At 39.5% G+C, this 60,544-nt stretch overlaps 4 protein-coding genes across 4 annotated transcripts; 3 read left to right on the forward strand and 1 right to left on the reverse strand.

Annotated features, from left to right (window-relative positions):
- Positions 1-6,665: 6,665 nt before the first annotated feature.
- LOC150025902 (putative E3 ubiquitin-protein ligase LIN-1) lies at positions 6,666-25,118 on the forward strand. The gene is made up of 16 exons (XM_090305236.1): positions 6,666-7,042; positions 7,679-8,619; positions 8,807-8,867; positions 8,972-9,346; positions 9,436-9,521; positions 9,605-10,873; positions 11,132-11,276; positions 11,361-11,618; positions 11,703-12,012; positions 12,098-12,222; positions 12,312-12,431; positions 12,527-12,652; positions 13,082-23,862; positions 24,222-24,392; positions 24,609-24,643; positions 24,740-25,118. Exons 2-13 carry the CDS (start codon positions 7,679-7,681, stop codon positions 13,211-13,213), a joined length of 3,948 nt encoding a protein of 1,315 aa, XP_090161362.1. The 5' UTR covers positions 6,666-7,042; the 3' UTR covers positions 13,214-23,862; positions 24,222-24,392; positions 24,609-24,643; positions 24,740-25,118.
- Positions 25,119-42,838: 17,720 nt separating this feature from the next.
- Positions 42,839-43,918, reverse strand: LOC150025903 (uncharacterized). The gene has a single exon (XM_090304811.1). It carries the CDS (start codon positions 43,916-43,918, stop codon positions 42,839-42,841), a length of 1,080 nt encoding a protein of 359 aa, XP_090160937.1.
- A 3,337-nt stretch (positions 43,919-47,255) lies between these two features.
- Positions 47,256-48,245, forward strand: LOC150025904 (protein FAR-RED IMPAIRED RESPONSE 1-like). Its single transcript, XM_090304812.1, has one exon. The coding sequence runs from the start codon at positions 47,256-47,258 to the stop codon at positions 48,243-48,245; it is 990 nt and encodes a 329-aa protein (XP_090160938.1).
- A 9-nt stretch (positions 48,246-48,254) lies between these two features.
- Positions 48,255-50,207, forward strand: LOC150025905 (protein FAR1-RELATED SEQUENCE 6-like). The gene is made up of 4 exons (XM_090305485.1): positions 48,255-49,466; positions 49,611-49,721; positions 49,801-49,898; positions 49,994-50,207. The coding sequence occupies exons 1-4, from the start codon at positions 48,255-48,257 to the stop codon at positions 49,998-50,000; spliced, it is 1,428 nt and encodes a 475-aa protein (XP_090161611.1). The 3' UTR covers positions 50,001-50,207.
- Positions 50,208-60,544: the final 10,337 nt, after the last annotated feature.

Raw genomic sequence — 60,544 nt, forward strand, 5'->3', positions numbered from 1 at the left:
GAGTTAGGTATAGATGGAATGTACACGTAGGTTAGGTAATGGTTAGGTTTTAGGGTGAAATTTGCCCTTTTTATGTATGTTATGCGGTGTTGTTCTCTGCATTGAGCGTTTCTTAAAGGTTGATTTGTGGAGGGGGTGAAAGCTTTGTTTCAGTGCACATGAATGTCTAGGTATCAGTCTTTATCATTGTGTAGCTGTAATAGATGGTGTCTGCAAAAGCACAGTAAATTTGGTCATGGTGGTGCGAGCAGGAGTGTCTTTGTGGCATCCATTTGCCATTGTGAAGATTTTGTTGTTCTAAGAATAAAAACTATAAAAAAAATGTTGGGAATCAATTTTTGGAGTTGTCTTAAGTACGAGGTGAGATTTATTAAACTTTGTTTCTTACAAACATATGCATCTTTTGTCCAAGTTATTGATTCGTTTGGTTTTATGGTTTTGTTGAAAAATAGAGTATGAGTTGCATAGTGTTGCGTTGTAATTTCTTCAAATGGTGCATTGAAGAAATTGGTGATGAAAGGAATGCAATTATTTCTAAACAAAGAAATTAAGATATGTAATTTAGAAAAACGTTTGAAGGTGTCTACAAAATGGATTCAGATGTTGTTAATGGTAGTGTGTTTTATTGTTGTAATTAACATTATAATGTTGTCAATGTTGTTAAAATTTCCATGAGAAATGTTTTTGTCTTTTTTGGTACTATGATGTAATGACTTTATATAATCTTCAGTTCAAGTAATGAATATTTGAGGTTGTTGTCATATTTGATTTTAGCATAATGTAAATTGTATTAATCGACGTTAAGGTTGTTGCCATATTTCATTTCAATATAATGTAAATTGTATTAATTAAAAGGTGGGTTTGTGTTGTGCTAAGAAGCAAAGTAATTTACCATACACTGCAAAACACTAAATATTAATTACAATTGTACTTAAGAAGATATTGTCATAATTAAGTCATTCGTAATTGTACTAAAATAAGACATTGTCATAATTAAAAGAATAATAATTGTACTTCCAAAATACAATCATAATTAAAAATAATAATAATTGTACTTCAAAATACAATGTCATTTGAAATCATTCAGGGTTTCCAAATGTGCCCCTCCTATTTTGCAATTTAAGTCTAGTGTTGGGTTTGGACAAGGTTGAAGTTGATCTTATTGTCCTTTAAATGTTATGAGAAGGTGATTCTTGTCCTGGTTGAGATGTTGGGTGAATGAGGTGGTGTAGCTAGATTAGTTGAGGTTATTGGTTGAGTAAGTGAGGATGGTGGATGTGGTATAGTTGGATTAGCTGAAGTTGTTGCCTGAAGTGGTTGGGTTGGAATGGTTGAGGTTGATGATTAAGAAGATAGTTGAGTTGGAAGTTGAGGAAATCACTTCCTGTTGTGCCCAAGCCTTTGACATATACCACAATTTTTACGTAATCCAAATTGGCCTAATTGGGTCTTGTTCTTCATTAATTCTTGTGATTCCAACCTTATTTTCTTCTTAGGTATTCCATGCAACCTCTTCTTCAATGGTGGGAGTACATCAAGTCATTAGTTGTCTCCCACAAATGTTGACTACTAATGGGAACTAACCACAATAACTAACCCCTCAGACTTTCCTTGGGCTTCGGTACACTTAACCCTAACTTTCCTATTATCATTCTTGATGATTCTTTTTAATTTTTCCCTGAATAGACAACGTATGTTATTATTGTTGAACAAGATGTTTTGATGCCTCCAAATCTGTGTGAAAAGCTTGAAGACCCTACTGCTATGTGTTTGTGTGTGTTGTCTAGTAGTTTTTGACTTGTTAATTCACTCCATGTATTGATTCAAGCTCACATGATTCTTTATCTCTTTTAAAAGAAGTGTTTTTTCAAGAGCTATAAAATTTCAACCTATTGAATTGTCGAAACAACCTATTGTTCACTTAGTGGTTTTCAAAAAGATTTGGAAAAGTTTTGCTTTGTTTTGTCTTTTTCTATCAAACTGAAACAATCGGTTATTTCGATAAAACAACCTAATGTTTTTATGAAATCCTTAACAGAAAATTTATTTCAATCTATTGTTTAGGAAAATAATATGTTGTCTTTATAACAAAATTATTAAGTGTTTGAAACTATTTTTAAATGATTCCAACTTATTTTAATTAATGATCTAACGACTTTGACCACTTGGTTGAGTCTATATAAAGGATTATTGATATTCTTTTCAAGAAACTAAGAAAGAAAGATTATTAAAAACGTTTTTTTAAGAAATCAAGAGCTTTGGATCATCACTTGTGTGTGGAATATGATTGGGTGTTTGTATACTTCTGTACTATAGCTCTGTAAAGCACAGGTGTATCATATTCTCTTCTCTTTGAACATTGTATTTTTGTGTGTTATTGTTTGTATAAGGCAATTTTAGAAAAGTGATTTTGAAAATTGTGGTGTTGTCAAGGAGTGGTGTGTGTTCTTAAAGGGTTCAAGATCATCACTCTTGGTGTGTGTTTTGTAATCTAGGTTTGATTACATAGTGAATTCTCAGTGGTTAGCTGAGAACTAGATGTAGCTCTTGGTTAAGAGTGAACCAATATAAACCTTTGTGTGTGAATCTCTTTATCCCTTCTCTTTTACACTATTTTAATCATTGTTCTTTCTCTACTAGTATAAACAACCTGTTTTTTCGAGAAAACAATCGGTTGAATTTCTGTAAAGAACATTAAAACTAAACTTGTATCTAGTTGAACAGAAAATCAATTGGTTCATTTTTTAGATCCTTTCACTCTACTTCCAAACTTTACGAAAATCTTGTGAAAATAATTTACCCCCTCTTATTTAGGGCGCTAATTCTAACAATTATTGCATCTTTGAAAGCTTCATTGTTTATGAAATAGGTACCTAAGTCCCAAAGGAAATTTGTCATGTTATTAGGCATTGTAAAAGAGGGAAATTGACCACCACTACTTCCTGACCCATCATCACCTTTTTCACTTTCATCCAATTGTCCAATTCCTTTGATTACCATTCATGGCAATCCTCTATCATTCACATGTATATCTTTAGTTGGGTTATCATCATCACCCAATGATTGTAAATCATCTGCAGAATTGGGTTCACAACCTTCCATGGGATTGTTTGCATCCCCTTTACTTTTCTACCTCTTCGTTTTTGAAGTAGCCCTAACTGCATCAACATCTTCAACCTTAACAAACCCATCAACTAATCCCTCACATGTTGCTTTCTCAACCTCACTCTCAACTTCAACTTCCATAAATTCAGCATTGGGCTCCCTTAACGATGAAGAATTGTGTGACACATGGTCAATATCATAATCCACCACATCATCACCCTCCCCAACATCACCCTCCTCAACAAGATAAGCTTCTTCAACATGACCATCTCAATAGAAGCCTCCTCTACATCAACTTCCTAACCATGACCCTCATCAACATGACCTTCTGCCCACTCACCATATGCATCATCACCATCACCCTCATCAACATCAGACTGATCACCTTCGTCCTCTTAACCCTCACCTTCACCCTCATCACCATCATTGTGATAGTTAGGCTTGCTTTGTACCCCTTTATCATTACCACTTTCAACCCTTTATTTTATGAAAATTTCATCCACAACATGGGCCTCTGACACATTGTATACAACAAATAAATGTACTTCACCATATATGTTTGCAATGTTCATAATAACAATTGCACCACTATCATTAAACAATAGGTGCAACTTTTCTTCCAACACACAACACCCTCCACGTGAATACCACAACTCCTTAACTGTTAATTTCCTTTAAAGTATCTTCTTCCTCTTTGGGGTCTATCATAGGCCACTTCTAGCCTTTGGAGTCTCTCCTCCATTTGCCTCATCTCTTCATCCTTTTGTGCTATAGATCTTTTTGCTGCTGCCAATTCACCCATAAGGAATGTCTTTAGAGGAGATTGGGGTTTAAAAGATTCTCCACTTGAAATATGAGCCACAAAAACAAAAAACAAAAACACAAGTGACAAACAATTGGAGAAAAGAAGTTAGTAAAAAACAAATTGAAGGTTGCGTCACTTGTATAAACTCACTCCAACACTCAAAACAAAAAATTTCCTCCCTTAGCAAAGTCTTTCTTGTGGATGAAAAAACTCTCAAATAAAAAGGTCAAAGCCTTCAACACTTGATCTCAAAGGAAAACCACCACAAAACTTGAAGGAAAGAAAAAGAAAAGACAAACAAGAAAAAAGCTAAACCAAAATATTGAGAAAGAGATGTAAGACAAAACTTGAAAAGGAAGACAAACAAGAAAAGACACACAAAAAGACTCTAAGAGACTTACTAAACTTTTAACTATGAAACTTTTTCTTTAGAATTTGTTAAAGCAAAAGGATAAAAAATTCCAGAAGGTTGAAAACAATTTGCCAATCAAGTTGAGTCCATATTTGGAAAATGAATTGTCTTTGCAATTGAAACCTATAGATGCGTTTTCTTTGAAATTTCTTTGCTGTTTTTTTTATACTAATTGTGACCTATGGAAAGAAATGACCATAGTTTGCATCATGCATATTTTTCAAGAACTTTCAATTTGCACAATTTTTTTTTTGGTTCAATTTAAATTGAACACTTGAAATCATGTGGTTGAAACTTTAAATCTACTTCTACTAAAAACAAGTTTCTAATTACTTTGCAAACTTCAAAATTAAAAGCAAGTAAGTAGAATCAAAACAAGGACTCCTAGAACACTAATGAACATAAGACTCAAAGTAAAAGGCAAGATCAACAAAAGACATAACAAGAAACATATTCAAAAGCGAAATAAGCTATGAATATAAAATGGTCGAAGAAAAATATTTGCAAGAATTAAAGGGTTGGAAAATAAAATGCAAGAAAATAAAGAGAAGAATGTAAAGGTACTTGAATTTAAAGACAAGAAAGTAAATGTACTTGAATTTAAAGACAAGAATTAAAGGTGCTAGAATGTAAAGAAATTGTAAAGTGTCAAATCAACTCAAGCAAATTAGACATAAGAACCTAAGCTCTGATAAACACATGATGTGAGTTGATTTTAGGATTGTTCATTTAGGTGACACTTTAGATTTATGATTGAGATTTTTAGGCAATTAAGAGTGAAAACCTAAGGAAAATTTCCACTGGACATTAACTTAACCTAGTGGTTAAGTAGATGTGAAGGTTCATTTCACAAAGGCAAAAGGAAAAAGACAATTATAATGTGAAGATGATGACAAGAATATGGTGCAAAATTTAAGCATGGAAAGTAATGACAAAGACAATAACTGAATGAACAAAAGGAAACCAAAAGAAGAACATATTTATGAATTGAATGGAAGGAAAAGATGAAGGAAAAAGGAAGCTTATGAGAAATGGAGTTTGAGATGATGAGCACGCCACTTGGATGATGAAATAACTCCAAGATAAGTGTTGGAAGTCGCCACTTGAGAGCTCTCAAATTCTCACAAGATAAGACTAAAGACTAAGAGGAACAAGCCTCACTAGCATCTCACACAAAATGTGCAGAATAACTTCTCTATTTCATTCAACTTGTCAATACAGTGAGGGCACATAGGGTCGGTTCACTCATTTTGAGCTAGCTGAAGCACAAGCTTGTTTTCTTTCCAGTTGAAGCCTCACAATACGCCACGTGTAAAACATACTTCTTTATGTAAATTTGATTTTTTGATTTTTTTTTCAAAAAAATCGGGAGAGTGACACGTGGCAAGTATTACTATTTTTGTTCCCTTCAATTGTTATATATATATATGTTGATGGATCATTGAAGATTTCTTACTTAAACCATGCCATGGAAGGTATATTATGCTACATAAAAATTGAAACAAACCAATTTATTAATTTTTAAAACACATATAATATAATTTTATTAGAAAAACTAGCAAATACAAAATTTTCAAATAGTCAAATTTTATTTTTTTAATCAAGTTTTTTATTATTTGTATTTAAATAATAATTTATTTTTCTTTCATTATAATAGCGTTCTTGCTAGTAGAGAAATCCCAGTAAAGAAAATATTAGAATTGGTAAATAAAAATAGCAATATAAGAATGAATTGTTAAAAAATGCAAAATGAGCCAAACCGTGGGTTGATTCAGATTTTATATTACATTCAAATCATATCAATTTGATATCCTTTTAACCTAAAACGAACCCAAATCGTTATGTATCTCATTCTAGAATGTATGTATTTTTTATATTCTAAAATATCCATTTCATATGACTCATTCTGAAATGATAATTGAAAAGGGGACAATAAGAAATCCGCCAGATAAGAAGAATATTAACATTCATGAGATCTTACTAATTTAGAAATAACAGGTAAGAAATGTGTAAGAAAGAGAGAGTTAGAAATAGATGGCATTTAATTTGTATTAACATGTGACAGTGACACCTCGAAAATGGCTTCTTCACTAACCAAAAAAGGAAAACAGTAAAAACTGGAAGAGTATTTTTTGGCATATTTATGGGATGTTGTTGGTTTGATCCATTCTAAAGCTAAGAGAATTGTTTGTTTCACTACTTCAACCATGTCAAGTTAAAACCGAAAGGCCAAGGTTGTCACAGTAATACGTGACTAATCACATTGTTAATAATTTAAGGATATAATATGCCATATTATTATCACGTACCTTAACCTTTGAACAATATAATAATATTATGTTCCTTGGTCCAAATGCCGGCAGGCACAGCTACTTCAAACCTTGTTCAACTTGTATATCGACCATGTACATACGCAAATAGTCTTCTCAGAACTTTCCTCTTGTTCTCGTTGGAGACTTTCTTCCCTACATGGCTTGAACATCTTGGCACATTCCTCATGTCCATCTCACAGACGCTTCTTCTTTCATCAAAACTCAAGTCAAAGCCTATTGTCAAACAGTTTTCGTTTCATCAGAATTTGAGTTGTTATGCAGCCACGCACACGTGCTAACTTCTCTTTGTGCACTGCTGTCACCTGCTAGAGCCTTACCATAACCCCATCTCTGGAAAATTTGCAGTGTGGTTGAAGGAAAGAAGGGAAAGAGGAACTAAGGTCAAAGGTGTAATATTTTGGAAAATTTTAATCTGGGGTTATCGTGATCAGGGTTATGCTTTGATTCTTGTTACCTTTTAGATGTTGACTTGATATGTGGTTATTTATTGAGTGATATTCGAAGTGGTGGGTTAAGTTTGTTGGGTATGTGTACTTTTCTGCCGTTTTCTTAGTTGGTCAACCTACATGCACAAATGTATATTTCTTGATGGGATATTCAGTTGTGTATGACACAACTACTTGATTCAAAAGGATGGTAGAAATGTTAAACTTTTTTCTTAATCATTTTCCGTGAGGGATTCCTCGTTAATCTTTGACCATTCTTATGCTCTAGTTGTGCTTAAAATTATGCATGTATTGATTTAGAAATACCGGTTGAGGTTAAAATTTTAGATTTATTTTGCAAATCGAATCGGTGGTTAGTTAAATCCCAGTGTACCTAAATGATGGCCTATGCTGAATATTGACTTCACCTTGATAGGTTCGTTGTTTTTCCTGCAATTGTTTGGTTGTAAATCTTATCAGACTATTCTTGTACTTTCCAATTGTCAACAGATTATGGTTTTGGTTCCTTATATGTTAAGTTGTATTGCTTCCGATAAAATTCCATTTAAGCTTTCTTTGTTGTGATTGCACCTGACAGATGGCAGGGAACTTCAGATTCACAATGGATCAGAAGGACATTGTTAGATTCTTGACTACAACTATTGATAGTTTCATTCAAGATAGGTTAATCAACAAAGAGCAAAGAGCTCAGCACAAAGAACAGTGTGCAGAGAGGTTAGCAGCTGAAGAAGGAAGTTGTGATAAGGACACTGAGGTGGAATACTCTGATCAAGCAGTATTAGCAAATCTGGATTGGGGTATTGAAGCCCTTGAAGAAGCTATCAATACCTATAACATGGAAACTAAGCTTGCCAGGCTAGATTATGCTGAGAAGATGTTGCAAGTGTGTGCAATGTTGAATCCTAAGCAAAAGACTGCTGGAGTGCCAAACTACTACCTCTCAGCTTGGGCACACCTCAATCTATCCTACTTATGGAAGTTGAGGAGCAACATTCAAAGTTGTGTTCTCCATGCTCTTGAGATGTTCACAGTTGACCCTTTTTTTTCACGGATTGATTTTGCTCCTGAACTCTGGAAAAACCTGTTTCTTCCACACATGAGCTCAATTGTGGGTTGGTATTCTGAAGAGAGGCATAGGCTTATGATGGAAGTGATGCCGGACTCTAGTGATTTGTCCTTTACAGCTGATTTTGATCGATTTTTTAACGAGTCTTTGATATTTTCTATGCGGCCACATGAGTTAGACAAATTGCAAAAGCTGGAGCAGCTTTATGCAGAATCATTGGATGAAAACACACGACTATACGCAAAATATTATAAGGATTGCATGAATTCTGATTCCACTTCATCAGGCAAGAAGGCAGCTCATATGTTGCCCATTGCTGAGCCACCAAGGACTCCTTTGCATGAGTTGAGTCGGTCTGTTCCTGATTTTGTAAAATTTGGTCCTATTTTGCCCAAGAGTGCGGGGTTCTCTTTGACAACAAGATCTAAAGATGGTGTAAATGAAACAATCAGGTTCGATTTCAAACACAGATTTTAATTTCTTTGAATCTGTGTTCACGTGTCTGTTTGTGTTTTACAATTCAGTACCAAAATGTTTGTTATATTGGTCAACTCTTTAGCTAAAGAGAATTCGACTTACAGTTTATATCGTTTGATTTGAGCCTCATAATATCTTTTCTTTCTGGATTTTGAATTTCAGCAGAGAGAACTCAACTTCCAGCCAATCAAAGGTGGAGAAACCATCCATATGGGGTGCTAAGGTGATGCAAAGATATCCATATGCTTGTTGTTAATAATATAGTTCTTGTGTTTAGATTTTAGAGTAGCATAGTGTATAGGCCTTATGATAAATTATTACATGCAGGAGAGTATCAATGAGGAGGATGAGAATGAAGATGATTCAGATTCTGAGTTTGATGATGCTTCTGTGAATTCAGAAAGAAAAAACAATATTTTATCACAAGGAACGAAGACGGTCAAGGATGAGGATATTGAGCCAAAGGTGCCTCTATCAAACCGTAAGAGTCAGATTCATTCTCCTGATATCTTCTCTCCCTTGGATTCTCCAAAAGCAGGTCCAAATAATTCATCCACAAATCCTGATACAAACCGTAAAAGAGAACCCAAATATCTTCGCTTACTGTCTACTCGTTTGAGGGACTCAACTACTTCTGACTCTTTATCATCATCTCTGGAATTGAGCACTGATCACATTCTCAACTCTGATAAAGAAATAATGGTATGCCGGATAAGATCTATACAATCCCGTTTGTTATTTAGTACTTGTATTGCTCTAGTTCAACTATGTAATGGTTCCTTGGAATATAGGGCTTGAAGAATATTAAGAGGAAAAACAATAACCAAACACCAAGTATGAATAATGACAGTGGGAATAGCCTAGGACTAAATGACAGGTAATCACCATTTTTTGCATTTAAGCTATATTCTGTGATGCTCTTGTGCTAATATATTTGGTTTGCTGTTCCCTTTGTGAAAGTGATGACGAGGAAAATCAAAGCTTCACTACGTTGCCTAAGTTAGAGAAGCTGGCAATTGGATCAAAACCACCTAAAGATTTTGTTTGCCCAATCACAGGTCAGATATTTTGTGATCCTGTGACCCTTGAAACAGGGCAGACATATGAAAGAAAAGCAATTCAAGAATGGCTCAGAACAGGTAACACGACATGCCCCATCACACGACAGCCTCTATCAGCAAATATATTGCCCAAAACAAACTATGTTTTGAAGAGATTGATAACATCATGGAAAGAACAGAATCCCGAACTGGCGCAAGAACTCTCGAATTCTAACACTCCAAGGGGTTCTTCCTGTTCTCCATCTGCAAAAGACTTCCAAATGCTCTCCATTACACAGAGAACAACTGATTCACCAGGTCTGAAGAACAAAGAAAATTATATTAGACAAAGGAGCAACAGATTTATGCGAGTTTCTGTTGCAACATCTCCAACTAGTGTGCTATCTCAAGCTGCAGTAGAAACAATTTTGAATTCCTTGAAACCTTACATTTCAAGTCTTTGTACATCAGAAAACTTGCAAGAATGTGAAGAAGCTGTATTGGAAATAGCAAGATTATGGAAAGATTCAAAGACTGATCCTCAGATTCATGCTTATTTATCAAAGCCAACAATCATAAGTGGTTTGGTGGAAATACTTTCAGCTTCTATGAATAGAGAAGTTTTGAGAACATCAATTTATATACTTTCTGAACTGATTTTTTTAGATGAAAGTGTTGGAGAAACACTTAACAGTGTTGATTCTGATTTTGATTGCTTGGCTACTCTGCTTAAGAACGGTTTAGCTGAGGCTGCTCTTCTTATTTACCAACTAAGGCCAGTTTTTGCTCAGCTTTCGGCACATGAACTTGTACCATCTCTTGTGCAAGTGATTCAGAATGAAAACGAGGCATCAGATGATTTTCAGTTAGTTATAGACCCCAAAGATGCAGCGATAGCAATTCTTGAGCAAATTTTAATTGGAGGGGATGAATATGGCAGGTCCCTTAATGCTTTGAGTGTTATTTCTGAAAATGGAATTCCATGCTTAGCGAAGTATCTAGAGAGGATGGAGGGAAGGAGGTGTGTTGTTTCCATACTTTTGTGTTGTATGCAAGCTGAAAAAGGTTGCAAGAGTTTGATAGCCAACACAATTGAATTGTCTCCTGTCCTTGAATTATTTCACGCTGGAAATGATAGTGTGCGAGGCATCTGCGTGGAGTTTCTCTCAGAACTGGTTCAACTGAATAGGTGAGGTAGAAGCTTGTTTATCACAAGCCAAATCTTCTTTTCTCTTCAGCTATTTACTCTCAAACGAAAATGCCATTGTTTTTATCTTGTTCAGTATTTTTATATGCATAACTAGAGTCCAGTCCCTATATTCTATCCCTTACAAAATAATAGAAACATGTATTATAGAAACTAGAGTAATGTTCACTATGCATTTAACGAAAGAGGTTAAAGGACGAAAAAAGACTATTTAACCTATTATTTTTTATGGCATTACAGAAGGACAGTCTGCAACCAGATATTACAGACAATCAAGGATGAAGGAGCATTTAGTACGATGCATACGTTTCTTGTATATCTTCAGATGGCTCCAATGGAGCATCAACTTGCTGTTGCTAGTCTTCTTCTTCAGATTGATCTTCTGGTTAACCTTTTGAGATTACTTCTTGTTACTAAGATGTAATTCTCCTGTTTACTTCCTATATTTATTTTGTTGTCAAATCTTCAGGTTGAGCCACGGAAGATGAGCATTTACAGGGAAGAAGCGATAGAGATACTTATAGAAGCACTATGGCAAAAGGATTTCTCAAATACTCAAATGAAGGCTTTGGATGCTTTACTATTTCTTATTGGACAAGTAACCACCTCTGGAAAGTCGTACACTGAAGCTTGGTTACTCAAGATTGCAGGATTTGATCAACCTTACAATGCTTTACTTAAGCCTGGCCAGTTGGGACAGTATGACAATGAATCAATGGAAACAATGGTTTGGGACTACGTGGCATTGATTGATGTTTGGGTTTTATTGATTATTGATCTCTCTCCATTCTAACAGATTTTTATTATGTAGGAGGATGAAAAAGATGCTATGAACTCTTGGCAGAAAAGGGTAGCTTTTGTACTTTGCAACCATGAAAATGGTTCAATATTTCAAGCTTTGGAAGAATGCCTAAGGAGTAATTCTTTAAAGATGGCAAAATCGTGCCTTGTTCTTGTCGCATGGCTCACACACATGCTCAATACTCTTCCTGATACCGGCATAAAGAATGTTGCTCGCAAATCCTTGCTTGAAGAACTTATGAATGTCCTGCTATCATCTAAGAACCTGGAGGAGATGATATTGGCTAGCCTAGCCTTGAAAACTTTCATTGGTGATCCAAGTAGGTTTATTTACTCTTAGTCGTAGACATTATCTTTTAGTTCTATACAAAGGATTACTAAATGGGAAAACGGTCAATGTTTCAGTTACTCAAGAAGCACTTAGAGCTTATGCTAAAAGAATCTATAGAACCATGAGGAAGCTAAAGAGATATTCAACAGTAGCAGTTGATATTACGAAAGCTTTACTAAACTTAAACTCTATTGATGTGGTGAGTAGAATGGTAATTTGGAATATAGTTCAATTCTTTTAATATAAATCTGTTTAGAAAAATAACTATTTTAATTCTCTATTTTATAGACAGAGTTGTGGAGTTGTAAGGAAGTTGTGGAGTTAGATTTGAGTTCAAATGGAGAGGTGCTTTCTTTGCACTACATGAATGGTCAGGTCTTGAGTGGACACTCTGATGGAACTATCAAGGTAGATTGTCCTAACAATTAGAAACGATGTGGTTGTGTTGTGTGCCTATGTCTCGCTATTTGTCTTAACAATGTCACTTGGTACCGTCTTACTAGGTATGGGATGCAAGAAAGAGAATACCAAGAGTGATTCAAGAAACTCATGAGCACACAAAAGCTGTAACATCTCTATGTTCTTCAGATGATAGACTATACAGTGGTTCCTTAGACAAAACCATCCGGGTAATCTATCTTACTATCACAAGAAAAACTGGTCTGATACTTGGTTACCCAATATTTTATTTTGTTGCACACACGAATTAAAAATGTAGCTAAGATTTGAGGTGATGAGTGGCTCTTTTGTTTGGCATGTTTACATCTTTCAACATTTCTTCACTTCAAATCAAACTTGTTGATAAGCAGCTAAGAGTAAAGTGTACTATCCCAAACTAAGATTGTGAGTGAAGTTTAATAGAATAAGTAAACATAAATGAATGTCCTTGACATAGGAAAAGCCCTGAATTCGTTTGTGTTGAAAACTGTAGAAGAGAGATGCCATTAACATCTTGAATGAACAGATTTTATGATCAACTACATAATGCATCTTTTTGTTGACCCTAGCTTAATTATAGTATCGAATATGCACCACTGAATGATACTGCTGAAGTACAGGTTTGGACAATCAAACCAGATGAGATTAAATGTATAGATGTTCATGACGTAAAGGAGCCGGTGTATGAGCTGACAGCCAATGCCAAATTGGCATGCTATGTATCTCAAGGAAGTGGAACGCCACCCATTTAAAATTTTACTTCAGTTAAGTTGTAAAGTAGTTGCGTTCTCGCGCTAAAAGATACATGCTTTGTATGTGGTGAAAACAGTTGAACAGACAAGGGGGCACTCTTTTCCCTAAGGAGGGTTTTTAACGAGGCCACCCAATTAAAGAAAAAATTTCCAGCATGTCAAGTGTGCGGAAGTATTAAAGTTAAAATCCTCCTTGCCCCAGGTGCAAGTGCAGGTGATCGGTTAGGCCTTACTTGCCCTAGGCGCAAGTATTGGCACCGATCTAAGTCTTCCTCACCCCAGGTGTGAGCGCAGGCAGCTAAGGGTTTGAAAAGCCAGGGGTGCTAGTAAGACCAAGGGAGGGAAAGGAAAGATTTTGACAAATGTCCTTACCCACCTGGCATACACCAATATTGGCCCAGTAAGGCTCTTAGTCCGAAACCCTCTTCACCCCAGGAGTGAGGCAGGGAATGAACGACTCAATACGTCGAAGGGTGATGACCTTGGGGAAAGTAAGAGGGGTTAGCGAGAAACACTTTTCTTTCCCCAAAACGAGGCATCACCTCGAGCGATCGATGTCAAAGTCCTCTATGCACTTAGCGCTAGAGCGACAGAGAAGCTAAGTGAAGACCAAAGAACGATCACTGATGAGTCGTCAGTGATTGGTTAGTGGTGCAAAGCAGCGCACAAGAACTGTTAAACACAAAGCTAAGGGAGTAGCTAGTCGTGATCAAGTAGAGGCCAAGATCAAAGGAGGCAGATCGCGCTAGGCCTAAGCTGGTTAACACTTAGTCATGTGCAAAGGGAAAGACAAAGCTTAAGATCGCGCCGAACCTAAGCTAGCTAACAGTTAGTCGTGTGCATAAAGAAAGGTGAAGCTCAAGAAGAATACAAGAGAATAAGCTTATACAAATTGAGAGTATATATTCACAACCAAGTCTTATACAAATTCTGAGTACTAAGAAAAGTTGTGCAGAAGTAAAAATTTACAAGAAAGAGAAGAGATCAAGGGGCAGGTGGGGTGAGCTTTCCATCTACCACTTCGTGATAAATGTTGAATTGCGAGAGGTCCAAATCTGGGAGAACGCATCGGATTTGCTCGAGTGCCAGCTCGAATCCGTCAGTAAGGGCATCAGCACCCACGTTCATCAGATCAGCTTTCTCTGCCTCCAGTCTTTGCTTCGAGGCCTCCGCAGCATTTCTCTCAGTGGTAAGGGCAGCAAGGGAGGAGGTAGCTTCTTCCAGTTGGCCCTTGGCTTCACACAGTTTGCCCACCACCTCCTCAAGCCTCTTCTCTCCAGCAGCGGCCGCTTCTTTGGTGGACTCGAGCTCCCCCGCTAGTTGAGAGTTCAGTTGGCGTAGAGAAGAGGTCTCAGCCCGTAGCTCCACCACCGCGCAGTCCAGAGAGTTAACAGTTTGCCCCATCAAGATCTCTGTCTTGATGGTCTCTTGGACCTGCGCTAGGTACTCCCTCCTAGCTTTTTCCACCATGCCCCGCATCAGTTCTACAGACCCTTGGGCAGCTTCAAAGTCACTTCGCAGTGACTCCTTGTCGTGCTCAAGCTCCTTCACCCTCTTCTCCAAGGCTATTTGCTTGTGGTGCTGGGTGGAAAACTCCAAAGAGAGCACCATCTGCCTGGCCAGGTGCATGTCCACCTCATCACCATTCCATTCGACGAGCTCTCGGTTGCTGATAAACTGTCGAACCAAGGTGATGACCCTGCTAAAGTTCTCGTGGCTAGCTCCAGAGGCGCTTGGTCGCAAGCTGGAGCCACCACATTCAGCAGTTGGAGTGGAGGTTGGCAGTGGTGGCGGGAGACCCCCCGGATGAGTGGAAGCGCCCCCAGCAGGAGGAGCGGATGGACCAAGAGATTGGCCTGCTGGGGGAGGAGATGACGGTCGAGAAGATGGAGGCGGTTGTTGACAGGGAGAAGGAAGGCATGTGGGCTCTGGGGCAGGTTGAGTAGAGGGAGGAGGGGGTGAACCTTCCTCTACCTCCACCACCTCGATCTCCCCAGGCTGGAGAGATGAGGCCCCCTCAACCGCTGGCAATTTCCTCTGGCGGTGTATAAGAGGGGAGCCAAAGCTTTCCTCTTCGGTTGAGGGTGCAGCAGCAACAGGTGAAGTAGAGGCCTTCACCAATCTTCTTTTCTTCCTTCCCTGCTCGGGGCCTCCAGCTGGCGCGACCGAGAGAGGGAGGGCTGCAATGGGCTCTGTGGTAGAAGAAGAGGAGCCAGTTCCCTTGGTCCCCCGAAGCTTGGCAAGCTCCAGCAAGGCTTGCCTCCTGTCTTTCCCTGACATTGAATCTACATAGATGAGAAAAGGAAAAGTTAGATGGCCAAGTTACGCAAGTCAAAATATATACAAGCATGCATGAGAAGGTGCAAGTATCCTAAGAGGTGGAAGAAAAAGAGCTACCTATGTATTTTTTCAGAGCCACCACATCAAACTCCTCTTTGATGAGGTGAGCAGAGTTATACTTGGCCCCCAGGAACAGCCCACATAGCTCGCGCTCGTAGGGGGCCATGACTTCAAGGTCCCTGGGTTTCTTGAATTCAACCCCAGGAACCCAGTAGAGGGGGTACCCCTCGAGCAGGTTTGGACTTTGTGGGGTGGCAGATATCATGTAGAACCTGCCTTTCCAGTCTTTGAAGGATTGCTGGTATAGGCCCAGGAGCACCCGTCCAGCAACCCCGTTCAGGCTAACCCAGGACCTGTCCCCAGGATTCTTCGCCTCGAAGAAATAGAGGAACACATCCACGGAGGCGTTGTGCCCGAAGTAGTTACAGAGAATCTAGAATGCCCGGATGAAAGCCCAGGCATTTGGATGGAGTTGGCAGGGCGCGACGTTCAACTCCATCATCAGCTCCTTCTCGAAAAAGGTGAATGGCAGGCGTAGCTTCAACCTTTTGAAGATGGCGGAGTAGACGAAGACGAAGGGCACCCCATTGGTGGCCCTATCGTCCGCGCAGATGGGCATCCCTCGAGGAGGGATGCGGACTTGGATGTTGAAATCGTTTTCCCTGCCTATGGCGCACGAAGGTTCATCCGGGTCATGGCTCAGAAGGGAGGTGAGATGACCCTGTGGTAGCAGGGTGGATGTTTCGGCCAGCAACGCCAGGGGGGCCCAGTCTAAGACCTTGGCGTTGTCATGGTAGGAGGTGGCAACAGGCAGTGGTGGAGCTGGCGCACTCGCGGAAGGCTGTGCACCAGAAGATGAGGCAATAATGCGCGCGATTTGTTTCAAGCGAGCCATCGCGAGATAGCTGCAAATGGAGGAAAAACGAAAGGTCAGAATGAATGGAAGAAGAGGGAATGATGAATGGTTCGGTGAAAACAGAGAAGGGGAAGGAGAAAGAGATGCCCAAGTGAAAAAAGGAGGAAGGAGAAGCAGAAATCAGGGCAAGAACGCGAAAAAACCCTAGCGCGGGTCGAGAGAGGGAAAATAGAGAAGATGAATGCATGATAACGAGAAAGATAAATGCAATCTGTAAAGATGACCTAAATAGACCCAGGAAGAAGAAAAACCATACCTTTGGATGATCGCAAGAGGTTTGGAAGCAGAAAACTTGAAGAAAGATGGGTGCGCAGAGAAAGAGTTCGCAGGAAGTCTAAGAGTCGATTGAAGAAGATGAAGGAACAGTGAAGGTGCGCGCCAATTTGAATAAGAGAAGCGCTAGCGGCACACCACGCTGGCCGTCGATGGGGCCACGCGTCGCAAGATTAAAGAAGGGAGTCCAAACGTTAAAGAAGCAGCACGTGAGGTAGCACGTGATGCGGTCCCACTTGCCACGTGGACTGAGGGCACGACCACTTAGTCTCTTCGCCGAGAACGAGTTCACGACTCGAGACTGGGGGGCTTGTGATCCGATCGGTCATCGGTAGTCAATGACATCAGCAGCAGAGAACCACATGGACCACTCGCAGGGTGACACGTGGACCAGGTGACAGAGAGATCAGGGAGACGATCGCCAAGAGCGGTGATCGGGGGGTCCGTAACCAAGGGACCACCGACAGATCAGGCGGCAGAGAGGTCAGGGGACAGATCACCCAGTACGGTGATCGGTGGTCAGTAACCGAGTGGCCACCAACAGACCAGTTCCCATACGAACGCCTGGGGGCAGAACGCGAGAAGCAATAGAGCACTGATCAGTCATCGGGGTCTCGTGTTACACGCAGTTAAACTGGGACTGAGGTTCCCAGCGAGAGCGTTACGCATAGACCTCGCATGAGCACATCTCAGGAAATCGTGCACGAGAGTGGCCTGAGGGAACTAGTAAACCAGTCAGTGATTGGTGATTCCCTCAACCCATTACGTGCGCGATACCGTGAAGGGTAAGCCGTTATGCAGAGGGCAACGCTCGGTGAGTGTGCCTAGACCAGCCACACCCAGCGTTCTCCTCAGAGTATGCGACTTACCCAGATGGGAGAAATATCCTAAGTTACTCCGCAAGGGAATAACTTAGGGGCACAAGGAGAAGCGCTAGAGCCCTTCCAGTAAGTGACACGTGTGTGGTTAGATGTGAGTTGCATGCCTCCACGTGTCATCATCTGAGAAGGGTGCGGTCCAGATAAAGGTGCACTCCGTACCACTAAGGGTACAGACAGGCGCAGCCAAGCGCAGAGACGCGCAGACGCGCACAGACTCTCGCACCCACACTCTACTGATTCTGGAGGTACATTGTCTCAGAAAAGCATAACAAGGTTCTGACACATGCCAGAAAGCATAACAGAATTCTGTTAGGCCCAAATACAGAGAGAGACATAAAAGAGAATCAGGGAGGGATTGAGGGAGATACGAGAAAAAAGAGAGCAAGAGTTTTTCACACACACTACTAGTTTTTCTCATTTGGTGGTTTTGTGGTCTAACTTGATCGTCGGAGTGCAAACGGCCGCTAGAGGCGCCGTCTGTGTGTTTTGCAGGTCACGTTTGGAGATCCAAGAGAAGGTTCTGAGGGTGATTTCGCAGAGAACACAGTCGTGTAGACGGGTCAGAGAGTGCTACAAAGCGATTCCTCCACGTTCGAGTTTTCGGCAGGATCAATTTCATTAAACATAAAAAAAAAATAAAACTTTACTATTAAAGTCTTAAGGTCAACATTGAAAACATTTGACTTTTAAATCATTAAAAAAACTTTAGTATTTTCAGTCAGTTGAAAAAATCAACCTGTTAAAATACTTTACTAATGACACAAGGCTTTAGTTTAAGTGATTTTAATCAATTAAGCTGGTATGAGTGGTAGCTTTTATGGTTTCATCAATGAAACTTATCTTCTTCTTTGAAATGAGGCTCATTGGAAATAAATGAGACCAATGATGATAACATGGTAAGGTGAAAAAAGATCTTGTGAGGGATATCAACAACTTCACCCATGGATAAATATAGCAACTAGAGCTTTGATATCATATTAAGAAGTGAACTTTAAGCCTAACTCAACCTTATAAAACAAACTTATAAAGTGAAGTTTGCATAAACTTATATATTATGAAATGTCCTTATCTCTAGTTGACGTGAGATCTCCAATATCTCTCTAAATGATTCAACATTCTAGCAGACTTATCCAAATTTACTCTTAACATCCAAAGATTCCATTGGGTTAGCATCATGTTAATTGCTTTTAGAATGTATTTGGTATAGCAAAATTACATTTCTGAATGCATGTTGAACCCAAACCTCCTTTCACATTAGATTGACAATCAATGTGACTGAGCACACAGTCTGTATATGTCATCAACTTGGCTTGCCACCACCGCTTATAGGCCTAAGTTCTATCATCGTTTGGTTTGAGAAAAAATTCACTATCTTGGTTTTCTGTTTTGACTTTCAATTTACGAAGCTCGGACACAGTAGGAATGTGCTATTTTCGCATTTCCGACATACCACTGACACAGTCATTTGACCGAAGCGTGCATGACACGATTTCAGACACATCTTTGTGGGCCAGACATAGTCCTATTTCTGAACATGCCAGAGAAACACGATCTACTTCTTGAACACACAGGAGAGGAGAGGACACAATCCACACACAAAATCTCAAACAAATCATTTTAATTAAAAATTATAAAAAATCTTAAGAAAATCTATTATAATTTTTTAGAAAAAAGAAAAAATAATGAACAAATAATATATTTTTTCCTTAAAAATATTTATAAGATGAAAAATACACTCTATAAATCATATAAAAATTATAAAAACAAATAACAAAATAGTTACACTCTATTAAAACCTTAGTAGGAACGTGACGTAGAGTAGCACAACATTGTGATATGGTGGTTGCTCAGTTGCAAGTTCGCAAAAGAAGAAGAGGAAAAACAGAAGAAGAAAAAAGAATACATAAGAAGAAGAAAAGCTATTAAGATAACTGGGTAAGATGGGTAAGGGAAGTGGAAACGATTTCTCGTCGTTCTTCTTCTCTAACTTTCCGCATGGGCTTGGTGAGAAGGATATGATTAAGGTTTTCCAAAAATGGGCAAGGGTGAAGGACGTTTTTATCACAAGAAGATTAAACAAATGGGGGAAGAGGTTTGGTTTCGTGAGGTTTTTCGGTGTTAGAGATGAAAGGAGCCTAGAGAGAGATCTAGACCAGATCTACATTGGAAGTAGGAAACTGTATGTAAACATTCCGAAATATAGTAGAAATCAGTTTGGTCCAAAAAAGGAGGAGAGGAGGGCGTCGTGGAAAATGCCAAGAGAACGTCAGGTGATAACAAGGAAGAGCGATACGAAGGAAGATGAGACCGTTAGGAAACATGGAGGCAAGGAGATTTGGGTGGAGAAGAGTGGAAAGAGAACTTATGCTGAAAATCTGATTATAGCCCGAGAAGGCATCCAGGAAACACAGCAGCTTGCACCCTGCGGCACTATCAACCAGGGCATCAATGCTTGGTAAAGGATACGAATCCTTTGGGCAAGCTTTGTTCAGATCGGTGAAATCGACGCACATGCGCCATTTCCCGTTACTCTTCTTCACCAGTACGACATTTGCCAACCATTCAGGGTACTGGACTTCCCTGATGTGGCCTGCAGCGAGGAGTTTCTGTGTTTCGTCCCTGATCGCCTGCCTCCTCTCCTCATTGAATTTTCTTCTCCTTTGTCGCACCGGTCTCACCATGTTGTCCATCGCCAGATGATGGCACAAGAAGTCGGGATCGATCCCGGGCATGTCCGAAGCGGACCAAGCAAACGCGTCCAGATGCCGCTCAATCACCTTGGCGATCTGGTCCTGGAGATCGACCTCCAGAGATCTTCCGAGCTTGAAGATTTTCCCTCCGATCTCCTTCTCGAGCCACTGCTCAACAGGTTTGGGCCTGGATTCTCTGGCGATCACCGCCCTGGCGATTCCCTGTTCCCTTGCTTCCTCGGGGCGATTCCGCGCCTCTTCCTCCTCCAGGCCAGCATTCCTCTCCCCCAGCTCAGCGTCCACCATCTCTACATCCCTTCCGGCGGCCTCCTCTGTTACCGGCGGTCTGGGCTTCACACCGGGAGGTGGGGTGGTTGTTACATAACTCACTGATCTTTTGTTTTTCAAGCTATTCTCATAGCACCTTTTCGCTTCTTTCTGATCAGACTTGATCGTGATCACCACCCCTTCCATGGACGGCAACTTCACCTTCATGTGTCGAGTCGACGGAATGGCGCCTATCCTGTTAAGAGTGGGCCTTCCCAACAGGATGTTATATGCTGAAGGGGCGTTTACGATGAGGTACTTGATTTTCTCCGTCCTCGACCCAGCCTCATCTGTAAACGTGGTTCTCAGCTCAATGTACCCCCTGACCTCCACCTGGTCACCAGCGAACCCATATAAGCACCCTCCATAGGGCCTTAGCTGGTCAAGGGGCAATTCCAGCTGCGTGAAAGTCGGTCAGAACATCACGTCTGTCGAGCTTCCTTGGTCCACCAGAACTCTGTGGACCTTCCTCCCTGCTGTGACCAACGAAATGACTATGGGATCGTTGTCATGAGGCACAACGTCCCGAAGATCCTGCTTGGTGAACGTAATATCCACTTCCGGCGAGTGATCTTCAAACATGTCCACTGTCATCACCGATCGCGCATACTTTTTCCTCTGCGATGCAGTGCATCCACCACCTGAGAAACCCCCTGCAATGGTGTGGATCTCCCCGTGGATAGGCATCTCGTGTTGCTGGGCTTCTCCACCTGCTGGCTGGGAACTCGACGCTCCCCCCGTCCTTCTATCCAGCAGATAGTCATTTAGGAACCCGCTCTTAACCAGATCGTCGAGCTGATACCCCAAAGACAAACACGAGTCCAAGGTGTGGCCAAAACATTGGTGGAACTCGCACCAGGCGTCCGGCTTTGACCCCAGCACCTTGTCACCCACCTTCTCGGGCGCCTTCAACCTAGCAGATATGTTAGGGATAGCGATCAGGTCCGCTAGTCCCATGACAAATTTGTGCTTAGGCGGGCGATTGTACTCCCAGCGTGCTGGTTGCTGGCGTGATGGTTGTTGGCGCGCTTGGCTTCTTCCCTTGTTTCTCCTGTCGTAAGGATGGCGAGTCCTCTGGTCTTTTCTGGCCGCCGTCGCCGTTTCCAGCACCCTCTGCGGCTGGATCCTGGTCTGGGCGCGTGGCCTGGCGGGAGCCACGCTGCCTCTCTTCTCGGCGACTTCACTCTCGTCGGCGATGTGGGCCACCGCAAGTCGCCTGACTTCAGCAAACGTCGCGGGATGAGCCCTAATCAAGGCCTCGCAGAATGGCCCTGGCTGCACGCCCTTCTTGAAGGCATAGATCAGCATTTCTTCATCCTTGGCCGGCGATCTGACCATCTGCGCTCCGAAGCGATTGAGGTAGTCTCTGAGGGACTCCCCATGGTATTGCCTTATATCAAACAGATCATAGGACACCCTGGGCGGTGCCTTATTCACAATGTACTGCTCGACAAAGATTTTCGAGAACTGTTGAAAATTGGTTATGTGGCAGTTAGGCAGGCTCACAAACCACTCCATCGCCGTTCCCTAGAGCGTACTCACGAACATCTTGCAGTAGACGGCGTCTGACCCTCCCGACAGCATCATCTGCGTGTGGAACGTGGTCAGGTGAGCCTCTGGATCCTCCACGCCGGTAAAGACAGCCTTAACCGGAACCACGCTCGTGGGAATAGGCGTGTCGGTAATCGCCTGAACAAAAGGCATTGGGAAGACACGAGGTGGCGTCGACGGCGCCACCTCTTCAGCAGAAGAACGTCCTTGCTGCTCCTGAAGAGCTCGACGCAGCTCCTCAGTTACCTTGCTGAGCTCCTCGTTCCTGGCGCGAGAGGCGACCAGGTCTTCATGTATCCTCGCCTGCTCTACGCGCGAGGCTTCCACAGTTGCCTGCAACGAACGCATCATTTCTGCCATCTGCGCCATGGTCATGGCGGCGTCGCCTTCAGCAGCGACAAGCGCCACGGGACTGGAACGATTGCTTCTCATTTTTCTCATTAACTTCAGCGAACCACAAGAATACAGCAAACAACGCTTCAACCACGATCGAATCACCGATCAATCGGAGAAAACTCAAGAACTGCGCAAGAACTCTAGAACACCGCAAACCTTCGAAGAAAACCACAACTTCACCAAAAACCACCGTTTTCCCGCAGACAACCAAACAAGCGAAAGAACTCGAACTTCCACCAAACAGATTGCGCGCAAGCAACAGAAGACCTCACTCCACCGATCGAAAGCCAAACAAACGGTACAAAACGCAAACTCACCGAACGAAATTCATGCAAACCGTGAACGATGGTTGCACCAGCACACAACCACGCAGAAAACTTCGTAAACCTCCAAGAACCCACGCTGTGGATGGGAGCAAGTTTTACACGGCCCCACGGTGGGCGCCTGATGATCCTGCCTGTTGACCGGAACGCTGGAGAATGCCTCGTCAAAGGATCGACGTGCGCACCGCTTCTCACCTCCGTTCCTTTCCGGGATCTACTTCAAGAACCTGCAAAGAAACAATACGGCGCCGCTGCGGCCGATCGCACTCCGACGCTCAAGTCAGTGACGGTATCACCAAATACTAAGAACAAGAACCGTGCAAATCCTCTCTCACAATCAACTCTATCACTCGCAAGCGTAAAGTGTATGAACTGAACGTGCGTACCTCAGAAAGTTCGTTAAGAGCTCTTATATACCTGGTGGTTTTCTCTCTCCTGGCAGTTACAGACTTGGACACGTGGCTCGTATCCAACTGTACACGTGCCATCATCTTGAGGCTCCCTGACTTGGCGCTGCTTCTACTCTCATTTTGGCTAAGTTACTTATGCATGGTACTACCCAGTGCATAGCTAACTTAGGAGTGCGATCTCTACTGGAACTGGCGAGTTAGGGGTTTTCATACACCTTCCCTGTGGTCTCGCCGGCCGCCTTCATAACCTGCTGCTTCTCCTTCATCTTCGGCGATGTGCTTGCTCTGGCGATCTCCTATGCCTAGGTCGCCTGAATCTACATCTGGCGACTTGATCTTTAACCTGTCGATCGCCTAGTCTGGTAAGCTGGAAATCGGAACACGCCAACTTAACAACTGGCGACTACACGTGCCCCCCGACTTCCTTCCCTTCTGCCAACCTGGCGCCTTGTCAACACGCCTATACTGTAAGAGGATGCCACGTCATCACACCCGACCACCAGGGCGGTACACAAATCGTAATGCAAGAAGTAATATATCAGGTACAACAAACTACTCACCTCTCATTATTGATTTCTATATGATTTGTATTTGTATTTGTATTCTTATATTTTGTATACATTTGTATATCATATGAATATAAAATCTTAAATCCAGTTCAAACAACGTCTGAGTGAAAAAATTAAAGTTATGTTACAAGGTGAATAAGTTTTTTGTATGCGATATTTTTTTTTGACAATGTAGCACAGTGAGAAAATTAAATGGCAGATATATGATGTTACACTTGAGGTTAAAATGACTCTAAATCATTAATATTCACCATTATTCTCATGAACTTATATATTATTTTTCTAACGAGTTGTTGTATGGAGTATTTTACGTGATTTAATCATTTTGACAGTTATCGTAGATCAACATAATTCACAAAATGCAGGAATGAAAAGGAAAACTATACTTGCTTCGAAAATAATGAAGAAGAAACAAAAAGTTTCAAGAACTAGCATTGAAGGTGAAACTGAAAATTATTCACAACTGTCAACACTTGAGTTCAATATGACTCAAAAAATATCAGGTATAATAAGTTTTATCCCAAACATATTCAATATCTCTTTGTTTGTTGTGCAATAACAAATATAAAATAAGTAAGTATCCAAATGTGTAATTTATATTACAAATCATATTTCATATATAATTGTATATAAGTATAAGTGTATATAGATTTGTATCTACAATCATTGTCGTTTAATTAATTAATTAATTTATATTGAATAAATGCAACTGATAACAGGTTGAATAGGATACCTTTATCTGGGATAAGCAATGGTAAGGTTAACTCATATATATTGTTTTTCAACATGTTGTTGTAGGGAGTATTTATACTAATTATTTGTTTTTTACGTGATGTAACTACTTTTACAGTTAGCCTAGATAAACAAAATTCACGAAATGCAAGAATGAAAAGGAAACTTATACTTGCGCAGAAATCAATGAAGATCAAACAAAAAGTATCAAATACTAGCAATGGAGGTGAAAGTGAAATTTTTTCACAATTGTCGACAATTGAGATCAATATCAGTCAAAGCATGTCAGGTACGATAGGTTTAATGCAATAAATATTCACTATGTCTTTCTTTGTTGTGCAATAAGTGTATATAAGTAAGTACCCAAAGGTGTAATTTTTATTACAAGTCATATTTCAGCTATAAGTGTGTATAGAATTGTAATTGAATTAATTCGTCATTGAAATAATTCATTGATTTATATTCGATAAATGTAGCTGATAACACTTTCAATTGATTACCGTTATCTGACATAAACAATGGTAAGTGTAACTTATATAATTTTTTTCCAACATGTTGTATGGATTATTTGTACTAATTATTTAGTTTTCACGTGATGTAATCTTTTTTACCGTTATAGTAGATAAACATGATTCACGAAATGCAACAATGAAGAGTTATATAGTTGAGCAGAAATCAATGAAAAAGAAAGAAATAGTCTCAAAACTACCCACCTCTCATTATTGATTTCGATATGATTTGTATTTGTATATTTATATTTTGTATACATTTTTATATCATATGAATATAAAATCTTAATTTAAGTTCAAACAACGTCTGAGTGAAAAAATTACAGTTATGTTACAAGGTGAATAATTTTTTTGTATGGGGTCTTTTTTTTTTACAATGTAGCACAGTGAGAAAATAAAATGGCAGATATATGATGTTAACACTTGAGGTTAAAATGACTCTAAATTATTAATATTCACCTTATTCTCATGAACTTATATACTTTTTTGTAACGTGTTGTTGTATGGAGTATTTTATGTGATTTAAACATTTTGACAGTTATTGTAGATAAACATAATTCACAAAATGCAGGAATGAAAAGGAAAACTATACTTGCTCCGAAAATAATGAAGAAGAAACAAAAAGTGTCAAGAACTAGCATTGAAGGTGAAACTGAAAATTATTCACAATTGTCAACAGTTGAGTTCAATATGACTCAAAACATAACGATAAGTTTTATCCCAAACATATTCAAATTTATTTATCACAATTACGTGCAACGTAAACGGACCTGAAGTACGTGATTTAGTTTCCTCAAAAGGTTGTGCAGCATCTGAAAGACCCGACATTGTGTGTAGGGTATTTAGAATAAAGTTGGATCAAATGATGACTGATTTAAAAAAAATGAATTCATTAGCAAAGTTAATGCGGGTAATTTTTATTTTTTTTTGCGTCTCATACATATTACTATTATTTCATAAGTTATGAGATCTAATGTTCAATTCCTTTACTAATGTAGGCATGTACACAGTTGAATTTCAAAAAAGGGGATTACCACATGCACATATATTATTGTGGTTAGACAGTGCAAGTAAGTTGTTAAATCCCAGAGACATTGATAAAGTAATTTCAGCTGAATTACCTCATGCAGAATTGTATCCTAAATTGGCAAAGACAGTTAATGCATTCATGATACATGGACTGTGTGGTCCCGCTAGGTTTAGCTCACCTTACATGAAAGGAGGTAGATGTTCTAAATTTTATCCCAAAATATTTACATTGAGCACTACTATTGATCAAGATGGTTATCCATGTTATAGACGTAGAGATATTGGTATATTCATATAAAAGAATGGGATTAAATTAGATAATAGAAATGTTGTCCCATATAATCCATTGCTTATCATGAGATATCAAGGCCATGTTAATAAGGAATATTGCAACAAATCCAACTCAATCAAGTATTTGTTTAAATACGTCAACAAAGGTCCTGATATGGCAAGTCTTAAAATCACAAAGTCTGATGAAGACTCAGTTATAGATGAGATACAACAATTCTATGATTGCAAATACATATCTCCATGCGAAGCAACTTGGAAAATATTTGGGTTTGATATTCATCATAGATGGCCTCCTGTTCAAATATTAACCTTCCATTTATTCTGTGAGCAAGTTGTGCTATTTAAAGATGATGATGAAATTGATGATGTCTTGAAGAATAATGAAAACAAGAATACTATGTTCTTAGCTTGGTTTGAGGCTAATAAGAAATATGTTGAAGGGAGAACTCTGATGTATGCTGATTTCCCTACCAAATTTGTTTGGATGGCTTAACAAAGAGAATGGAAACCAAGAAAAAACTAATTTAGCATTGGAAGACTTACCTTTGTCCCTCCAGGCTCAGGTGAATTGTATTATTTGAGGATATTGCTAACAAATCAAACAGGTTGTACTGATTATGACAGCATAAAAACTGTTAATAGCGTAACTTATAAGACGTATCAAGAAGCTTGCTTTACAATGGGCCTATTGGCCGATGATAGAGAATTTATTGATACAATTAAAGAATCTAGTTGTATTGCTTCTGCACAACAACTGAGAACTTTGTTTGTTACGCTGTTAATGATGAATACAGTGACTAAGCCTGATGAAGTATGGAGATGTACTTGGAAGTTACTATGTGATGATGTTGTATACAAAAAAAGGAGAGAGATTAACTTACCAGGTATAAACGAAATGCTTATGTCAAAGTTAAATTATAATTCAAAGCTATGTAATTTCTGCTTATATTTGTATGCTTTAAATCAAATGTCTAATATAATGTTTTTTCCAGGCCTTCATATTGACGATTCTGAATTGCATAATATTTGTCTTTGACAAATAGATGAATTATTAGTTTCAAATGGTAAGTCTTTAAAGGATTTCAGTTGTCTACCTCAGCCTATTCGATCAAATTCATATATTTTGGAAAATAGATTTCTTATTGATGAACTCAGTTATGACAGAACAACCATGTCTGAAATGCATGAATCACTATATACATGTCTTACTGCTGAACAACTGAATGTATATGAAAATATAATGATAGTAGTACATAATCAAGAAGGAGGTTTTTTTTTCTTATATGGATATGGTGGAACAGGAAAAACATTTATGTGGAAGACATTGTCCAGTGGAATCAGATCTACAGGAATGATAGTATTAAATGTTGCTTCAAGTAGGATTGCTTCTTTATTGCTTCTTGGTGGAAAAACAACTCATTCTACCTTTTGTATTCCACTAATTATAAATGAGGAATCAACTTGTAACATAATTCATGGAAGTCTTCGTTCTAAGTTATTGATTGAGACAGTTGATTATATGGGATGAAGCTCCAATGATGAACAGGTTGTGTTTTGAGGCATCCGATAGAACATTAAGAGATATTATGAAGGTTGTAGATGAATAGAACAGTAAGAAGCCTTTTGGTCAGAATGTTGTTGTTCTGGGAGGTGATTTTAGGTAAATTCTGCCTGTTGTCAAAAAGGGATCAAGATACAACATTGTAAAGGCAGCTATAAACTACTCTGAATTATGGAAACACTGCAAAGTTTTTACACTCTTAGTGATGTGATTCCACTAGCACAATTAGAATGATTCTTGACATTCTTAGGAATCATCTTGAGTTGGTTAAGAGCTAGGCACTTTATCATAGAAATGGATCAAGGTTCTATGAACAAGAACTCACCAAAACTAGTGCCAAAACACAAACTCATATAGAAGATCCAATTATTGTCAAATTGAACCAACAAAAAGAGGTAAAACTTAAATCCACCGAATAGAATTGGAAGGGAAGCAAACTGAACCGAACAAAATGTAAAAGAAAGGCATAGAACTGAAAATACTTGCTGGAAAAAGAAAAGTACCGAACCAAACACAAAGAAAAAATAAGAACAGCTGCTGGAAAACTTAAAAACCGAACCAAAAACAACAAGGAAACAAGCTAAGACAAGGAATTAACAAAGAAGAAAGGAAGGAGAAGAGAATTGCTCATGAAGATGGATGAATGATGAATGATCACGCCACTAGAAGTGTGGTTGCTCCTAGATGAGTGTGCTGCCGCCACTTGAGGACACCATGGATCCTTCAAGATAAGACTAGAGAAGAAGGCTCAAAAGCTCTCCAATGCTCACTCCAATTTTGAGTATAGTTTCTTTAGATAAATTCCAATCTGAAATTTACAAAGAGAGCACCTCTATTTATAGCCTAAGGTGCTGAAATGTAAGCTACATAAATTCAAAAACTCCCTCCTAAAAAGCTTCTAGAATTGGCGCCTAAAACAAAGCATGAGGAAGGTGTGACCTCTTCCTTCACTTTGGCACCTCCTTTTCTACTCCTACACCTATCTACTAACACACACCCCCTACGACTCCTAACTAAAGACTAAAAGATGCTTTAACAATAGAGGTTTCTAATGTTTCCCTCTAAGCACCTTCAAACAATATTATTTATTATTTAAAACTTGGCCTTGCCCTTCATAGGATGGACTTGAGCTTGGGCTTGGGCTTTGGGCTTGGGCCTCTCTTTATTTTATGTCTTCTTTTAATTTTGAGAAGACTAGAAGGAAGAACTTCAAGTGTGATGGTGAATTGCCTCTTCCTTCATTAATAAAAACCTCCTTTACTTGACTCTCATCATACTCCCCGAGTTGGAGAGAATTCGTCCACGAATTCTGAATCCCTGCATATAACAAAGTCAGTTTACTTTTACAATCAAAAGTGTAAGAAAAAGGAAGACATGACTTGGCAGATGGAACCAAAGGGATTGCAGAAAAGGATGTCCTATAAATCGACCAAGTTGGAAAAATTTGTTTGGGAATGATGATGTTTTTTGGAAAAAGACCTCTTAAATGGTGAAACCCATTAGGAGGTATGAAAAAATCATCCCTAACATATTTTAACCAAGGTGGTGTTGAAATAGGAACCTTGGGTAAAGAAAAAGATAAAGAAGAAGAAGACCTTGGAGGGTCCATTTGAGGTATAGCACGAGTCAACATGATGGATTTAGAGGAGAAAATGGTGTGACTCGGTGTAGTACTTACTTCTTTTTCTTTCTCATTTTCTCTTTTAGTTTTCATTTTTATTTGGTCCTCATGAACCTCTTTGGGAGAGAGGGGTTTTAATATAACCTTGCGCCCTAGGAAGGAAAAAGACATTGTATTGGATAGGCCATCATGTAAAACATGTCTATCATATTGCCAAGGCCTTCCTAAAAGAAGATGAGATGCTTCCATGGGCACAACATCACATAAAACCTCATCTTTATACTTTCCTATTGCAAAGTTAATGAGGACTTGTTTATTCACCATGATTTCACCTACTTCACTCAGCCATTGTAATTTGTAGGGCTTGGTATGTGAGACAGTGGGTAAGGCTAACTTCTCCACAACTCTTGTACTAGCCACTTTAGTGCAACTTCCCCCATCAATAATCAAGGAACATAACTTGTTGTTGATAAGACATCGGGTGTGAAAAATATTTTCTCTTTGAGTATCATTCAAAGATTTTGGAATTGTGCCCAACATACGTCTTACCATCAATAAGTCACCTTCACAAGGACTATCACTCTCATTTTCACTTGATGGTCTAGAAGGTGAAGAATGCCTAGGTGAATTGGAATCATGCTCACTAACTACAATGTCTTCATGCATGTACATACTTCGTTTAGAAGGGCAATTAGCAGCAATGTGACCATATCCCAAACATTTAAAACACTTTTTACTAGACGATTTAATTGGGGATTTAGGCCTAGAAGTAGATGGCGTAGGATCCTTGGGTTTGAAAGAAGAATCTTTGGAAGGATGTTTAGAAAAAGAATTTTTGTTTCTCCAAAACTTGGAGTAGTATCCATCATTGGAAGCATTTTTGAAAGAGTTTTTCTTAGCAAGTTGGGCTTCCACCTTCATTGCAAGATGAACTAAAGAGCCCAATGATGAACACTCTTGTAACTCAACAATGTCTTGAATATCCTTCCTAAGACCACTCACAAACCTAGCAATCATAGCTTCCTCACTTTCCTCTAATTCAATTTTAAGCACAAGCGTTTCTATCTCTTTATAATATTCATCCACATTTAGCGTGCCTTGTTGAAACCATTGGAGTCTCAACATGAGGTCTTTCCTAAAATGTGGGGGCACAAATCTAGCGCGCATTTGATCCTTTAAAGAGTTCCAAGAGTCCACGGGAGGACCCTTGTGATAGATAATGTCCTTTACAATTCCATGCCACCATTTCATCGCATAATCACTAAACTCTAGGGTGGCTAGCTTAAGCTTATGCTCATCTTGGATCTCATGGATCTCAAATATTTGTTCACACTTAGCCTCCCAATCTAAATATACATTAGGATCACTAGAGCCATTAAAACAAGGAAGCTTGACCGAAGGTAGCCTAGCCTTTGCATCTTGGTAGTAACCATTGCCGTAGTGATGTCTTTCTCCTTGATGATGAGGTCTTTGTCCATGAAATTGTGGTGGATTCCTCCTTCTCCTATGCTCTTCTTCATGGCCAAAATCATTTGAAGAGGCTCTTGAAGATGGTCTATGAGAATGATGCCCATCATGGATAGAAGGAGATGGTCTAGCTTGTTGGACCTCCATCTTTTGCATTTTCTCTTCCAAGCGTCTAATAGTTCTTTGTGCTTCATGTAATTCACCAAGGATTGAAGCTTTGGAAGGAGAATTCTGCTTGTAGGATGCATCACTTGAAAATCCAGCCATTTGAAATTTAAAAACAGCAAACACACAAAACAGCAAACAAGTCAAGAAACAAAATTAGCAAAAACAGTGAGTGTTTTAAGCAAAAATGCCGAAGTGAATTGAGGCAGAAAAAAAAGGCACTCTCAAAGAAAATAATGTCCTTGCACCAATCTGCTCTTGAGGCCTTGGAATCCTCAAATGAAAAATGTCAAAGCAAGCACACCAATCTCAAAAGCAACCACCACAAAACCAATGAAACAATAAAGACAAACAAGAAAAGGTATAAGCAAGGAAAGGTAATTGCAAAAGGAAAACTATATGTAAGACAAACTCAAAGAGTAAAGAATGAAAGACAATCAAGAAAATAAAGAACTCAATGAGAAAGTAGGCACACAAAAGAATACTTAAGGAAAAGCACTAGAGTAGATGAAGAAAACAAAAAATTTAGCTACTGGAAAAAAAAAAATTTAATGCAAACTGTGCTTGATATTCACTGATTTAACTGGAATGATCTAGAGCGAACTGGATTATGAAATTTAAACCACAGAAACGTCAAGATGTTAACTCAATAATGGCACTGGAATCAATTAAAAACAGTAAGGCAATTAATTGAGATAAATTTTTTAAAATCGCTGCCAGATTACCGTATTCTTTTCGGCAGAATTGTACACTTTTTTTATTTTATTTATCATTTTTTGTGTACTTTGAATTTTTGAATTATTCTTTTTTCTACTATTTTCTAACACTTTTAATAACACAAATCCAGAATTTCAGAATTTTCCAGTGAGTAAATCAATTGCAATAAGGAAAAACAGTAAGCACGTTTTCAGAAACAGAGGAATCCTAATAGGAATGAAAAACAGAATTATGAACTAGCAAAGACATAATGGAAAATGATGTATAGGAACTTGTATAGGTCTAGAATACAAGCATGAACTCAAACTAAAACAGAAAATGCACAAAGGATCAATATCAAATTCAGAAAATTATATGACACTAAAGCAAGAAACAATCAAAAGCAATAAAAGTACTACTAGAAGTAATGACAATTATGGAATAACATGACTAAGACAAAACTTGACATGATTCAAAAAGGAAAATACTCAAACATATGATAAGCAAAAGAATTAAAACAGCAAGCAATACTCAAAAAGGCCTAAAACAGAACCTTAAATTGCAAGAAATTAAAAGAGCTCTTGAAATAAAGTTCTACACAACTCAACAATTAAACAAGAACACACCTAAACTCTTGATACCACATGATGTGATTCCACTAGCACAATTAGAATGATTCTTGACATTCTTAGGAATCATCTTGAGTTGGTTAAGAGCTAGGCACTTTATCATAGAAATGGATCAAGGTTCTATGAACAAGAACTCACCAAAACTAGTGCCAAAACACAAACTCATATAGAAGATCCAATTATTGTCAAATTGAACCAACAAAAAGAGGTAAAACTTAAATCCACCGAATAGAATTGGAAGGGAAGCAAACTGAACCGAACAAAATGTAAAAGAAAGGCATAGAACTGAAAATACTTGCTGGAAAAAGAAAAGTACCGAACCAAACACAAAGAAAAAATAAGAACAGCTGCTGGAAAACTTAAAAACCGAACCAAAAACAACAAGGAAACAAGCTAAGACAAGGAATTAACAAAGAAGAAAGGAAGGAGAAGAGAATTGCTCATGAAGATGGATGAATGATGAATGATCACGCCACTAGAAGTGTGGTTGCTCCTAGATGAGTGTGCTGCCGCCACTTGAGGACACCATGGATCCTTCAAGATAAGACTAGAGAAGAAGGCTCAAAAGCTCTCCAATGCTCACTCCAATTTTGAGTATAGTTTCTTTAGATAAATTCCAATCTGAAATTTACAAAGAGAGCACCTCTATTTATAACCTAAGGTGCTGAAATGTAAGCTACACAAATTCAAAAACTCCCTCCTAAAAAGCTTCTAGAATTGGTGCCTAAAACAAAGCATGAGGAAGGTGTGACCTCTTCCTTCACTTTGGCACCTCCTTTTCTACTCCTACACCTATCTACTAACACACACACCCTAAGACTCCTAACTAAAGACTAAAAGATGCTTTAACAATAGAGGTTTCTAATGTTTCCCTCTAAGCACCTTCAAACAATATTATTTATTATTTAAAACTTGGCCTTGCCCTTCATAGGATGGACTTGGGCTTGGGCTTAGGCTTTGGGCTTGGGCCTCTCTTTATTTTATGTCTTCTTTTAATTTTGAGAAGACTAGAAGGAAGAACTTCAAGTGTGATGGTGAATTGCCTCTTCCTTCATTAATAAAAACCTCCTTTACTTGACTCTCATCATACTCCCCGAGTTGGAGAGAATTCGTCCACGAATTCTGAATTCTAAACACCAAGACGATCGGTGCACTTGACACTCGCGCCCGGGGAGGAGGTGTCCCGAAGGAATCCATTAACTCCCGCCCGAGGTTTTCCTTCATCAAGGCGATCCGATGCATCACTGGTCTCACCTTCGCTCGAGGGCGAGGAGGACTTATCTCTCGCACCTGATGTCCACGCTCGAGGGAGGCGCCCCCCGCCACTTCCTTTCAAGGTGTCTAAACATCAGGGCGACCGGGGGCTTGATGCTTACGCCCGAGGGGAGGTGTCCCGAAGGAATCCGTTAACTCCCGCACAGGGTGTTCGAACACCAAGACGCCCGATTTTTAGCTGGGTTGCATTTACCTTTCGCACTCGATGCCCACGCCCGAAGGATGCGCCCCCCGTCGCTTCCCTTTGGGGTGTCTAAACATCAAGGTGGTTTGTGCGCTTGGTGCCCATGCCTAGAGGAGACGTCCCCGCCACTCTTGCTGAGGTGTCTAAACACCAAGGTTACAGGTTCATTTCTTACTGAACCACGTTGTCTTTGCCCGGTGCCTACGCTCGGGGAAGGCGTCCTATAGGAGACGGCCACTCCCGCTCGAGGCGTCTAAGCACCAGAGTCGCGCCACTCCTCCCTGCATTTCAAAAGAAACTTGAGAATACATGTGCTCAAAACGCAACTTTATTGGGTGACCTCACTAAAAAACCCTGAACAAGGGAAAAAGAGTGTCCCCTTAAACTGAATATAATGTAGAGTTTTTAACTAAAATAAAACTTGAGATTTGCTGCGTTCCAAGTGCGAGGGATGGCGCCTCCCTCCAACGTCTCAAGCATGTACGCCCCGTTTCCCAGGACCTCGGTTACTCTAAAGGGACCGGTCCACTTGGGGGACAACTTGTTCTCCAACTAGTATGGGTGAGCTTTCCACATGACCAAGTCGACAACTTGGAACTGGTGGGGCTTTATCTTGGAGTTGTACTGGTGCTCCACCCTTCTCTTCACTGCTTCCGCTTTTATCCTCGCCTCCTCTCTGACCTCATCCAACAAGTCCAGATTCACTTTTCTCTCCTCATTGGATTCCTCGGCCACAAAACTCTGGAAACGTGGCGAGCTCTCCTGAATCTCAACTCAGATCATCGCGTCCGACTCATACACCAAGCTGAAGGGCGTCTCCTTCGTTGAGGACTGAGGTGTGGTGTGGTAAGCCCACACAATCCTGGGTACCTCTTCTTCCCAAGTTCACTTAGCTTTCTCGAGCCTCCTCTTCAGTCCTCAGAGCAAAACTCTGTTGGCAGACTCCACCTACCTGTTCGTCTAGGGGTGCTCGACAGATGCGAACACCTGCTTTATGCCTACCTCCGTACACAGCTTACCCAACTGCTGACTCGCAAACTGTGTACCATTGTCGGAGACAAGGCGCCTCGGCACACCGAAGCGACACATAATGTTCTTCCACACAAAGTGTTGTACTTTGTGGGCAGTGATCTGCGTCACCGGTTCTGCTTCAATCCACTTCGTGAAGTACTCGATAGCAACTATCAAGTACTTCATCTAACTTATTTCCAACGGGAAGGGCCCTAGAATGTCAATTCCCCATGTGTGGAAAGGCCACGGGCTATAAATTGACCTCAGCTCTTCTGGCGGCGCCTTGTGCCAGTCGGCATGCAGTTGGCACTGCTTGCACCGCTGGGCGTATCTCACGCAGTCTTCTCTTAACGTTGGCCAGTAGTACCCTGCGCGGACAACCTGTCTGCCACCAACATGACTCCCACAAATCCCCTCGTGGAGCTCGGACATGATCCGGGTACACTGTTCTCTGCTCACGCACATCAAAATTGGGTGTGTGAACCCATGCCTGAACAGTTCTCCATCCAAGAGGGTATATCTTGCAGAGTTCTTCTTTATCTTCTTGCCCTCCTCGGGCTACACTGGAAGTATCCCATCGGCAAGGTAACGCCTATAGGGCGTCATCCACGTGTCCCCCTCCTCCAGCACGCATACCTGCATGGGGTCTTCTCCTTCCAGTGAGTCCGGATATACACTCACACTGGGCACCCTCAGCGTCTCCTGGGTTAGCGGCCGATGACTCCTCGCCCCCTTCCTTGACGAACCGACTTGGAGGACGCCTACCATATTATCTGCCACGAACGCTCGCGGTGCTTTGAGAGTTTCCTGTATAACTGTCCTCTGCCTTCCCCCCTTGCCTGAGCTGGCCAGCTTGGTGAGCAGATTAGCACGGGCATTCTGTACCCTAGGGACATGCACTAGCTCAAACACTGCGAACGCCTTTCTCAAAACCTGCACGTAACTTAATTACGTAGCCATCTGTGGATCCTTGGCCTGGTACTCTCCGGTCACCTGACCCGTCACCAGCAGAGAATCACTCTTTGTCAGTAAGCTCCGCGCACCCATCTCCTTGGCCAAGAGCGCGACACCTGCGCGGTCTTCCTTTTCTAGGGGCGGGCGTTCCAGCACCATGAACACCCCCCTCTGCATCTTGAGGCTGCTCTCATAGCACCTCTTAGCTTCTTGCTGATCGGACTTGATCACGATCATCTTCCCACTCAGGTCTGGGAGCTTCATCTTCATGTGGTGGGTGGACGACACCCCCCTTAACCGATTCAACGCCGACCTGCCCAACAAAATGTTGTACGCTGAATGGCCGTTCACCACCAGATACTTGGTATTCTCCGTGCGAGATGTGGAGCCGTCTGTAAAAGTCGTTCTCAGCTCCAAATAGCCCCGCACCTCCACTTGATCTCCCGCGAAGCCATACAAACACCCCGTGTATGGCCTGAGCAAGTCAAGAGATAACTGCAGCTTGTTGAACGTGGACCAGAACATAACATCTGTCGAACTCCCCTGGTCCACGAGCACTCTGTGCATTTTTCTCCCTGCGATTACAACAGAAATCACCACAGGGTCGTTGTCATGGGGGACATCATCACGAAGGTCGGCCCTCGTAAAGGTGAGGTCAACGTCGAGCAAATCGTCCGCTGCTTGCTCCTCCACCGACATCACCGAACGCGCGTATCTCTTACGCTGGAAGGAGGTGCAGCCTCCACTTGAGAATCTGTCCGCGATGGTGTGGATCTCCCCATGGATAGGCATCTCATGGGCTTGGTCGTCTGCTTGCGTAGCCAAGGCCTCAGCTCCTGATGGGACAACACTCGTGCGCTTCTCATTTACTTCGCCCTCCGCTGCGATATGCGCCACCGCACGACGCCTTATCTCAGCGAACGTCGTGGGGCGACTCCTGATAAGCGATTCGCTAAAATGCCCAGGGCATATCCCCTTCCTGAAGGCATGAACGATCATCGACTCGTCCTTGGTGCTCACCCTCACCACCTGAGCCCCAAAACGATTCACAAACTCCTTCAACGTCTCCCCCTAGTACTGCCTTACGTCAAAGAGATCGTAAGAATTGGGCGGGAGAGCACAATTTGCTATATACTGTTCCCTGAACAGTTTTGAGAACTATGCAAATGAGGTCACGTGGCCGTCTGGAAGGCTGATGAACCACTCCATTGTCGTCCCTACCAACGTGCTCATGAACAACTTTCACCTGACGGCATCATAACCGCCAATCAACATCATCTGAGTGTGGAATGTTGTGAGGTGTGCTTCCGGATCTTCCACTCCCGTGAACGTGGCTTTCAGCCCCACGAACGTAGTCGGGATCACAGCATCCATTATCTCTTGCGAGAAGGGCATTGGAAACTCCCTTGTAAGTGTCGCACAGTCATGCTCCTCTGCCTCGCGACTTCCCCCTGGCTGCGCAACTCATGTCGCAACTCTTCATTTCTTGACTGAGACGCAGCCAAGTCCATCTGAATACGCTCTTGATCAGCGCGCGACGCCGCCATCGCTTCCTGGAGACCTTGCATCATCTCCATGACCTGCTGTAAGGTCAAATTCCCCTCCTCCACCGGCGCGGTGGAGCTTTGCCTAGTGGTTCTCATTTCTTGGTGATTCTTGAAGGATTTCAGCGAATCCTTGCAAAACAGAGTGAATCTTGAAGCTTCTTGACGAACGTTCCAAGATTCTTGACGAACTTCGCCAAATTCTTGAAAACCTCAACGAACTTCACAAACCTTTGCAACTTCTCTGGATCTTGAACCTCTCGCAGTGGGACTGATGTTAGATCAAGCCCCATGATGGGTGCCAAAATGTTTCGGCCGATTGAGCTAAGAGGTCCTTGTGCGTCTCAATGATCCACGTCTCGAAATCTCCTTCGTCTTCGCTCAATCTTGCTCTCATTCCTCCGTCGTGAGCACCTGAAACAGAAGAGCAAAGGGAGCCCTCACGGCCGTTTGCACTCCGACGCTCAAGTCAGTATGGCTGGAAACACCGTCGCGCTACCGTCGCGGAACACCACAAGCTCATTGTTCTTGGCAGCGCGTAACTGAATGTAACCGTTTTCTAACAGAATTCTCTCTCACTTTCAGAGCTTGCCAAACGTCTAAGTCTCTAGAAAAGTGTGTGTAAAAAAATGTGATGTAATGAACGTCATGTGTAAAAACGTACCTCACTTAGCCTTTCAGCAAAGGCTTATATACCTTTGCTAAGTGTTTCTGCCACGTGTCTTCTTCTGACCTAAGCATTACTGCAGGCGCGCCTTCACGACCCCGTAACCCAAGCTTTGGGAAATTCTAGTGTGCGAGGCTACCCTCTCGAAGTGCATCTGGCACGGGATGACCACTCAAGCGTCGACTCATACGCCCAATATCAGAGGGGTCATCCATGTTGAGCGTACTCTGCCCCTTCACGTGTCGTGCATGTCAATCGCCCCTGGAACGAGACTCTAGCGAGTCGTATCGGTCCCAGTGGCTCTCTAACGGTGGGGCGTATTGCCGCTTCCCTACACCTCATGCACAGATCCTCGTGATCTGGGCCTCTTCGTACTGATAGCTGATGTGTGGCTTTCAAGCCACCTCTTTTTGACTCGTGATCCGAGGCCTCCTCGCCCAGATACAATGCCGCCTCCTCCTCGGTTCTCCTTACTCGTGAGCCTGACAAGGCTCCTCCTTGGTCAACTAAACCTCCTTTGCGGGTCCAACCTGCGGAGTCCCTTTTTGACTTTTGGTCAACGGTCGAGACTGAGACCTGGACGGTAAAATTTTAAATGAATATATTAAGTTTAAGATTTTATGATCTTGATTACCGTCAACATTTTAGATTTTTTTAAATATAAAACCTTAAAAAATTATAAAAAGAAAAAAAGAAAAAAATCTAAAAAAATGAGAAGAATTAGAATTTAAAATTTAAATAAAAATAATTAATATCATAGGGAAAATAAATAAAATCCATGTAAATTAGTTCACATCTCTTTCTTTGATTTTCCAAAATCCTTATTATTCTAGGTTGTTGTCACTTTTCCTCTTCAAGTTTATTCCTCTATACACCGAACCAAAACCCAAGGTTTCAACAGCGACCAACAAAACCAGTTCAAACATTAAATGTTAGATGTTTTTCAATATAATGTTTTTCTGGTGTTCTTCAATATCATGCTATTAGACCACTTGGATTTTCATAACTACAATTTTATCTACAATATACCTGTTATAGCTATTAGTCATACTAACAAACCGATCTATTTTATTTTCTTATTAAAACATTTACAAATATTAATTATTTTTATTAACTTAGTATATCTTTTTTCAATATATATATATATATATATATATATATATATATATATATATTATTTTCCATTGTTTATGTAACTGTTAAAAAAATGCATACTGTTTTCTGTTTTTTAATGTTATTTAATAGTTAAGTATTCATTTTTTTGCATTCTAATATATTATTTAAAACCTACTAATTGTGTTGATTTTAGAACATATTCATTGCAGGAGCATATACTGAATACAATTAAAATTTATGTCTTATAAAGCATCTCTATTAAAATATACTGACATGACATAAAAAATGAAAATTCAAGATTTTAAATAAAATTTTAGATCATAAAAATAAAAATATTATTTTTCTATCTTAAAAGTATATATTTCTTTTAACAACAAAATAAACATTAGAGAGTGTTGGTCTTATAAAAAAAATTGTATTTAAATAAAAGTTATAAAAAGATTTTTGAAAGTGATATGATCATAAAATCCATAAAAGAATATATTACGATGAATGTTGAAATAGACTTGTTATTATAAAAATAAAGAAGAAGAAATTAAGTAAACAATTATTTTAGGTTTTAAAAGTAAATGATTCTGATTTGCAGTACGAAAAAGAGAAAAAAAAAGTAAATATTTGAGTCTTTGAAAATATTAAAATTAAAAAAGTGACTCAAATTAAATTTTTATTATTATTTTAGTTGTACAATTAGAAAATTTCTTATTTGAAACTTAAATTATCACTTACTTGAATTTAAACATTTATTTTTTAGCGTTTTAAATTTAATTACTTGTTATCTTTAGAATATCTAAAATATAACTATTTTTCAGTATTTTTTAATACTTTTTTTTTATCGGCAATAAAAAATAAATAAATGTGAATCACTTCAGGGGTGGTTCAACCCTTATACAAACATAAAATACCTAAGACACTCCATCTCAATACTCACACCGTCAGACGCCTAGAATTACTAAACAATCCTAACTCAACCCATACGATCTGATCTAAACAATAATTCAAAAAACCATCATCATACAGACCAAAGTTTCGAGACACCACTCGGAAAAGGAGAACAAACCAGAGAGAGACTTGGACGTAATCCAAGACCAAGTCTTCACTTGAACCAGAGCAACCACTTCTAAACCATCGACAACTCCCCCATTAAAGATTGCATTGTTTCTATGCTTCCACAACTCACTTACCACTGCAATCCAAATCACTCCCCACATCTCACTTGCTAAAGCAGACGCATTACACAATCTAAACTGAGAAAAATTTAGCAGTGGATCATTATGGGACACAAACTGCACTCCAAGCCAAGCAAAACAACCACTCCACACTAGCCAAGCAAATCTGCACTCACAAAACAAATGGTTATTTGATTCCACCTCCACCCTACAAAGACTACAAAAAGGACTTTCAACTGCAATCCCGCGCTTTTCCAAGTTAACCCTAGTGGCTAACACCCTCCAGGCAGTAACAAGTGCAGAAGGCAGGGCTTTACATCTTCAAAGCTGTTTGAACACAATGGCATTCCCCCATCCCGGCCCCTCCTAAGACGATTATAGGCAGAATTAACTGTATATGATAACCCCTCCCCATCCTTCCAAACCCAGCTATCCTCCTTTTCCAAGTCCAAACACACACCTTGTACTACCTGTAAGAAGTGGCACTCCAATTGCTTCTCCCATTCAAAAAGACTCCTTCTCCAGGCAAATGTCCAAACCCATTGCCCATTATTCCACGCCCCAAACTCGGCCACCTTAGATTCTTTTGACAAACTCAAGGAAAACAACCTCGGGAAAACTTCCTTCAAAGCTCCGTTGCCCACCCAATTGTCTTCCCAGAAAACAATTTCCTTCCCTGTACCACTCATCCACTTGATAGCATCTTCAAAATTCTGACCCCAACCCTCCGAACTCCAAACCTCCTTCAGATCTCTCCACCAAAGAGAGTCCTTACTACTTTTCCCTCCCTTTCTCAAAACTCTCCACCCCAGTACTTAGACTCAAGAATCTCCTTCCATAAACCGCCCTTGTCAGATCCCAAACGCCAAATCCATTTACCAAGCAACGCCAAATTAAAAACCCTTAAGTCAATGATGCCAAGACCACTGGTCTCCCGTGGTTCACACACCTTTTTCCAAGAAGCCCAGGCAACCTTTCTTCTATCATATCCCCACCCCCATAAAAAATCCCTTTGTAATCTCACTATCTCATTTGCTACCGCAGAGGGTATTTTGAATAAGGACATATAAAACAAAGGAATAGAGGAACGTACCGACTTAATTAGGCAAATTCTCCCCGCCATGGACAAGAACCTACCTTTCCACCTGCTTAATTTACTCCTCAGACTGTCAACCACCCCAACCCAAAACACCCGTCTCTTGTGGCACCCTCCTACCTGCATTCCCAAGTAAACAAAAGGAGTTACCATCACTTCACAATTTAGAATAGCCGCAAAACGATGAATCATTATCTGATCGACCCCCACGCCACCAATCTTGCTCTTCGAGAAGTTCACCTTAAGGCCAGAAGAGAGTTCAAAACAATTTAAAGCCACTTTTATATTAAAGACACTTTTAATGTTTGCTTCACAAAAGAATGTGGTATCATCGGCATATTGCAACATGTTTACCTTCACTTTTTTCCCTCCAATTTCCAAGCTATCAATCATATTCTTCTCAACTGTCATCCTTGACACTCCTGCCAAACCTTCGGCTGCAATAAGGAACAAAAACGGAGCTAGCGGGTCACCCTGCCTAAGTCCCTTCTTTGGCAGAAATTCCTTAGTCGGACTACCATTCACAAGAACAGACAGTGAAGCCGATTCTAGGCACCCCTTAATCCAACGAATCCATCTACTACAGAATCCGACTCTTTCTAACATATAGTAAATGAACTCCCACCTCACAGAGTCATATGCCTTTTCAAAATCCACCTTAAAAAAAATGCCCTTTTTCTTCTTTCTCTTCACCTCATCCAAAACTTCATTGGCTACTAACACGCTATCCAACAAACCCCTTCCTTCAAGAAAAGCAGACTGCCTGACATCAATGACCTTACTAATCACCTTTTTCAATCGTAAAGACAACGCTTTCGAAATGATTTTATACAGACATCCAACCAGCAAAATAGGTCTAAACTCACCGAGCTGTTGTGGATTTTCAACTTTAGGAATCCAACATAAGAAAGACGCATTTGACCCCCTAGGCCATTTACCGTTATCCTCGAAATCTTTCACTGCCGCCATAATGTCCATCTTAATGAAATCCCAACAAAACTTTATGAAACCCATATTAAAACCATCTGGCCCATGACTTTTCGAACTATCACAACTCCACACCGCTTCCCTAATTTCTTCTTCTGAAAAAACACCTACCAACATCTGGTTATCTTCTCCGGAGAAAGATTTAAATTTGACGTTGTCTAGCTTGAGCGGAAGCTCTTCATTTCTAACAAATCTGGCTTCAAAGAATTCTCTGACCTTGTTTTTTACCTCATCCTTGTTCTCACACCACTAACCATTCTCTAGGACTCCATGTAACTCGTTCTTAGCCCTCCTCCATTTAACTGACGTATGGAAAAACTTCGTATTGAGATCTCCTTGCTTCAACCACTTTTGTCTTGCTTTTTGTTTCCAAATCGCCTCTTGCTTGAAAAGATTTTTGTTAAGATCTGCTAAGAGAGACCTTCTTTCCTCCCTTTCATACATATCGAGCTCATTTTCTTCATCTTTTATATCCAACTCGTTAATCCTCTTTTGCAACCCTTCACCCAGTTGATTCACATTCCCAAATATCTCTTTATTCCAAACTTTTAAATCCATTTTGAGTTTTTTTAGTTTTTCTTTGAAAATGTACATTCCACCACCTTGCACCTCATAGCTGGGCCATCTTTCTCTTAGGAACACCTTAAACCTACTATCACTTTGCCAAACATCCAAACTCCTAAACGGTTTCTGGCCCCAGTCAACATACTCATCTTTAAGAATTATTGCACAGTGATCAGAAACAGATCTACTATGAACGAACTGTTTACAATGCGGCCAAACATCGCACCATTCCTTTGACACTAGAAACCTGTCAATCCTACTCTTCACTAGCCCGTTTGGTTTATACCACGTAAACTTTCTACCAGTCAACGGAATATCTACCAATTCAGCTTTCTCAATAAAGGCATTAAAGCCTTTTATTTCCCTACTATACTCGGATACTGACACCAAACTCTTCCTCTCCTCTTTTCTTCTGATAGAGTTAAAATCCCTCATAACACACCAAGCCTTAGATAACTGTGTCAACCTATGAACACTAATCTCCTCCCAAACCAACATCTTCTCCCGCAACGAACCAGGGCAATAAACATTCACAATTGTGACAGGAACCCCCAACCCGACCTTCCAAAGCCCCTCAATAATAGAAAAATTCCTGCCATTAATAAACCTGGACATCTGAAAGCAACTTTTTCTCCATACTGTAAAAATCCCACCAGCACCATTGCTTGCTCCGTTTTCAACCCAATCAACTTCATTAGATCCCCACATAAGAAAAACACTCTCCTTACTTAACTTAGCGCATTTTGTCTCTTGTATACACACCATATCCGCCTCCTCCTTATTAATCAAATTTCTTAAATAATTTCTTTTGATGTTACCTCCTATCCCTCTTATATTTATACTGATTATCTTCATCATCTAAGAACCTTGGACTCCCCCTTTCATTCCTCAACTTGCAGCGGTCCCGGCTCTCTAAAGAAAGTAGATTGCGGATAACAACATCTTCCTGATCAGACCGAGTATACCCCTTTTCCTTACCATGACACCAAATTTTAGCTGCCTCAAAACCATCATTTTTCAGCCTAAAAATTTTTTCGTCATTCTCAAAAGCACTATCTGGCTTTAAAATAGCAGTAGACCTCCCCACCGTATTCTGAACCATATAGTCACCCTGCTCTACCCTTACTTCAACTAGATTACAATCATCTCCGCCCAAACCCTCCATTTCCAACTCACCCCTTCCGTCGACCTCTCCCAACACCACTTCTGTATGGTGTCTACATTGAAGGAACCCTCCTTGCCACAAACAACCATCCCTTGTCAAACACCGCCCCTTTTCTTCCTCCCCCAACGTCTCCACTCCAACCCCACACGGTTCGATGAGACCCACTTGCGGCAGGGAATCACCAAGCTGCCCACAAACTCCTCGCATCTCACACTCCACAGCTACATCTTGCCACCCCCTTCGAGACTCTTCCATTGCCCCTACACTTAGACTCACATGTCCCCCATGTCCCTCTCGGTCCGCAGCCCCTACACCCCTCACCTTTGAGACACCGACCTGCTCTTTCTCTACTTGAGATGGGTCCAACCCACCACAAGCTCCCACCCCATTCACGCCCGAAAACCCCACGTACCAAGCATCATCACTCCCATCCACGTGGACTTCATTTCCTCCTGCATTAATACCAATTTGGCAAGAATCATGTGGCTCATGATTGCATAACTCCACATTTATTTCACTAACCACGTGCATTCCTTCAACCACTTTTTCAGGTTCCAATTCATGATTAATACCAAGCACTTTACGTGCCTCACCATGCTCCATTAATAATGTGCCAACCTCCACATTTAATCCACTAGCTGCATGCATTCCTTCACCCACCTTTTGAGAATCCAATACATGATTACACCCATGCACTTTACGTGCCTCACCATTCTCCATTATTAATGTGCCAACCTCCACCTTCTCCCCACTACCCATTAAAGCTTTTAATGCGGGATTAGTATCCCACTTTTGTTGTGCCACCTCATGCTCCACATTAATGGTACCAATCTCTCTCTCCGTCCCACTACCCAATAGAGGGTTCAATGAAGGATTTATGATCCTCTGTTGATGAGCCCCACCTAGACCCAATTCTGCATGCACCACCGAACCCTGGACCGTCGCCTCTTCGCATTCTCTTCCACCATTGCCATCGTCAAAAACTGAACCCACAGAGTCTGAGCACTCCTGTCCACCTCCAACTTCTGAGCTAGCATCAGAATCCGACACTGAGCGGGCTCCCCACTGACTAAAAAGCTTCTCAACTTGCGGTCTGGAATACACGCCTCCTCTTCGAAAGACACCAAGCACACTGTTCTATTAATGCACACTTCCTTCGTCACGTTTATCGTTTCGCCCGCCGGGATTCTAACTCGAAAACGAACGTATTCCAAAACCTCCCTAGCAAGAGTTGCTTGATCCATCTCTACCACTTTCCCGACTAAAGCCCCAATACTTTCAAAACACTGATTACTCCATAGTTGTATAGTTGTAGAGTTGTATAGTTGTAGAGGGAGACCTCTACAACGTACCCAAGCATATCTTTCATTAACTGCAAAAGATTCATCCCAAAAGGAAGAATCGAGACAAACATTCCAGCAAACCAATCTCTATTTTCTTCAATAATTTTACCAATAAGACCATCCTCGTCACAGGACAACAGTACATAATTGTCCCCAAGTACCTTAACCTAACGACGCTAAAACCACCCATAATAAAACTCGAGTAGTGATACGTGAACAACTCTTCGCCTGGATACAACTTGCTTAGGTGGCAAATTTAATGACATGGCAGGGTAATTTTGTCCTTTTAAAAAAAATTAAAAAATTCCTATACGCGTTTTTTGGAAAGCTTGGTGGTCTGGGTATTTTCGTTTTGGAAAGGTTGGTGTTCTGGGTATTTTCGTTTTGGAAAGGTTGGTGCTCCTGGGTATTTGGAAAGCTTGGTGCTCCTGGGTATTTTCGTTTTGGAAAGCTTGGTGCTCCTCATTTATGGGCGGTGCTTCTGGCGCAAGAAAAAGTGGGTGCCTTCAATTCAGTGCGAGATTACGCCTTCAATCTGGGTTGGCAATTGGTGTGCGTGCGATTTGGGGGCTTCTTTGGAGGTTAGTTTTTGTTTAGGGTTTAAGATTTTATTGCATTATAGTAGCTATGTAGGATTTCTATTTGAGTTTGAATTTTATGGGTTATTTAGGGTTCCGTTTTGGGTTTTGATTTTAGGGTATTGTTTTGGGTTTTGATTTTCAATGCATATAAAGTATGGTAAAAATAGTGATGTGAATGGCAATAGTGATGGTAGTAAAACTGGAGTGTCTAAAAATGATTTTCCCTTACATAACGTGCATCAGAACCATCAGAGAAATTCAATTTTTCATGTAATTGACTGGGACCCAGACTTTTGGCCACCACTTGAAGTTGATAGAATGGTTTATTTCTTTTAAGTAATTCATGGTGTAAGCAATAAGCAACTGAAGTAGGCATGTCACATGAGAAAACTCTCTTTCAATGTTTTCTAGTTTGATTCCTAAAAGAATAATGGTTCTCTACTTTTGTAAACTATTTATTTTCATTGTTTAAAATAAAAAACTGTGGCAGAAAGTGAGATTGCAATTCATATATGCTTCATCCCACTATCCGTCTCCCAATTCATGAGGCAATTTTAGTGAATTCTGATTTGCATTCGTTGCACCTTCACTGTCCATATTCTTCCCATTTTTCTATGTTCATAATGATTTTGTTCCTAACTACTATACAATCCTTGAGTTCTTAAATTGTAAAAGTTCTTGTATGAAGATATCCAAGTTTAATACATATTCTGTATACTGTGTAAGAAATCTTCAAATTTAGGAGGGTATTGTAAGATGAATTTTTTTCATGGTTCCTATTTTCATTAGTTTTTTTTTATACATATAAATCAACTATTTTTTTATTTACAATAAATAAATAAAATAAAATGAAAGATTTCAGGGATGTCCCCACCCTTATGTTTCATGTTTAACTTTTTATATCAGAATACCATTAAGATTAACGCCTTTACAATGGTAAAATTGAACATGCATTGGGCACATGCAAGTGAATGGATTTCCTAAATATCATCCATTAATACTTGCATCCAGTAATGTTTTTAACAGTGCAGAACATTAACGAAGTGGAGAATATTTGCCTTGATGACATATCCTTGTTTGAAGAATGTGAGACTTCTAACACAGTTAATTGCAAAGGAATTAATAATGATGATGATTTGGTTCCTATAGTGGCCATGTGTTTTGATAGTGCTGATAATGTTAAATTTTTTTATCGACAATATGCCATTTCAAAGGGTTTTGGCATCAGAACACGAAGTTCTAAGAAAGGACCGAACAAAGAGCTAAGGTACTTCATGTTGGTGTGTGCAAGAGCCGGAAAATATGTCTCGCCTATTCCGACAGAAGTTAATACCCAACCAACTCAAAGAATTGAATGTCCAGCTCGAATAACTGTTGGGATAAAAAATGGAAAGTGGTATATTATGTTTGTGCACGAAGAACATTCACATGACCTAAGTCCAACAAAGTCACGGTTGTTTCGGGGTAATAGAAGAATCAATTTACACACAAAGAGGATGCTTGATATGAATGACGATGCTGGGGTACGAATTAATAAGAGTTATCAGTCGTTTGTTTCAGCAGCTGGTGGTCATGATAATCTAGAATTTGTTGAACGAGATGTGCGAAACTATGTCGGGAAACAAAGGAGGGCTTTGGGAAAGGAAGGAGATGGGAAAACACTGTTAACTCATTTCTCTCGTATGAGGGAGCTTAATGAGCACTTCTTCTTTGACATTGATTTCGACATTGATAACAGAATCCGTAACATTTTTTGGGCCGATGCACGAAGTCGGGCTACGTGGGAAAGCTTTGGGGATGTTCTATGTTTTGATACTACATATTTGACTAATAAATATGACATGCCATTTGCACCATTTGTGGGTGTTAATCATCATGGGCAATCAATTTTGTTGGGTTGTGGACTACTATCTTCAGAAGACACAAATGCTTTTGTTTGGCTCTTTCAAACTTGGTTGCGATGTATGTCAAATAGGCCACCTAAAGGCATTGTGACTGACTAATGCAGGGCAATGCAGAATGCAATTGAATTTGTGTTTCCTAATGCAAGTCACAGGTGGTGCTTATGGCACATCATGAAGAAAATACCTGAGAAGCTACAAGGCTATGGCCAATATAAACAAATCAAACATGCAATGAAGATCGTAGTGTATGAGTCCACCAATGTTGATGAATTTTTGTCGTCCTGGGAAAATTTCATTACAACATATGATTTGAGTAACAATGTTTGGTTGACTACCCTATTCGAAGAACGACAACGCTGGGTGCCATGTTTTCTTAAGAATTTCTTTTGGGCAGGGATGTCAACAACACAAAGGAGTGAGAGCATGAACGCCTTTTTTGATGGCTATATCAATTCGATGACCACACTTCAACAATTTGTACATCAATATAACAATGCACTACAAAAAAAAGCACAATTAGAATGTGAAGCAGACTTTGCTTCGATGAACACCGTTATTCCTTGCACGTCCCAGTCTAGCATCGAAAGACAATTCCAAATGGAGTACACACATGCCAAATTCAAAGAAGTACAAGTAGAATTTAGATTGAAAATGAATTGTGTTGCTCATAATGTGCTTGCTGAGGGACAAAGTTGTCGGTTCGATGTTGTTGAAGAGTCCTTTTGTAATGAAAGAACTAAGCACATGAAGTTTGAAGTGTCTTTTAACCGGGGTAACTTTGATATTTCCTGCACATGCTTGTTATTTGAGTTTAGGGGAATTTTGTGTCGACACTGCTTGGTTGTTCTTGCACAGGAAAAAGTCCCACAAGTACCAATGAAATATGTGTTGAGCAGATGGAGTAAAAATCTTCGTCGAAAACACACCTACATAAGAGCTTCATCAGGGATGAAAGACAATGATCCACAAATTCATAGATATGACGGGTTGTGCAAGAAATTTTATGATATAGCTGAACTTGCAAGTGCCTCAACAAGTGGAACAGAACAATTACATAAGCGTCTTGATGATTTTCTGGCCAAACACATGGATAATCAACAAACTTGTACAATTGTGACCCAACCAGTGTTGTCTGGCATTCCTCCATCACCGATGTCACCTAATCATATCACTTTGAACATGAACAACGAAGTTCGTAGCCCTATTGCTGTTAAAAGAAAGGGACGTCCACGATCTACCCGAAAGAAGTCATGGACTGAGAGAGGTCCTCGAGTCAAAACTTCATCTAGTACACACCAAGTTGCCATTATGCGTAATTCGGTTAGTGCAATGCCAAACTTTGTCCACATTTGAATCTAAATTTCGAGTTCATGTATCACATTTATGAATACAATGGAATATCACATATATGAAACATATTATAGGCCAACTATTTGGAATTAAATTTTTTCATTTCTCTTATAGGAGAGGCATGAACAAAGAAATTTTGTAGATGTTCCTTCTCGGGTGTGTGTTGAAAGTCAAGTGAATATGAACACATGCATTGGGATAACACATGCAAGTGAAGGGCTTTCTGTAAGTTATTGTTGTTGTTATAAGTGTGAAAGTTTGTTTCATGTTTTCGCTTCCTTCATTCAATTGTTTGCAATTGTAGGTTCCAATCGGAGCTTCAATAGGATTCCTTTCGCTTTTGACATCATTGGATAATAGTGTAAATAATTCACAGCATTCAAGTGCAGCAGAATTGAAGAGGTTTGTACATTAAAAATTGTTCTTGTGTTATGTTGAACCCAGTACAATTATTTTACACTTAAATTAAACCTCTAAGCATGTTGCTTTCCTTGCAGGCCATAATTTAAAGTGACATCACAACGTTAGAAGTTCAAACTTTTGGAATGATATTAACAAAGAATTTCACATTGTGACCAATCCGTCATGCATTTTTATTTAGTTTGCAATTGTGGTGGGTTATTGTGTATCCCACCTTTTAAAATGGGATGTTAATGTTTACAGCAATGTTGTTTGATATGAACTTTGTCAATGATAATATTTGTAAGAAAATTATGTTCTATTCGTGCATGGGTGAGAAAGTTATACTGTGATCACCACTTATGTAGACAGGAATCACCACATACTCTGAGCACTGTGACAGTTAAAAAACTCAAGCATGAACCAATTTAAGTAAAATTCAGGCACACTAGGTTCTGTTTGCAGAAACTATTACTGAAATCACCACTTATTGGTGCCCTCATCCCCACTTTTTATGGATGAAAACCCAAATGACCACCACATTACCCATGACCAATTGGGAATGCAAAAATAACCTTGGGACAATCCACCCACCTCCCACATGTCCAACAATTCATCCTGGTTTTCCAAAATATACCTAGTTAAAAAAATCCACAATTCGTGCATGGGTCAGAAACGTATACTGTGATCACGAATTATGTACACAGGGATCACCAGATATTGTGAGCACTGTGACAGTTAAAAAAGTCAAGCCTAAACCAATTTAAGTGAAATTCAGGCACACTAGGTTCTGTTTGCAGAAACTATTACTGAAATCACCACTTATTGGTGCCTTCATCCCCACTTTTTATGGATGAAAACCCAAATGACCACCACATCACCCATGACCAATTGGGAATGCAAAAATAACCTTGGGACCATCCACCCACCTCCCACATGTCCAACAATTCATCCTGGTTTTCCAAAATATACCCCCTTAAAAACATCCACAATTCGTGCATGGGTGAGAAAGTTATACTGTGATCACCACTTATGTAGACAGGAATCACCACATACTCTGAGCACTGTGACAGTTAAAAAACTCAAGCATGAACCAATTTAATTAAATTCAGGCACACTAGGTTCTGTTTGCAGAAACTATTACTGAAATCACCACTTATTGGTGCCCTCATCCCCACTTTTTATGGATGAAAACCCAAATGACCACCACATTACCCATGACCAATTGGGAATGCAAAAATAACCTTGGGACAATCCACCCACCTCCCACATGTCCAACAATTCATCCTGGTTTTCAAAAATATACCTAGTTAAAAAAATCCACAATTCGTGCATGGGTCAGAAACGTATACTGTGATCACGAATTATGTACACAGGGATCACCAGATATTGTGAGCACTGTGACAGTTAAAAAAGTCAAGCCTAAACCAATTTAAGTGAAATTCAGGCACACTAGGTTCTGTTTGCAGAAACTATTACTGAAATCACCACTTATTGGTGCCTTCATCCCCACTTTTTATGGATGAAAACCCAAATGACCACCACATCACCCATGACCAATTGGGAATGCAAAAATAACCTTGGGACCATCCACCCACCTCCCACATGTCCAACAATTCATCCTGGTTTTCCAAAATATACCCCCTTAAAAACATCCACAATTCGTGCATGGGTCAGAAACGTATACTGTGATCACGAATTATGTACACAGGGATCACCAGATATTGTGAGCACTGTGACAGTTAAAAAAGTCAAGCCTAAACCAATTTAAGTGAAATTCAGGCACACTAGGTTCTGTTTGCAGAAACTATTACTGAAATCACCACTTATTGGTGCCTTCATCCCCACTTTTTATGGATGAAAACCCAAATGACCACCACATCACCCATGACCAATTGGGAATGCAAAAATAACCTTGGGACCATCCACCCACCTCCCACATGTCCAACAATTCATCCTGGTTTTCCAAAATATACCCCCTTAAAAACATCCACAATTCGTGCATGGGTCAGAAACGTATACTGTGATCACGAATTATGTACACAGGGATCACCAGATATTGTGAGCACTGTGACAGTTAAAAAAGTCAAGCCTAAACCAATTTAAGTGAAATTCAGGCACACTAGGTTCTGTATGCAAAAACTATTACTGAAATCACCACTTATTGGTGCCTTCATCCCCACTTTTTATGGATGAAAACCCAAATGACCACCACATCACCCATGACCAATTGGGAATGCAAAAATAACCTTGGGACCATCCACCCACCTCCCACATGTCCAACAATTCATCCTGGTTTTCCAAAATATACCTAGTTAAAAAAATCAACAATTCGTGCATGGGTCAGAAACGTTTACTGTGATCACGAATTATGTACACAGGGATCACCAGATATTGTGAGCACTGTGACAGTTAAAAAAGTCAAGCCTAAACCAATTTAAGTGAAATTCAGGCACACTAGGTTCTGTTTGCAGAAACTATTACTGAAATCACCACTTATTGGTGCCCTCATCCCCACTTTTTATGGATGAAAACCCAAATGACCACCACATCACCCATGACCAATTGGGAATGCAAAAATAACCTTGGGACCATCTACCCACCTCCCACATGTCCAACAATTCATCCTGGTTTTCCAAAATATACCCCCTTAAAAAAATCCACAATTCGTGCATGGGTCAGAAACGTATACTGTGATCACGAATTATGTACACAGGGATCACCAGATATTGTGAGCACTGTGACAGTTAAAAAACTCAAGCATGAACCAATTTAAGTAAAATTCAGGCACACTAGGTTCTGTTTGCAGAAACTATTACTGAAACCACCACTTATTGGTGCCCTGATCCCCACTTTTTATGGATGAAAACCCAAATGACCACCAAATCACCCAGGACCAATTGGGAATGCAAAAATAACCTTGGGACCATCCACCCACCTCCCACATGTCCAACAATTCATCCTGGTTTTCCAAAATATACCCCCTTAAAAAAATCCACAATTCGTGCATGGGGCAGAAAATTATACTGTGATCACCACTTATGTAGACAGTAATCACCAAATACTGTGAGCACTGTGACAGTTAAAAAAATCAAGCCTAAACCAATTTAAGTAAAATTCAGGCACACTAGGTTCTGTTTGCAGGAACTATTACTGAAATCACCACTTATTGGTGCCCTCATCCCCACTTTTTATGGATGAAAACCCAAATGACCACCACATCACCCATGACCAACTGGGAATGCAAAAATAACCTTGGGACCATCCACCCACCTCCCACATGTCCAACAATTCATCCTGGTTTTCCAAAGTATACCCTCTTAAAAAAATCCACAATTCGTGCATGGGGCAGAAAATTATACTGTGATCACCACTTATGTAGACAGTAATCACCAAATACTGTGAGCACTGTGACAGTTAAAAAAATCAAGCCTAAACCAATTTAAGTAAAATTCAGGCACACTAGGTTCTGTTTGCAGGAACTATTACTGAAATCACCACTTATTTGTGCCCTCATCCCCACTTTTTATGGATGAAAACCCAAATGACCACCACATCACCCATGACCAACTGGGAATGCAAAAATAACCTTGGGACCATCCACCCACCTCCCACATGTCCAACAATTCATCCTGGTTTTCAAAAATATACCTAGTTAAGAAATTCCACAATTCGTGCATGGGTCAGAAACGTATACTGTGATCACCAATTATGTACACAGGGATCACCAGATATTGTGAGCATTGTGACAGTTAAAAAAATCAAGTCTAAACCAATTTAAGGGAAATTCAGGCACACTAGGTTCTGTTTGCAGGAACTATTACTGAAATCACCAGTTATTGGTGCCCTCATCCCCACTTTTTATGGATGAAAACCCAAATGACCACCACATCACCCATGACCAACTGGGAATGCAAAAATAACCTTGGGACCATCCACCCACCTCCCACATGTCCAACAATTCATCCTGGTTTTCCAAAATATACCAAGTTAAAAAAATCCACAATTCGTGCATGGGGCAGAAAATTATACTGTGATCACCACTTATGTAGACAGTAATCACCAAATACTCTGAGCACTGTGACAGTTAAAAAAGTCAAGCATGAACCAATTTAAGTGAAATTCAGGAACACTAGGTCCTGTGTGCAGAAACTATTACTGAAATCACCACTTATTGGTGCCCTGATCCCCACTTTTTATGGATGAAAACCCAAATGACCACCACATCACCCATGACCAATTGGGAATGCAAAAATAACCTTGGGACCATCCACCCACCTCCCACATGTCCAACAATTCATCCTGGTTTTCCAAAATATACCCCCTTAAAAAAATCCACAATTTGTGCATGGGGCAGAAAATTATACTATGATCACCACTTATGTAGATAGTAATCACCACATACTCTGAGCATTGTGACAGTTAAAAAAGTCAAGCCTAAACCAATTTAGGTGAAATTCAGAAACACTTGGTTCGGTGTGCAGAAACTATTACTGAAATCACCACTTATTGGTGCCCTCATCCCCACTTTTTATGGATGAAAACCCAAATGACCACCACATTACCCATGACCAAATGGGAATGCAAAAATAACCTTGGGACCATCAACCCACCTCCCACATGTCCAACAATTCATCCTGGTTTTCCAAAATATACCAAGTTAAAAAAATCCACAATTCGTGCATGGGGCAGAAAATTATACTGTGATCACCACTTATGTAGACAGTAATCACCAAATACTCTGAGCACTGTGACAGTTAAAAATTATGCATACAATACATTTGTCATAGCTAATAAAACAACATAAACATATGACATGTAAATAAATATACAATTTTACATTAACATCAAAATAAATATTAATAGACAATGAATTTGTAATGACTAATACGGTAATGTTGCTAAATTTTGTACTTGTTCAAATTATGAATATCAGTTAAAACATACAATATTTATTGTGTAATAGTCAAATGTCCCAAAAGCATACTAAAATTAACAATAACATAATCAGTCATATACAACTACAAACGCTTCCATCTTTTCCTGGAATACGTCATCCAAGGTGTTTTCAAAATAGGAGCCTTGACCCGAATTCTGGGTTCACGTTTCATGCGTGATATCATGTTACTTTCTTCATTTGGCACCTTTTCTTCATCTTTTTTATTTCCCCCATCTTCTTGTTCATGTTGTCCTGCATTAATATCATTCAACTCATTCTTTTCCCTATATGTGTAATCCAGTGATAGTGGTTCAAGTAGAGGTGAAGGACAATCTTCTAGAACAGACTTGTGCATTTCACTTATGCATTGCTTTAACTGCTTCACAACATTCTCAACATTGGTAATCAAATAATCTTGTTCCTTAGCTCGATGAACCATTGCTGCAGTTTCTTTAAGCATTTTACCAATATCATCTTTTGTTGGTTTCAGGATGTTATATGCACGTCGACCTTCTTCAAAGGCTTCTTTTACAATTACATTCTCAAACTCTTCCTTCGACACAGGCAAATGAACAATAACCTGATTATGTAAATAACAGTGAAAACATAAATCAATGCATTACTACATCATCAACAACAATATTTCCCTACATATTTGAATTAAAATGATGCCTTACCAAATTCTTTTCCAACGCATATGCAATTTCATGGTCTCCCAATTTAAAGTCCATCCAATTCAAAATTCTAGGAAATTTTATTCTTCTGGGATGCACTTTTGTCTTGTATGAGAACAAATGCTCCAATGCCCATATCTATATACCATCAATATTAAAAATTTCAATCATGCTCAATAAAATATGAAATAAATTACGCATATGAACTAAATTATATAAACATAAACATTTCAAAGTACCTGTAATAAGTATACACATCCAACAATGTGGATATGTGATGTACTTGATTCGTTCGTAATAGACATCGAAGCTGAACACAAACTATTTACTAAGTACTCATAAACTACTAAACCCCAATTAAACTTTTTTAGTTGCCCTAAATCATCCAAAACGCTAAACAACCCAGAATGAACAATACCCATTCTATTTGGTAGTAAAAACTCAGAAAGCCCTAACAATATGTACAATCTACAAAAGTCCTCAATGCAACCATCATTGTCAAACTTCATAATTTCATCAAAAATCATCTTGACATTGACATTATTACTTTGAAATAAAGTCTTAGTATGACTTTCGTTTGCTGCTTTGTGCAAGTCTATTTTTTCTCCCACAACTCTGAACCCCAAACCTAAACAAACATCTACCAAGGACAATGGGACAACTTCACACCTTATGAGGAAACTTTGTCTTCTCTCCACCCATCTTGAACACAACTCCCTAAGTAGGGTTCGACTCATTTTTACCTTGTCACCCAACAACATTACCCATGCAAATGGGGTTGATTGAATGAAAGTCTTTTGTTCATCAGTTAACCTCTTATTCACCACACCCAGAAAAGTTGTTCTACAATAATGTCGAAACACCTACATATGAAATCGAAAAAACAAATCATCAAAAAACAAAAATCAGTGTGCGTTGTGCACAAATTATGATTTTGTTGAATCAGACCTTGTGCTCCATAACCAAATCATCGACTTGACCTGCATCTCCCTCCATTATATCCTGAAAAAAAAACATGTATTTATCCACCTAAAGAAACATTGATTTTTCATATATATAACTTCTGCCTAGGTGGTGTCTGCCCTCACTATTTATCCACCTAAAGAAACCGGGTTTATTTCTTCTCTATTTCTTTTATTTTTACCATACTTAACATGCATCGAATAGGATATGTTATTTTACTTTCCCTTCGTATATATTACGGAACCTAATCATATGGAACAAGTTGAGTTTTATAGTTTTCATATAAATAAATCTAATAAGACAAACTTGTGTCATGTTCCAAAATTAAAGGCAATCATTACTGTCTCTCTCTTATCTTAATACATATATTAGCATTATGACCTCCATTTTTGTCTCTCTTTCTATTATTTGACTTGTTATCTATGTATTACAGCAACAACATTTGGCACTACAAGGTGTGGGAAACTTGCATGGACAATGGATTTGAGAAGATGATAATTAAGGGGAGTGAATTCCCTTTATGCCAGATGCAGCTATACCCTAACACCAAATCTAGAGAAAGAAATGTACATTAATGGCTACTGCTGATTAATTCTGCTCAAACCCTTCAAAACTTATGTCATTTCCTATTTCGACCTATTTATGATACCTCGGTGTACACTCTGAGACTTGTTATACCACCATCATTGAATTTGGATTATCAAACTATCAATTACTATGTTTTCTGCTTCTTCAGATCTCTCTTAACACATTCAATCAAAATAAGTGTTGAGTTTTTCAATATATCTTTCAAAACTTTTGCCACAATTTTTTATTTTAAACAATGAAAATAAATAGTTTACAAAAGTAGAGAACCATTATTCTTTTATGAATCAAACTAGAATCAAAACAATACCCTAAACAATACCCTAAAATCAAAACCCAAAACAATACCCTAAAATCAAAACCCAAAACAATACCCTAAAATCAAAACCCAAAACGGAACCCTAAATAACCCATAAAATTCAAACTCAAATAGAAATCCTAAACCACAAACATATAACCAAACAGTCACACAATATAACCAAAAGGTCAAAACACTGTGCAACGTTGCAGTTTTTCTCTTTCTTTCCCTTGAAATTTGATTTTCAATAAACCACACATACAAACGAACACAGTCAAAGAAACTAACCCAGCAAGATTAAGATAAAAGAACACAATTAAAAGACAAGAACGAAATTGAGGTTGGACTTGAATCAACAGAATAAGCAAATGGAAGTACAATTAAATGTATAAACAACAAAAGACACAGTTCACATCTTCCATTCTCTAACAGATTCAAATTAAAACCCACAACAAGAAATCTATCCATGATTCCTTGCACGAATTCATCAATTGAAACGTAAATTGATCAATTGGAGCAAATCCATTAGCCGTTTATCCACTCCTGGTGAACCCTAATTTCGGAGGCGGGGTACGGGATTTACTCGTGAGTTGTGGCCGACCTTGCCGGTGATCTCGCCGACCCACCATAGACTCAAACAGTCACACAATATAACCAAAAACTCGAAAACCAAAAACGCCCACAACACCAATGCATTCAAAAAACGACCAAAAAAATTCACTCACCTTCCCGTCGCTCCTACCACTTCGTCCGCAATCGCTTCGCACTCCGTCAACGACCAAAAAAACTCCTACCACTTCGTCCGCGATCACTTCGCTCTCCGTCTCCTTCTGTTTGAGCAAACACCCACACTCCACACTAGGTACAGCACGTTTTGAAACGCAGGAAGTTCTGAAACAAAATTCAAATTTTCATTGTTATTTTACAAAAACACCCATGCCACGTAAGCAATCCATCCAGGTCATCCAGATGTATTCTGGCGCAAAAAATAATTGGGGTGTCTAAATATCATTTTCCATAAAACTCTCTTTAATCAACTGTATGTTAGGTGCTTCTGCCAGACAACCTACGAAGCATCTGTCTAACCAGGAAGAAGACTCTACCTTAACATTAAACTGAAAAGCAGCCTCTGCCCCATGAGGACTACTCACTTTCTTTCCAGAAACCACCTGAGCGAAAGAGAGTTTTTGTTGTTTCCGTTGCTCCTGCTCCCTCGGCCTCCACATCTTACGGGTTTGCTCCTCCTTCGTCCTAGACCTCCATTCTTTCCTTGGCCCTTCATTCCTACTGTATTTAGGTAAGTTCACCTGTAATTTCCACGTACCAATCCAAATAGCGTCCAGGCTCCTTTCCAGGGAATAGACATTTACTCCTCCGCTTCCTGGAATTAAGCTTATTAGAAATGAACACGTCCAACACTCTTCCCCATCTCTGAAAAACCTTCCACAGATCCTTCGCAAAGAAATGATCTGGAAAGTTTGTGAAGAAGAAAGATGTATCCGTCATTGGCCTAGCCCTCCCTTCACCGGAAAACTTCCTTATAATTCTCTTCTCTCTCTGATATAGATTAATCGAAAACAATAATTAATGTTATTGAAAATACTGAGCACAGACAAATTGAATAATTACTTCTAACATAATTTATTTGATTTACTGGTATTTTAGTAGTTAAACTTAACTACTTATTATCATTAAGTGAAATTTACATAGCGGTATAATAATAAGTGATTAAAATTTATAGAGCAAATAACTTTAAATTATTAAAACCACGAATTAAAAGATCATTAAAGTAAAGTATAAGATAATTATAGGACTAGAATAGTTAAAAATTTACATTTTTAACTATTTTTTAAAATTTTGATAATTATAAAGATTTAAATAAAATAAAATATTCTAAAATTAAACTCACCTATTTACCGAAAAGAAACTTACGCGAGGTAAGTTGTGTGCGAGAGACTTCAAAATATCCAATATAATGTACACTTTATTGTTTTATCTTTAATATAAGAAATATATACTTAGAGTTATTAAAACATCTCTAAGAGGTTATAAGAGTTATTTAAAAAATAAAACTATTGTTTTAACATAAATTATTGAAAATTAAAAACAATTACCTGAATACAGAGAAAAGATGAAACAGAAGGTAGCAAATTCAAGAAGAACGAAAACAGAAGGTATGCATATTCAATTTGCGAGGAAGACAACTTTCCAACTATTATTGCCCAATTTTCCCTTTCTGAAAAGTCTTCTAGAAAAACAAGACTCTTATCACTTTTTATATATGATGCTAAAACATTTTAATTAAAAAAATAGTTTCTATTAAAATATGAAAAAAAGAATAGGATGAATATCTTATGGATATTAAACACATACGATTATAAAAAAAACCTATAGACTAAGCTCATTACATAAATAGAAATATCTAACAATATCTATAATATCTCATAATATCTAACACTCCCCTTCAAGTTGGTGTATATAAATTATATGTATCCAGCTTGTCACAAATATAATCAATCTTAAGTCCTCGTAAGAGTTAGTAAAAGTATTTGCTAATTGATCATTTGAATTGACAAACTCAATCTTGATATTTTCCAATATATTCTCGGATGAGATGAAATGACAATCAATCTCAATATGTTTGGTCCTTTCATGAAAAAACTATATTTGAGCTAATATGAAGAGCAACCTGATTATCATATATAAGTGTCATTTGAGTGACCTCTTCAAATTGTAATTCTTTAAGTAATTGTTTAAACTAAATAAGCTCACATGTAGCTGAAGCCATAACTCTATATTCTGCTTATGCACTAGATCTCGCCACAACACTTTGTTTTTTGCTCTTCTAAGAGATCAAGTTATCACCAATGCCAACACAATAACCAGAAGTTGATCTTCCATCAGATGAAGGTCCTTCCCAATTAGCATCTGAATAACAAACGAATTTAGTATGAATATTGTGACCATATAACAAACTTTTTCCAAGAGAGCCTTTAATGTACTTCAGTAAAAAAATGACTACATTCCAATGGTCTTCACATGGAGAATTAAGAATTTGACTCACCACACTGACTGCAAAGGAAATATTAGGACGAGTAATAGTGAGATAGTTCAATTTTCCAATTAATCTTGTGTACTTCTTAGGATCTGAAAGAGGCTCCCCCTGATTGAGTAGAAGTTTGACATTGGG

Source organism: Phaseolus vulgaris, chromosome 7 (assembly GCF_051622355.1).
Source record: "Phaseolus vulgaris cultivar YP4 chromosome 7, ASM5162235v1, whole genome shotgun sequence".
NCBI classification, from domain to species: domain Eukaryota; kingdom Viridiplantae; phylum Streptophyta; class Magnoliopsida; order Fabales; family Fabaceae; genus Phaseolus; species Phaseolus vulgaris.

What these genes read in the sequence shown, in the direction of transcription:
- LOC150025903 (XM_090304811.1), bottom strand. Translation starts at nt 43,918, where the DNA reads ATGGTGTGTATACAAGAGACAAAATGCGCTAAGTTAAGTAAGGAGAGT.
- LOC150025905 (XM_090305485.1), top strand. Translation starts at nt 48,255, where the DNA reads ATGCAGAATGCAATTGAATTTGTGTTTCCTAATGCAAGTCACAGGTGG. An exon ending in TTGCCATTATGCGTAATTCG is followed by an intron (nt 49,467 to 49,610) that starts GTTAGTGCAATG and finishes TTTCTCTTATAG; the next exon opens with GAGAGGCATGAACAAAGAAA. An exon ending in ATGCAAGTGAAGGGCTTTCT is followed by an intron (nt 49,722 to 49,800) that starts GTAAGTTATTGT and finishes TTGCAATTGTAG; the next exon opens with GTTCCAATCGGAGCTTCAAT.
- LOC150025904 (XM_090304812.1), top strand. Translation starts at nt 47,256, where the DNA reads ATGTTTTTAACAGTGCAGAACATTAACGAAGTGGAGAATATTTGCCTT.
- LOC150025902 (XM_090305236.1), top strand. Translation starts at nt 7,679, where the DNA reads ATGGCAGGGAACTTCAGATTCACAATGGATCAGAAGGACATTGTTAGA. An exon ending in ACTCTGATGGAACTATCAAG is followed by an intron (nt 12,432 to 12,526) that starts GTAGATTGTCCT and finishes CCGTCTTACTAG; the next exon opens with GTATGGGATGCAAGAAAGAG. An exon ending in CCTTAGACAAAACCATCCGG is followed by an intron (nt 12,653 to 13,081) that starts GTAATCTATCTT and finishes GCTGAAGTACAG; the next exon opens with GTTTGGACAATCAAACCAGA.